We start from the raw sequence: 72,089 nt of genomic DNA on the forward strand, positions 1-72,089 counted from the left end.
TGCGTCGGTCGTGTAGCGGACACATTGTATGGGTCTTTAAAATAGCCAATCTAGAAGTTCACAAAGCAGTGCGAAGCGACTCGCTGTGAGCTTGTAGATCTGCTATTTTCACTACTACTTGTTTGGTACAGGGTACCCTAACGTTTAATGTCTCTTGGTTCACGGGCTAAAACGTTTGGGAACCATCATGCTTGCTGTTGTAGACAGTGGTGTAAAGTAACTAAGTAGATTAACTGAAAAGCTCTGGGAACTGAATGATTATATGAAACAGGCACGTGTTGTCTGACTGTTGGTACCAAGAAATCCAGACTATATCTTGCTGGATGGTGCATGTGGAGATGCAAAGAGAAAGCCGTTCCCGATTGTGTTACATTTAGCTAAAAAATAGACTGCGGAAACCCGAATAAAACACGATCAAAATTTATAAACCGCAAATTTTCGGTGCGCGCTGCGAGGAGCGCGTGACAGCACCTCCTACTGTAAATTAGTTCCCGCGGCTATGATTAACAGTACACTAGGGCTGGAGCAGTATGTAGTTATCGCCGTAATAAATATTTCTTTACTGACAGACGGAATGGCAATATGGCAGTATATCTCCCCCAAAACATTGTTTTGAAAGAAATCATAATTGCGGTTACAAACTTGACATCACAGTATGCATTACACGACTGCGGTATGGCAGTATTATGTTATTTGTATATGCCGCTAAATAAATACGTTGACATGTTGATCTACTGTATATGATGACAATATGATGAGACCATGTCAGGACATTTTGCCTTTTTGGCGGCGAACCACAGGCAAAAATAGCTAGACAAATGGAGCGACGGCATAAAGAAGAACTGGAGGTGGCTAATGCACTCATGTATGCAAAGAAGTCGAAGGAGAGGAAGGCTCAGCTGGCCCTGCTTAGAAAAAAAGGAAATCAGGCAAATAACATTGAAACTATCAAGGAAGGCAAAGGGATAATGGTTCCAACTTCCTTGTAAACAAGAGAGCGATGCGAAGACTAATTTTCGTGATTATGCACATTGTATAGGGTGCGTGGTTGTTATAAAAGGAAGTTCATGTGGAAGCATGCTAAACGCTGCAGACTAGCCCGGGAGGTTCGCAGTACAATGTCTGTAAAGACAAGAATCCAGGTTCTCTGTGCTGGTGCTCAACCAGTAGAAGGCCTGGACGCTCTGGCTTATTTCCTAAGCCAGAGAGAGGCTCAAACTCCTCCAACTGATTTTTTAATAGAACTGACTGAACTGGTGTTAAAAAAAAAATACTTTAAATTTGAGAATTCTTATTACTTACAATGTCAAGAAGTGAGTATGGGGAGCCCTTGTTCTCCTAACTATGCTAACCTGTTCATGGGTAAATTTGAGAGTGATTTTGTATACAACAACAACAACCCGTTTTCTCCTTGGTTGAAGTGTTGGTTTAGATATATTGACGATGTATTTTTCATCTTTTCTGGATCAGTTCAGCAGTTGGAGGAGTTTAAGGTTTACATTAACCCCAGAATGGAGTCCATCTCCTTTACTTTAGAACACAGTAGAGAGTCGGTGTCTTTCTTAGATGTACTGGTACAAAAAGAGGTCCATGAGTTGACTACCTGTGTTTATAGAAAACAAACAGACTAATAATTATTTACATTTTTCATGTTATCATCCTTCGGGATTAAAGATAAGTTTACCTTACAGTCAATTACTGAGAACTAAAAGAATCTGTAGCACTGATGCTGCCTTTGAGAGGCAAGCTAAGGATCTTTGTGAGCGATTTAAATCCAAAGGTTACAACAATAAAGTGTTGGACTTAAATATAGAAAAAGCGAGAGGTAAAGAGAGAAAAATCCTGTTGACTCCCAAGCCTGTCAGGCGAGGGGGTTCTGGCTACAACGTTCTCCCCTTTATGCACTGAGATGAAGAATGCAGTGAAAAAACACTGGCATGTCCTCTCCAGTGACCCTAATGTTGGTCATGTTTTTAAGGAGACCCCCATTAGGCCGTGAGCTAGCACCGTACATATGGGGTTATCGGTATCATCTGGGGGGATTAATCCTCATAGTGATTTTTGGGAAGGTATACACCCCTAGTACTAGGAAAAATGTGATAGCCTTGCAGTGGTGGTAGCTTTTTGTGTGTTATCACTCCTTTTATAACCACATGCCAAAACACAGTTTTCAAAATCCGAATGGAACATTCTACTTCAAACTGATGGTTCTCTCTTAATATTGACCATATCTCTTTGAAAAATGGTTGGGATAAAGCTCAGACTATATATTCTTCACTAATGTTGTTAACATTTGCATATCTATAATTGTTTTTTATTACAGGCAGTGACAACATAGTGACTATAATTATGATATAATCCTCTGTGAACCATAGCTCCACATTGTTCCGTCATCGGTACCATCTGGGGGGAACGATTCTCATAGTGATTTTTGGGAAGGTATACATCCCTAGTACTAGGAAAAATGTGATAGCCTTGCATCTGCGGTAGCTTTCTGTGTGTTATCACTCCATTTATAACAACATGCAAAAAAACCTTTTCAAAATCCGAATGGAACATTCTACTTCAAACTGATGGTTCTCTCTTATTATTCATCCTATCTCTTTAAAAAATGGTTGGGATAAAGTTCAGACTATATATTGTCCAGTATGGTGGTTAAAATTAGCATATCTAGAATTGTTCTTTATTATAGGCAGGGACATATAGTGACTATATAATTATGACATAATACGCCAGGGCCCCAAATGTGGGGTCATCATTACCATCTTGACTTGGGGCAATGATTCTCATAGTAACTTTTGGGAAGGTATACATCCTTAGGATTAGGAAATATGTGAGAGCATTGCATCTGGGGTAGCTTTCTGCATGTGTTATTACTTCATTTATAATCACATGCCAAAACACAGTTTTCAAAATCCGATTGATTGATTGAAGAATTTATTAGAAGTTTGCAATAGAAAAAAGTACAGTTTCATGACAGTACAAATCACTGGTACAAGGTCTACTAAAAGGAGATCCTAGAAAGCCAAGGCTTATTTCCACAGGAACCACACTTTAAGTATCTCATATAACATTGAAAGACAGACGGATAGAACATAGTATCTAGGATAACATCAATTTCAAAAGCAGAAAAAGCACAACATCAAATAAGGGCAGAGAAAAGGGGGGGTGGGAGCATGGGGGCTTAGTCTATTTACAAGTCGTGGGTAGCAGCCGCCTGGTGACTTTTCATACCAATTTTGAAGGAGGCAAAGGATTTGCTCTCCTTTAAGGCTTGTGGAAGGGCGTTCCACATGTTCATGGTATAGCAGGAGAACGAATTAGAGCCTTGTTTCGTATTAAATCTACGTTGATGGTGATTAGTGGAGCTGCCTCTGGTGTTGTGATCATGAACTTCCTTGACCTTTAGGAAGTAGTTTGTCAAGTACATGGATATCTTGGAGGCCACCCCACGCTTTCGTGGTGATGATCGGTAAGGTTGGCCCCGAGGGGGAAAACCAAGCACGACCCTAATTATTTTGTTCTGTGCTGTTTGGAGCTTTAACTTTAAAAGGCAGCTGGGGCGTCGCGATACCAGACAAGGACTCCGTAATCAATGAGGGGCCCAATAAGTGCAACTCCTAGTGTCTTTCAAGATTTAAAATTGATCAGCGGGGCAACCCTTTGCGAGAATCGAATTCGTTGGTTGACTTTATTTATTACCTTGGTAGTAATCTTTTCACTGGATAGGTTAGCCTCCAGGATGCAACCCAGGTAGCAGATGTGTTTTTCTTGCTATCACAGTGTCACCTACTTTAATTGTGAAGTTCTCAACTTTGCTAAGTTTCTGACTAGATCCAAAGAGGATATATTCAGTTTTACCTAGATGAATTGAGAGTCTGTTGTCTTTGAGCCAGGTGCAGATCTCGTTTAGTTCACAGTTAAGGGCCTTTTCAACCTGCAATATATCTCTGCCTGAGACTAAGAGAGCCGAGTCATCCGTGAACAGAAACCGATTGCAGTCACAAGCAGATCTCCCTTAGTATTGACCCCCTCTGGCAAGGATAAAGCTCAGACTATATGTTTTTCATAAAAGTTGTTAAAAGTATCATCTCTAGAAATGGTATCTATTACAGGCAGTGACAACATACTGTACTATTAGTGTAGTGACTACATTACATAAGATGTTTTCATGAAAGATATAACACAAAGGGTTCCTTCATAAATAACCTAAAGATTTTAAACCATGTTTACATACATATATTCTAAGTAAATGTATTGTGAAATTCATTGAACAAAATATAGTGCAAGTGTGTAAGAAAATATCCAAAATGCCCACTATTTGATCCGCTTGTCCTAGTATAGAAAACCTGTGTAATCTCATGTTTTGGTTTTCATATGTGTAGAATCCATACCTCACATGTTAAAGGTCAGGCCAAGGTAACATTTGACCTCTGGGAGAACAACAAATAGAAAAACTTGATGAATATCCATTAGCATGTCACAGAACTGGTATTTCTCCTGACTGGCACACAGTAAGGATGTAAGGATGAGGTTCCAGAGATGGCTGCAACAGGGTCATAGGATTTTAGGAAATCTTGGTGCCTCATCATGAATGCAGTGTGTGCGCGTGTGTGCGTGTGTGCGTGCGTGCGTGTGTGTGTGTAGGTGTGTATACACCCCAATCTTTTACAACCAAGACACACTAGTGCTTAGACTCCCTACTACTGTTTCTGCATATTTTGGAGAAGGCGTCAGTCAGCTCCACCCACATGCGTGGAGCATCATTCCTGCTCTTTATGTTGAGCAGAGACAGTGATCCAGAATCCATCATGGTGCTGACAGACAAGTTCTAGCTTAGCCTCTGGCATGGAGCACATGCATCTCAGCAGGCACTGGGTGAGATATCAAGCATACTGCACATGGCCAGCACGGAAGAAGTACTTCATCATGTACTTCATCCGTCATGAGAGAAAAGGTGACAACCTATTGAAGGTGTCTCCCTGCACATTCAAACTGGTGGATGGGAAGTATACAGTATAGGAATAATTAAGTTGTCTACCCAAAGTCAGCCAGTCAGATGCACAGTGTCCAGGTAGACTGCTGCTGAATCTGTTCAAATGTCTTTGGTCTAGTTGATAGAAACCACTTCAGAGTGCTTGATACACTCAAGACCACTGAACTTGCCTGTCAGCCCTCCATATGCAAACACATGCATTTCCAGTGCTGAACTTTGCAACAGTATTGCAATGCAGCTGAGGAATGACTGTATAACATTGTCAATCGTGAGGTGAATACTCTGTCAACCAGTGACCATAGCTGCTGCCTGCTTGGACACCTGGATAAGGAGTGATAAGGTGTGAGAGACCTTAACCGGACCTTTAGCACATAGGCCTAAGACTGAAAGGCAATTGAATATATAACATTAATCTACACCTACTGTATGCCCCCCACCCTCCCAGGTCCTCATATGAATCACCATAAGTTCACAGGTTCCCTCACACAACTGCAATACAATTGTTGTTTTTAACAACATGTTGTACAATCATTGGATCATTGTAATACAATGGATTTGGCAATAAATAATTAACTGATTCAGCCACATTCCTTGAACCCTAAAACCTTGGTTTAGATAACCAATACCACATTTCTACAGGTTGAACAGTATCATAACGCTATTTAAGCTCCAGGCAGCCATCTTGGACGCCATCTTGAAAATGATGGTTTTATAAGACATATACATTCCTACATCTTTAGTGTGTTCTTAAAGTTGTACTATGTAACTTTTTTTATAAAACAAATCTTAAAATTCTCCTAACTATTAAATCACAAAAGTTTTAGAAGATCCGCGCCGTGAATTTCAGCCTGTAAAGCCTTCTCTGTATGTAAACTGAGATCCTTGCCGTGGACCGGATCTCGCGCCAAAATTGCGTCATCACACTACCGGCCAATCACAGCGAGGGTTATACAACTGCCGGCCAATCACAGCGCATCTTGAAGTGGGGTCGCTATGGCAGCCATATTTGTTGTCGCCCGTTTGTACCATCCCTTCTCTAGGTAATTTCGCCTACCAGGCAGGGTGAAGGAGTCCGTATCTCTGGAATTACTGAACGCACAGGAACAAGGGACCCCTTAAAAGATAGATCTCAGCGAGGTGGAGGCAGACGCGGGGGTCTGAAGGTACGAAAAACGTCCGAAAGACGCGGACGCGACCGCGGTTTGCTATAGGGCTAATGACCACTAGTTGGGCATCTTACACAGTATGGCTTTAAGCATGCCTAGATGTACCAGAACTAGTTGAAAAACCTTTTGTATAGGGGGGTTAAGTAGTATGTTTTCATATATTAACCCATGTAATTTTCGCCTAGTGTTATATAATAAAATGCATGATAGCACCCATAAAGCTACCACTGGTGCAAGGCTATCACATATTTTCTAACTCTAGACATGTATACCATGACAAAAATCACTATGAGCATTAATCCCCTCAGTTGATACCAACCAACCCCAGTGGCTCACCGTCTACATGTTTGCACACAAACGTGCTAAGAGTGTAAGGGACTCCTTAGTAAGAGCAGACGTATATGTTCCACCCAAACACTTTTTGTCAGATTTAACTACGGGGAATTTCCCTTGTCACAACTGCGTGCATTGCAACGCTATGATCAAAAGTGATCACATATTACATCCTCATTCAGGGAAGAAAATATTTGTAAAAAGTGTTATCACTTGTAAAACCAAGTTTGTAGTATACTTATTAAAGTGCCCTTGTGGCCTGTGTTACGTAGGAAAAACCAAAAGAGAACTTAAGATCAGAATCTCAGAACACAAAAGTAATATTAGAAACAATGATGTGAAATCGCGTGTAGCTAGGCATTTCAACACTGTGGGACATAAAATATGCGACTTACGGTTCCAGGGTATTGAGTTTGTTCAGCCCCTCAAAAGAGGAGGGGATCGGAATAAAGTCCTCCTGCAGAGAGAAGCTTGGTGGATCCATTCCCTTCAAACCGAGCACCCGAAAGGGCTCAATGAAGAACTTTTATTGGGTTGTTTTTTATAAAAGCTTAGAGCTTTTTGCTAAATGAGACTCTAGTGAACTTTTTTGTCATTTTTGGATTAAGTGAAGCCTCTCTCTGCAGGTAGTGAGTGATATGAAAAACACCGTGGTGTGTTTTAAAACTTTGTATTTTGCTAATGGTAATTTCTAATCTTTCGAGCCAGTCTGGGTCTGTCTTTATATAGGGGTCCTTGACCTGCACAGACTGGGTGTTTGTCTTAAAAACAGTTGTTTTTTGTTTTTAATTATGAATCTAATGGATGTGTATGTATATTTTTATTGTTTTTTGTTTCTTGCCTCTTGTTTAATATGACCCCGGGGTTATTTGAAAACTTGTATAAAGAAAAAAATTAAGTATTATGTATGAGCTGTATTCAGCGTTGTTTCACTCGGACCGTTCTGTGTGTGGCACTTAGGTCCCCTTTGACACAATGTTATCATGGCTTCAGTTTACACGCTGAGGAAGGCCTGTGTGGCCGAAATGTCCACTTGTCCTGGCTGCTGGGGGGAAACTATTTAATAAACAAGAAGAAGTCTATCTAAAGTGAGTGCTGGCGTCCTTGCTCTAGGTGCTCAACCAGTACCTAATGCTGTGAGGAGGAAGGTATGGAATCTTGTTAATACAATGAAGCAGGATGAAATTTCCCATGCAGTCAAAGAAGACGCACGCATACATTCTGAAGGTTGGAGAAAAAATGTTTAACAAACAGCGTGACACTCCCACACAATCTAATAATGTTCGGCAACTCATGCGAGGACTGGGGGATCTGCTGATCCACGGGAGGACGATGACCCCCGTAAAAGAGGTTAATGATTATCCACAACATTTTATGCACTTTATCGGTGCTGTCTATGCAACAGCTAAGTATGAAGAAGAGACAAACAGATTTGGGAAACCCTCACTGGCATTAAAGCCTAACCCTACCCCTGTTGGATGTGGAAAACAAACCCATGACTGAGAGAAAAAGAATTTGGAGCAATCTTGCCAAAGTCACTCTGGCACAGGTGATCCGTTTCAATAGAAGAAGAGAGGGAGAGGTCTCTAACATGCAATTGAAAACGTATGTCTCCAGGGACATGTCCAAAATGAATAAGATGTAGAACAAGCCCTGTCAAAGGTGGAAAAAAAGCTCTGCCGTCATTTTGGACTTGTTGAAATCCGAAGCAAACGTGGAAGGAAAGTGCCCGTGATCCTCACGCCAGCTATGGTCAAATCTCTTGATCTCCTAGTGAAGGAGAGAAGTTCATGTGGAGTGTTGGAAGAAAACCGCTTCTTATTTGCAAGACCAGAGTATGACACAAGCCACAGGGGGTGTGACTGCATCCGTGAGTTGGCTAAGAAGTGTGGGGCAGAAAAACGGGAAGCTTTGACATTCACAAAAATGCGATCGCTACAATCGCTACAATGTCAAGAGTGCTCAATCTTCACGACACTGGGGAAGATCTGTTGGCAAACTTCCTTGGACATGATATCTGAGTCCACAGGAAGTTTTATCGCCTCCCGGAAGGAACTTTGCAGTTGGCAAAGATAAGCAAATTACTTGTGGCATGTGAGCAAGGGAGACTAGCTGACTTCAAGGGTCTGAATCTCGACCAGATAGTCATCTCCCCTGATGGTAATAAGTTATGAGTTGTAAGGGAAAAGTTGTGTGATGCCTGTATAATTTAAGCTTGCACTTATTGAATTGCATGCCAACTTCATTTGCTTTGCTGTCTTGCAGAGACAACAGAGATTATAGAAGATTCCAACTCAGACGGGTCGGACTCTGATGAGGATCCACCCGGAAGCGGTTTGTGTATATTTAAATTGGTATGCTTGATCACAGCAACTCTTTATTATTATTATTCTTTTGTACTTGTTTTAATATTTACATACCCAGATGTGTTAGATGTGTCAGTGATGTCACAGAAGGTTAGATGAAGGTTAGACAACACTGTCTGAGGTTAGACAACATACTCCATATTTGGCCATGGCTGCATTGGGAACTTCTTATATGGTTATAGATGTGTCAGAGTGATGTCAGAGGTCTGAGATTTGACAACACAGTGTGAGGTTATGCCACAATAACTACTCTTAATCTGCCCTCCAAATACAACAGTGATGCTGACTTTATTTGTTTTGCTGTCTTGCAGGTTCATGTAAAGCAATGGAAGGTTACAAGTCTAGCAAATCTGAGTGTGACGCCCCGTTTAGGAACTATGCCACTTCTGCTTTGTGGCGAGCTCAAAGCGTGTCAAGGCTCTGTGATTAACCTTCCTATATATAGGATAATTGTTTTCTCTGAATGTTTTTTCCAGGACAGCCAGTGACTAACCAGTGTGTGCGACCGGTCAATCCACACCAGGGAAGAAGGCAGAGGTTGGATCAACGCCCTCCACACGTCAAAAGTGTGTGGGAAGTCCTTATGGTTATAGACGTTTCAGAGTGATGTCAGAGGTCTGTGGTTAAGCAACATTGTAGAAAAGTTCACTGGACTCACTCCCCAATCAGTGTCTCTATTTAAACTGCCTGAACTACTTGGTATTTGTTTGGCAGTAGCAGCAGCAGCAGCACACCGTCCTGTGCCCTTGAGCCAACCATGCCTGTGGTTATGGTCAATTGAAGTGAGTTTAGTTTTATGATTGCCTATGCCTTTGTATGTTTATTGTGGTGATCGAACTTTGATACTGTAGAGATTATAAATGTAGTAACACTGACCTAATGGTCTTGAATGTTTGTATGTTTGTATGCTTTCTTGGTATTCAAGTTTAGCTACCTACCCCTCCTCGAGTGCCAAGTTTGTTTATACTTGTATGTCTAATGATATTTGATATAATCTTATTGAATTGTATCTGATGTGTTATATTTCTTGTTATTTACAGAATAAAACCATAACCTAAAATGGCAATCCTCCCCTTCATGGCATTCTTATCGGTGCCCCATGGTGATGTGCATAACCTGACCAGCCCTACACCCTAGAAACACCTTATCCTTCTAACACGGTCCTTCGAAGCCGAGAATCAAGAGCATTGCCATGGCTGAGCCTAGCCTGTATGAAATCATCCAGTATCGGTTAGACAACCCGGCCAACCCGAAAACGGACCAGGAGTGGACCGAGTGGTTTGAGGAGAGCAACAGGGTTTTTGAACTCATGTTAAACGAATCCAAGACCAGGCCCACCAAGACCTCGCCTCCACCATCCAGGCCCACCAAGACCCCGCCTCCTACACCATCCAGGCCCACCAAGACTGTGCCCCGGGCTCCTCCTACAGCCTCCTTGTCTCCGGTGCCCCGGGCTCCTCCCCTTGCCTCCTCGCCTCCGGTGCCCCGGGCTCCTCCTCCAGCCTCCTCGCCTCCGGTGCCCCGGGCTCCTCCTCCTGCTTCCTCGCTGCCAGTAACCCGGGCTCCTCCTCCTGCCTCCTCGTCCCCGGCGCCCCGGGCTCCTCCTGCTGCTTCCTCGCGCCAGTGCCCCGGGCTCCTCCTCCTGCCTCCTCGTCCCCGGCGCCCCGGGCTCCTCCTGCTGTTCCTCGCCGCCAGTGCCCCGGGCTCCTCCTCCTGCTTCCTCGCCACCAGTGCCCCTGCTCCTCCTCCTGCTTCCCCTTCGCCGGTACCCCGGGCTCCTCCTCCTGCCTCCTCGTCGCCGGCGCCCCGGGCTCCTCCTCCTGCCTCCTCGTCCCCGGCTCCCAGGGCTCCACCTCCAGCAGCGCCCAGGGCCCCTCCTCCTCCTGCGGCAGCAACTAGTCCTCCTCCTTCGGCTCCGCCAATAGCTCCGCCTCCTCTAGCACTGCGGGCTTCGCATCCGACCCTGCATCCTGCGCCTTGGGACCCGCCTTCAGCCTCGCCTCTAGCGCCCAGGGCTCCTCTTCCTGCAGTAAGGTCTCCTCAGTCTCCTCCCCCTCCGGCAGCCAGGTCACCTCCAGCCGCTAAGCTTTCCCCTCCTCCGTCGCCTCCAGCCTCCAGACCCCCACCTCCAGCCAAACCGCCACCTGAGCCCCCCCCCCCCAGTACCCATCTGTTGTTCATGGGGCGGCCCTACATACAGCCAGTGTGACTTTTTTTGGGTTAAATACTGTCGTATTTGGGGCAGCTGTAGAAAGGTTCACTGGACTCACTCCCCAATCAGTGTCTCTATTTAAACTGCCTGAACTACTTGGTATTTGTTTGGCAGTAGCAGCAGCAGCAGCACACCGTCCTGTGCCCTTGAGCCAACCATGCCTGTGGTTATGGTCAATTGAAGTGAGTTTAGTTTTATGATTGCCTATGCCTTTGTATGTTTATTGTGGTGATCGTTAGAACTTTGATACTGTAGAGATTATAATGTAGTAACACTGACCTAATGGTCTTGAATGTTTGTATGTTTGTATGCTTTCTTGGTATTCAAGTTTAGCTACCTACCCCTCCTCGAGTGCCAAGTTTGTTTATACTTGTATGTCTAATGATATTTGATTTAATCGTATTTAATTATATTTCTTATTGAGTTGTATATGATGTGTTATATTTCTTGTTATTTACAGAATAAAACCATAACATAAAATGGCAATCCTCCCCTTCATGGCATTCTTATCGGTGCCCCATGGTGATGTGCATAACCTGACCAGCCCTACACCCTAGAGAAATCCTAATCTATTTTATAAACATCTAACTCCATATTTGGCCGTGTTTGCGAGTTGCCACAATAACTACTCTTAGCCCACATCTGCCCTCCAAATAGAATAGTGATGCTGACTTTATTTTCTTTGCTGTCTTGCAGGTTCATCTACAGCAATGGAGAGTTACAAGTCTGGCAAATCTGAGTGTGACGATCGGTCCGGGAAAGGTTAGTGTATATTAAAAAAAATGGTACAGTACTCTTGATCACAGTAACTGTTCCTTTTATTTTGAGTTTGTTTTCTTTACGTTTACATCCCCAGACGTGTTAAGCCTGTCATTATTTTTTGGTAGTGTGGCATAGGATTAGCCCCTGTGGGCAATTATTCTCTCCACAGTGGGCCAAATGATAGAAAAGAAGAAAAAATATTTATAGAGCTGACTCAATTCTGCGTAATATTAGTTTTATAATACACGTAAATAGCACATTTCGATATAGTCTGGAGGATAGTGACGAAAATCGTCCCTGAACATTTTCAGATATGGAGCCATCGCAAATACGCCCCCTGGTGGCCATGGCGGCCATTTTAATTTCCACCATTACCAATTAATGTATTTTACATCATAACTCCTGAACCAAACATGATAATACAGAATAGATGATGTCTACACCTATGTTTTGATGGCCAAGAATTACAATAATACCATGTACAACATCATAAACCGTTCAGAAAAATAGTTAATGGTCAATTTGTGGATGTTGTGAGGTAGTCCGGTTTTGTCTGAATGTTTGTCCAGACTGTTTTCACTTTATCATACAAGTATGAAACCTGGTACACTTGTACAGTTTGAGGCCCTGAACCTTTTCAGATATGGAGCCATCGCAAAAACGCCCCCTGGTGGCCATGGCAGCCATTTTACTTTCCACCATTTCCAATTAATATATTTTGCATCATAACTCCTAAACAAAAAATTATAATACAGAACAGTTGATGTCTAGACCTATGTTTTGATGGTCAAGGATTCCATTGATATCATATACAACATCATAAACTGTTCAGGTGAATAGTTAATGGTCAATTCGGTGATGTTGTGAGATACCGCTGGTTTTGTCCGAACATTTTTCACTTTTTCATAAAGGTATGAAACTTGGTACACTTGTATAGTTTGGGACCCTGAACATTGTCAGATATGGAGCCATCACAAAAAAGCCCCCCATGGTGGGCATTTTAATATCCGCCATTACCAGATAATGTATTTTACATCTCCTGAACCATACATGATAATACAGAATAGATGATGTCTACACCTATGTTTTGATGGTCAAGGATTCCATTGATAATGTGTACAACATCATAAACAGTGGTGTGATATGGATTTTTGAAATGGTGGCCCTCTAAATTCATGACGTCACATGCACGTCGCGTGCGCACGTGCACGCGCATGTGTGCACGCATGTCTGCCGCTCGGTGCTAATACTGTATAACACAACATTTTTAATCTAATTATATTTCTTATTATATAGTTACATTGTTAATTTGTTTTTATATTAGTTTCAATTAATGTATTTTCCTTTAGGTTTTATATAAAATAACTTTACATAGACTTTATAGACTCACTCACACACACACACACACACACACAGTAAAGTCTGCTCGCTCCTTTCGGAACCTCTTCCGAGTCCCTTCGCTATGCAGCTCTGACAAAATGAGTGATTTAAACTCATGACATGAAGAGTGAGGAGCTGCATAGCGGAGGGAGAGGTTCCGAAAGGAGCTAAAAGTCTGCAAAGAATGCTAGGCGAACGTATATGCTGGCCGCATATACAGTAAGTGTAAATGAGCCTGCCTACCAGAGTATTGTTATGCAAAGCAGACAGGTAGAGGATTGAAGTAGAACTGCAGGTGACAACTGCAGGAGTTAAAGGAGTAGTTCAGAAACCGAGCTGTCGAGCCGTCACACAACTTGACGACGTGCGTGCACGCGCGTGTGCATGCGTGCATGTCGGGCGCGCGTGCGTACAGCTTGATAAGTGTGGGCTCGCCGAGCCCAACCGACCCACGGCATCTCACCCCTGATCATAAACTGTTGAATAGTTAATGGTCAATTCAGTGATTTGAGAAGGAAATCACAATATTTTGCATCTCTTGCATACATTTGGTTTCATTGTCTTGTTCAAATGTATTTCTTAAGCACATATATTTCATGTTTTTTGCTAGTATTGATTTCAAGTTTCATGCATGTTTTTTGTTTGACTGATTGATTGTTGTCGTTGTTGATGATGACGATGAATCTATTATTCAATCTTCACTGTCTCCTTCACAACCTCCTCCACATTGACACTCTGCTGTGCACTTTTTGTTGCATTTGTAATGCCCCTGGCAGCCTTTCTTTCAGCCACAACTTAAGAGCTGAAGAAGAGACTGGCTTGCCTGTGGAAGAGTTGACCACAATGGTCTCCAATCAAGTGGGTTCGTCCAACCCCAGTCAGTTGGAGATGGCATTTCTGGTGCCACCTCAAAACTTGTCCCCAACAATGTACTCCTTCGTAAGCTGCTCTTTTGAGTTGATGCACCAGTGCATCCTTAGTTTTTTGTGAATAACTCAAGACCAAGCTTGCTGGGTGGCATTTGGGACTGTAAAAAAACGCCATGAGATTGCCAAATCTCTGGGTCCACTCCTGACAAATCCATGGCTCTTCCTGTGTTCCATGCCTTCGCTGGCTGTGACACAGTATCTGCATTTGCAACCAGGGGAAAGAAGAAAGCATGGGAAACCTGGAATGCCTTTGACATGGCAACAGAGGCCTTCATGGCTCTGTCAAAGGCTTCAAAAAACAATTCCAGAGCAAGTCATTTCCATTGTGGAACACTTCACAATTCTCTCAGACGATCACACCAGCAGCTAACTTGACATCAATCAAGCTCATCTCGAGTTATTCACAAAAAAGGAAGAGTGATGGAGCATATACCCCCAATTAAGGATGCACTGGTGCAGCACCTCAAAAGAGCAGTGTACCAAGGAGTACACAGTTGGGGACAAGCATTCGAGGTGGCACCAGATATACCATCTCCAACAGACTGGGGTTGGACGTACCCACTTAATTGGAGATGGTCTCCAATTAAGTGTGTGTGGTCAATTCTTCCACAGGCAAGCTAAGCTCTTGATCTCTTGAGTTCTGGCTGCAAGAAAGGCTGCAAATGAATGCAAAAAAGCCTCCTTATAGTGCACAGCATAGTGTCAATGTGAAGGAGGCTGTAAAGGAGACAGTGAAGATTGAATAATAGATTAATTGTCATCAACAACGACAACAATCAATCAGTCAAACAAAAAAAAACATGCATGAAACATGAAATCAATACAGGAAAAATATGAAATGAAATATATGTGCTTAAGAAATCAATTAGAAAAACACAATGAAACCAATATATTCTAACAACAACAAAACCAACTATTTCTGAAATAAAATCTTATAAATAAACCTTTGTCTGCATACATTATTTAAAGCTAATTTGTTATTGTCATATTGAATATTGCTCTGCTCTCACTGTATTATCAGGGGCAAAGCTAAAACTCTACACAAGTATACAACAGACACAAAATATTGTGATTTATCACTGAATTGACCATTAACTATTCAGCTGAACAGTTTATGATGTTGTACACATTATCAATGGTATCCTTGACCATCAAAACATAGGTGTAGACATCATCTATTCTGTATTATCATGTATGGTTCAGGAGATAAGACGCGACATATATTATCTGATAATGGTGGATATTAAAATGGCCGCCATGGCCACCAGGGGGCGTTTTTGCGATGGCTCCATATCTGACAATGTTCAGGGTCCCAAAATGTACAAGTGTGTCAAGTTTCATACTTTTATGAAAAAGTGAAAAATGTTCGAACAAAACCAGCAGACTACCTCAAAACATCACAAAATTGATCATTAACTATTCACCTGAACAGTTTATGATGTTGTACATGATATCAATAGAATCCCTGACCATCAAAACATAGGTCTAGACATCATCTATTCAGTATTATCATGTTTAGTTCAGGAGTTATGATGTAAAATACATTAATTGGTAATGGCGGAAAGTAAAATGGCAGCCATGGCCACCAGGGGGCGTTTTTGCGATGGCTCCATATCTGAAAACGTTCAGGGCCTTAAACTGTACAAGTGTACCAATTTTCACGCTTGTATGAAAAAGTGAACGATTCACCTAAAATCTGGTCATTATCCTACGGACTAATAAGCTGGTAAGAGCATATGTTATGATAAAGCAATGAAAAAGTAAGGTTGCCTTACTAAAATGTCATATCTTTGTCCATTTGCAGTCAGATTGACCCTAAAACCAGATGCATTTTTAGTTTCACATACTGTCTACGCAAGGAAGGTAAAATTAGAAGTCAAAAATTAGAAGTCAGAAAGTACTTTATTTTCTCATTTCCAAGTTACCTTGTCAAGGGCCGGTCAGAGTCATCCAAAGGCCCTTATAATGCCCAGGTCTGCTATATAGGCTACACATACAATAACTGTGTTTTCTCTGAATGTTTTTTCCAGGACGACAGTCAATGAAGAGACACACGGTGCAACCAGTGAATCTGCAAAAAGTTCCAAACCAGGGGAGACCAGACCATCATCGCCCTCCACCAAAAAAAAAGTTCAGAAGGTGAGCTTGTTGGGGACTCCTTATATGTTTATAGTTGTGTCAGGATCATGTCAGAGGCCTGCCAGACTTACAGTCTGATTCAAAATGACATCAGACTTATGACATTGTATAATGTAGCCAACCGCCATAAAATCCCAATAAGATTTAGCCGTGACTCTCGAAACCCATCCCTACATATACATTTAGCAGTAAATTATGGGGTTGCAGATACGGTGAAATAAGGGCAATCATTTGATAACCACGCAGAAATAAGTTGCCGTGGGGCATCTTGTTGGAAAGAGTCTTGCTATGAATGTACTGTATTCTTTAATGTTTAGCTATTTTCAACATATAGTTTCTTGTGTTTTAAATGCATATTGCAATTCCTTTGCTAAGGTACCAAACGGGCAAAGAGGAGGTTAAAGCTGTTGAACACTCTTTGATGATGTTCCGAACTGGGAGGATACCAGGAAAGCAGGACTGCGAGAGATGCATCGCTGCGTCTCCTCAAGCATTATCTGAAAGGGACTGGAAAGCAGTGAAGTTCTTTGTTTACAACAGAATTGTTTCCGACCAAAGGATGTAGACTTCTCTGTGTCTGACTTTTTTTTCTTTGATTGTTTTGTTATCCTGACACCGCCATGTCAAGTCTCTCGCTTCCTCTCAGTTGCCAGTTCTCATTATTGTCTGTAATCAGGCCAATGATGGTGGTGTCATTTTTCCAATTCCCCTCAACCAGCCTGCTGCTGTAAGATTGGACTCTTTACAGCCACACACTATGGTGGTCATTGAGGACACTGCAAGCAGGCCCCAAAGTTAACCTTAAAGACTTGAAAAATTACAGATGAATAGCAATTTAATCATACTGTAACCCTAACCAGAGGACTGAAGTGATAGGTTCTTGGAATGTTATTCATATGTCTATATGCCCATGCTTCTCTGTGTTTGACCTTTTGCTTGTGATTGGGATTTTTCGATTGCCTTCCTGCTTTGGATTGTTTGCAGGGCTTTGACCCACAGCCTGCCTCACTAAGCTGTAAGCTCTGCAATACACATTAGGGCCTTTTCCAAAAAAAGAACCTGGTTAGTTTCTGTAAACTGGCCGGGAACAGACTTGCGTTTCCACCAGATTGAACCAGAACCGTTGTCCCCATTTCAGTTCCACGGTTCACTGCAAAAACAAGGAATTTGTGGTTACAATCCCGAACCAACTTTTACAGTTCGGAACCAACTTGGTTCTCGGTGGAAACACTCACCACTGGTTCATCCCCAAAGAACCAAACCAGTTCTTTGCCGTAGAAAAGGCCTTATTGTATTTCAGTCGGGTTGTACAAATGTGCAGGATAACGTTTTGATGGAACTGCAGTTGCGTTTTTTGGAGTAGATGTCGCAGTCCACCATTCAGGCCAATAAATATATCCATTCATAATGACAGTTGTGAGATGTTTTGATGCCATGTTAATGTGTACAGTATATAAAACGGACATCGCAGTAGACATCAGATATAACAATCTTGAAATATTTTTATACTAGGTTTATGCAGTCAAAATTCTAAACACTAAACAAGTGCTACACAAGAGGAATGTATATGTATGTTTTATTTTAACATTTTAGTTTTGTGCTTTACATTTTGATGCTAATACCTTGTACATAAGTCTTTTACTCAAGTAACATCTTGAACACAGGCCTTTGGTGCTATTGGTACTTTTACTAAAACATTTGATTACTTTTTACACCACTGCTAAACTGTACTGCCATTTGAGGCATTGATTTCTAATTTCTACATTAATGCTTTTACTCCTAGGTCTAGATAGGGCTGTGTTGCGACCCTCTGATATGGCCATGGAGTAGTGGTGCGCGGGTCAGCTTTTTTTCATAACCCGCACGACCCACAGCCCGCACGAAACGTAACCCGCCCGCGCCAGCGCCGCAGAACAATATATAAATCAACAAATCCGCCCGCCCCGCAACCTGCATAAAAAAAAGATGGTATATCATCTCCACAATAGCTCATCTTTATATAGGTCCTACGGCTCTCTAAGTACCCAAAGTCGCTTTACAGAAAGGTCTACAGTAGCACAATATTGTCATGGGCTAAATAAATAAACGTGTTGTTCAAATTGGGGTTTAGCCTAAAAGACATTCATTCAAAGACGTTCAGTCTCTCTGGGGCATCGTCGGGGTAAGAATGGCGTTTCAGGTTTTATGTCAATCATATTTATAGGTACAGCGCTTCGCACTTTAAACAGACAGCAAAAGACGGACAATATTAAATCCTGTTGGTTATTGATTAATCACCAGATTGGAGAGATGGGAGCGACAGGAGTCTCGAGGTGAGCGTGGTTGGGTCAGTCAAAAAATCCGTCTCACTTGCGAAAGTTGTTTCAAATCGTATCCGTTGACTGGCTGGTTATATAACTTAACCGACACAAAGTATTTATAAACGGACTTGTGTGGATGACAGAGACATATAAGTGAAATCCTGATCAGCGACACGCGCTGAATTGTTTGTGCATCTTCTCTGCTGTGCTCACGTTGTGTCAAATGTTGGCAAACTGTGGTTCGCGGCCCCAACAGGAGCGGAATTGGGACGGTCCTCACACCAACCTCGCTCCTCTCTGGCGCATTTTAAAACTCGCTCGCTCGTCGTGCTCGTATTCAAACGTAGTATTCTTATTCTTATAGGCCTACTCTTATTAAGAATAAAGGGCAAATAAGAACAGGTGATTATTCTTATTTATGTTTTGCACATGAGAGTGGTGATAACCCGCCCGCCCGCCGCCCGCCAATGGAGTCTGAAAACCTTGACCCACCCACCCGCATGCGGGCGGGTTGGTGGGCGGGTGGGGGCACCGGGTCGATCCGCGCATCACTACCATGGAGATTTTGCAATATGTTTTTCCCCCCCAAGACAAAATACATCTGGAGGATAGAATAAAACTATAAGTGAACTAAAGCTGTTTTTATTTGTATCACATTAAAAACGGGTGATTCATTCTATACAGTATATTTGATTAAGCTCATAAGAGACAATACATTGAAGTTAACAAAAAGTTTTAGCTTTTTTCCCCCTTTTTTAGATGGTCCTAACAAGTACAGTAAAAATGACAATGGCTGCGTTTCCCAAAGCGCAGGTCGTACGAGGGCCTTCGCTCGGCTGCGGTCCTTACGATTATGGCGTTTCTCAAATGCGCTTGTTGCGCCTCTCGTAAAACAGCCTTCGCACGCCAGTGGCTGGCCAGAGCCTTGTATTAGAGAGTTCTGCCAACTCTGGCCCCATGTGAACGGAGATGATGCAACTTTCTCCTTGAATGGCTCTGGGCTTCGATTGATAGGACGTCAGCAGCTGCGCTCCGAAATGAATTTCAGCGGCTTGTGTGATTGTATCGGGCCGGCCCATCAATAAAACATACAACACTGAAAATTAACACACTTTTAGCGCTGTTGGTAGGCTAACTGACCGCACAAACCCCTTGTTTTAATTTGAAACTACATGCAAAGCTGCAAAGCGCTGTTGCCTGTTGGTAGGCCTATAACTGACTGCACAAATTGACTTAACTGCCCGTCTTAAATATATATATTTTTTTATTTTATAGGCTAGGCCTACAGTATTGTAGACTAGAGTATTGGTTCTCAAAATGAGCTCTGTATCGTTTATATCGATCTACTGAAGCGGGAGTCGAACCCGAGGCTCTCAGTCACTAGTCCAACTCACAACTCGTCATGCTAATCTGCCTGTGTTCAGTTTCAAAGGCTGTTGTCCGCCCCCTCTTGGCTGTAATAATTATAGGGCTACAATTAGTTATATGAACCAATGGACCCTCATCTTCCTAGCCTGATTTCAGACTCAGAGCTGGAGAACCAGTCCGCTCAAAGAGTGGGCTGAAGCCAGGCGATCATCATCCTACACTCTCAAAATGTGAGTTGCATTTTGGAACAATTTGGTTCCTAACTTCAAACGTCCAAACTAAAATATAACAGCCGTGCGCCTCTTTACCTCAGTGTTGGCGGCACGACGCACAAGGGGCTAAAGAGGCAGGGCTGTTATCCTATATTTTAGTTTGGAAGTTTGCAAGTTAGGAACCTAATGGTTCCAATTTGTAGGCTAACTCTCAGAGTGTAGGATGATGAGTGCCTGGCCTGGGGACAGGGGACCCCCACTGGTCCACGGACCCACTTAACAAATGAGACAGCCTATAAGCGTGTTCTTTTTTATGTAAATGTGTGTTGTGGTGCGCTATTTCTCAGTAGCCTATATATCAAAGCAAGCGACACGCATAACATAAAACATATAGTTCACCTTTGTATTTTTTATTTATTTATTATATAGCCTAAATATAATAGTTCACTTGTTTATTTTGTATAGCAGGTGTGTAGAATAGCCTACTCTATCATCCACAAGACTTAGATAGCTTTTTTAAATAGTTATACTTAGTTATATAGTGCTCAGTTTTCTATGAAGGGTGCTTACGGGCGCCCCGGCGCACCCTTAAAAAAACCATCGTACAGACACGTCTGCAGCACCCGTGGGAAACTTGCGGGAAAGGTGTTTGCTTCTAAAATCCTCCTTACGATGGCCATTCGTATGAGGTGTGCATTCAACCGTCATCACAGCTATTTGGTTCCATTGTACGAGACGACCGGTTTCCTGAAAGCCCTCGTTGCTCTTAATTGACAGATGCCTGCGCAGGCTGCGAAGGACGATTTTGGTCTCTACGACCATGCCTGAGCTTACGAGCACTCAAAATCGCTTTGGGAAACGCGGCCAATGTCTAGAATGTTCCCTTCTTTAAATCTGAGGTGATTGTATTAAAATAGATTTTTTTTTCATGTTCAGGAGTGTAATGCATATGTTTCTACAATGTCTAAAAAGAGTGGTCCTAAAAAGTTCAGCATTAGTCAGAGGTCCTAAGTAGGTAACATTTGTGAGAATGTGTGTGAGAGTGTGTGTGTGTGTGTGTGTGTGTGTGTGTGTGTGTGTGTGTGTGTGTGTGTGTGTGTGTGTGTGTGTGCGTGCGTGCGTGCGTGCGTGTGTATGTAATGTAAATATTATAGTTTACTCTCTAAATAAGCCTCCCAATATTCAATAGACCGTTTGTCAGCCTTCTGATTGGTCCCTGAGACTCCCTGACTGGCCAACCAGAAAAAAACATTCACTTTTTGCTATCGGGGGTGGAGTTTGTGCAGTGGAGAATATTGAATGTGGCTTTCAACAACTGTCCGCAGTGCGCGACACGGAGATCGGCCGGTACGGTGATAGCGATGGCAAGCGTCAAGCGATCTCGCTCATCATAACGAATAAGCTTCAACAAACTAGTTCACATGTACCTTATCAATGGTCTAAGAGTCACGATTGGGTACATATAATTTAAATGGGCAGAATTACGAAAAGCCAGCCTATTATGTGAGGAGAAACATTCTCTCTGTCCTCTTCCTAGTACCCAAGATGCAATGCGCTTCTCTTTCTATCTCTGATCCAGAGGATTAAACTAATTAAAACATTTATTTTTCGGGGGAAAACTACTGTTTTGCTATGTAATTACTGTACCCTTTTCTTCCTTTTTTATTAATATCACGTAGATGTGTTTTTTGTGGTACTTTATATAGCTGTAATGAGGCTATGAAGGGAAAAAAAATCCCATCCACTACCACTATAAAAGAATCTGCAAAGAGGATTCTGTCCCACTGGGATTAAACAAATTAAAACATATATTTTCGGGTAAATCCCCTGTTTTGCAATGTAACTACTGTACCTTTGTCTTCCCTTTTTATTAATATCACCTAGGTGTTTTTCCTTTGGTACTTTATATAGCTGTAATGAGGCTATGAAGGGAAAAAAAATCCCATCCACTTCCACTATAAAAACAATCTGCCCAGGGTTAATGTCCCATCATAGTAACAGGGCAGAATGGGGCGGGATTTGCAAAAGGGTTTATTGATTCCAACAGTCTAGCTACCTCACCTGACTCACCTGTCTAGGCGGGTTTGAAGAATCAAACAAACGCAAATCCTACATTGTTTGATCTAGCTGCAAAATAAATATGTTGACAATGGTCACAATATGATGTGACCATAAAGTACATACCTGGGTGTTTGTCTATGAAAATGCTGTGTGACACACACACACACACACACACACACACACACACACACACACACACACACACCACACACACACACACACACACACAACCCTAAGGCTAATCATTTATAATTGTCTATCTATCTTTGAACAGGATGTTTTCTCAAGGTTTTCATGTCTGGAATTGAAGCAAAACGCAAACATTTGACGTGCAAACTTTTGAAATTGCCACCAGTAAGGGGGCCAAGCAATGCAATAATTATGCAATACATCAATCAATCAGTTAAAGATTGTTTATTATCTAGCACACTTCATACATCAAGGTTCAATGTTCTTCAGAGAATAGGTTTAAGAATAAAGATTTAAAAAACTTGAATAAAAACAGTGGTGATGAAAACTCCCATATCTGCTGGGTGAAGTATGACAATGTGCAAACACAGCAGCAAGAGGTGTGAGCTGCTGTGATAGGAGGATATCAAATGGAACACAACCACCTTAAAGACGATCATGTCTGCATAGAGTAATACATGAAAACTGTGCCACCCCTTCAAATGGTACATTATTTTATTTTGATTGTATTATATTGATTGTATTATACTGTGTACACGTCTGCTTTGGCAATGCAAACATTTGTTTTCTCATGCCAATAAAGCCCTTTGAATTGAAAATTGAAAATCGTGCGCTATTTCAAAGGAGTATCTGCAACAGTAGATTATCGCCTGTGACCTGAGCTCACCTGTTCAAACTGATGGTGACCACAGTTCCATTGTTTGATCACTACTGTACTTGGCACGATATGATGTGACGCTAAAGTACACACATGACAAGGGTGTTTATCTTAGTGGTAAAAAACAACACTGAGGCTAACGATTTAAGGATATAAATACCGCCACCACAGACCACACAAGACCAGCCGATACAACTCAACGTCAGCAGTTATTTCATCTGAAAGGAGACACTTCAAACTACCAGAGGCAAGTTTCTTCTCCTTTCAGTGGTCCATCTGTTCCCATCTGCTGAAATTAGACCTTGATGTTAAATGATAGAGTAAGTTTGTAATTAAAATGTTCCTATTTTGTCTCTTTGTTGTAGTTGTGGGCTCGCCTGGAAGGCGAGCACACGTATGTTATCTTCATTATTTATATACTATACTATACTATACTAGTCAGTATCTCCTCAAAACTTTGGCGCGATTCATCTCCTAAACGCTTACACCTTTCAAATTTTTATGTGTTCAGCTTACTGAGGACACGTGTGCTTGTATTTTTCTTTTTGAAATGTTTTGTAGTATAATTATAAAAAAATAAAAATGTTTAACTTTAAGCACCCAATGCATTTCCAATGGGTTTAGTGAGTGGGGAGAGAGTGTAGACAGAGGAAAGGGACCCATGTTTATGTTAAGGCGCTGTGGCTGTAATGTTCACACTTCAGATATGCTATTTATATCAATGCGTTCACACAGGTCTGCTCTCTGATTTGATCCAAATATCTAAGCTGTGTGATGTATATATTCTGAGTTAAAACTATAAGTGTCTATAAATGTCCCTCTCCACTCTACTGATTGACACAGCTGTGATTAAAGGCTTGTCTGTCATTGGCTGTTCTGTGGTGCTGCAAAGTAACCAAGTACAGTACATTTACTCAAGTATATACAAGTACTTGTACCTACAATACAATTTTTAGGTACTTTTACTCTAATTTCCATTTTTGTTACTTATACTCTACTATAAATACAGCATTTGACAGCTTCAGTTACTTGTTATTTTGCAGATTTTATTATTAATAATAATAATTATTATTAACACGCACGCACACACGCACGCACGCACGCATGCACACACACGCACACACACACACACACACACACACACACACACACACACACACACACACACACACACAAACAACTGTTACTGTGTTACTGTGGAGACGTTTGCTTGTATTTGTCTTTGACACATGTTTTGTAGTGTTTTAGAAATGTAACTTAAAAAGAATAAGGTTCCCGGGCGATGGGATTTACAGTATATATCCTAGAACCCGCAGGGACACTCTGTGTGGTTGTTGTTGGTTGTCAGGGAGATATCACAACCAATGCATTTCCAAATCAGACGATCAACCGAAGTGGACCCACCTGGCAAAACCACACCCCAAACACTTTAAAAGCCATTAATTGCAGCCTGTCTGCATTTGGATCCTAGTATATCCTATATGCATTTGGATCAGCATGTCCCGTACTGTATACCAACTTTTACTTTACACTTTTGTTGCTTATACTCCACTGCAATTGCATTTGGCAGCTTTAGTTACTTGTTACTTTGCAGATTTTATTATTATACAAAACATACGGTAATTGTAAGAAGCTGATCTACAATGTGACATTGCGACATGTTGTGATCTTGTAGATCTGCTGTTTTTAAAAAGCTTGTCAATATTAGGACCATCTGCGTACTATTACTTTGATGTGGTTTGCTGGTTTGCAAAGTGTGGTTCAGGGACCCCTGAGGACACACACACACACACACAGGTCCCCCCTCTTTCTTCCCAGGCTTTAAACAGCCATAACTTCAGTTCCCAACATGCTACTGGTCTCGAACTTTTGTTGTTTGTTTACCCGTCCACATTATATTTTAATTTTATTTTGATTTAATTGTCCATACCGTTAAAGGACCAGGTCACCTCTGGGACAACCAGATCTTATTTTATTGTTGTGTGGGACACGATCAACACAATCCTGAGTAATTTCTTGTGTTGAATCTGTGTTTTTAGATATTTTAGCATTTCAGCATGCTACAACTGGTCATATGATGCTTTGTAGCATGATATTGCATCATCTCATGCATCATATAACCAGTTGTAGCATACTGAAATACTAAAATATCTAAAAACACAGATTGAACACAAAAAATAACAAAACATTGTGTTGATCGTGTCCCACACAACAATAAAATAAGATCTGGTTGTCCCAAAGGTGACCTGGTCCTTTAAGTTCATGTAATAACACTGCTTGTCTACATTGTATTTGCATTACCATTTTACGTCAGTAAAATGAAAGAGAGCATTGCCTGGGAACTTGACACTTTTACTATTATTGTTTTGGGTTGGAAGCGAGCCCACACTGTTTCGAAGGAACAGTATTTCTAGTTATAGTTTCATACATGGACACACTTTGTTATTGCTACATCCTAAATCTATCTATCTGTCTAGGACTTTAAACATGATGTATTCTTATGGTTTCCACAGAGGATGAAGGTGTGCATTGCTCTCACGGTGCTCTTTGCTCTCCTGGCTGGAACTGAAGCTGAGGGTAAGAAAATCCATAGTACAAATATGAATATGGATCATTCACATAACACCACACAAGGGAACAAGCCATGAAAAGATGGGAACCAGAAATTAAAATGTAATTTTCAAACATTGCATATAGTAATAGTTGTTCCTCAATGTTTTTGCTGGGTTTTCTGGTGTATTTTTAGGGGTGTCCGAAGCTGACAAGAAGACCATTGTGGACAAACACAACGAGCTGAGAAGAGGTACACACACACACACACACACACACACACACACACACACACACACACACACACACACACACACACACACACACACACACACACACACACACACACACACACACACTCTCTCTCTCTCTCTCTCCATAATACTAATACTAATAATACTACTACTACTACTACTACTGCTACTGCTACTGCTACTACTAATAATAATAATAATAATATACTTACTATAGGTGTGCAGCCTAGCGCCAGAAACATGCTGAAGATGGTAAGTCACCAGTGGATGTTTAAAAAAGCAAAAAACACATACAGCTGCATACTGTTGCCAAAAGGCTATGGAAACACTCATCCTCTCATGTCCTTTCATTCTCTCAGGAGTGGAGCGAGGAAGCTGCTGCCAACGCTCAGAAATGGGCTGACAAATGCACCTTGGAACACAGCCCGAAAGGGGCACGAAAAATCAGCAGTAAGAGCCGCTTAACATTAATAATAATATTTATGTTATAGTGTAGGCTATACGGTATGTGCGTTGGCTCTCGCCAACGTGCCTGGCACTTTGGCTGACTGGTCAGCGTGCATACCTGGCAAATCGGGGTCCCGGGTTCGCCTCCCGGCCGTGACGCTACATTGGTGGCAGCGGTGGGATGGGGAAGCATTCATCCCCGGCGGCGGTGTAGGCCTGTCCGGCTAGTAGTCGACGACTGTTCCCCCCTGGTTGTGTTTGAACCCCCCGGTTTCAAAGTCGATCTTAGATCCTGGCCGGCGCGCGTGGTCGCGCTTCCAGATAGAGGGGACGACTGTAGGCTATACGGTATGTGCGTTGGCTCTCGCCAACGTGCCTGGCACTTTGGCTGACTGGTCAGCGTGCATACCTGGCAAATCGGGGTCCCGGGTTCGCCTCCCGGCCGTGACGCTACAATAGTATTAACATAACATTAATTTATAATCCATCACGCAAGTACAGTATGTGTGGTAATTATGGTTTTCAACCATCCCTTGAAATACGGAATCGTCCCTCATTTGGAAGACACATCCCTTATTGAACTGATAAGGGACAAAATACTGTGTTCATTATTATTATGGGGGAATCAATCAATCTCTATCTCTCTCTCTCTGTAGCCAGTGGTTGTGGGGAGAACCTGTACATGTCCTCTCTCTCTCTGTAGTACAGAACCTGTTCATGTTCTCTCTCTCTCTCTCTCTCTCTCTCTCTCTCTCTCTCTCTCTCTCTCTGTAGCCAGTGGTTGTGGGGAGAACCTGTTCAAGTCCAGTGCAGAGATGACATGGGACGATGCTATCCAGGCCTGGTATGATGAGGTGAAGGACTGGAAGTACGGGGAGGGATCTGTCAACGGAGGAGTGGTGGGACACTTCACACAGGTACACTGGAACATACTGTATGTACTCTGAACTCAAATGTTGCAATGTCACAATATAAAACAAGCCATAATGGCGAGTGGCAACCGTCATTCTTAAATCCTTAAAGGACTGCAGAGCACCCTAAATTAGGCTATATGCATAGAACAATGTTAAATTTTTGCTGCAAATCAAAATCAATAAAATCACTAAAACGATAAACTCAACACTCATCTTTTATTTTCTCTAATGACTATCTAAAATATGAAGCCTTGTGGTTAAAAAAAACAAAGTTGTTGTTTCTATATTCGGGCCTTAGAGGGTTAAATTGTGACAAAACTTTTGGGTAGACTCGGGGGGTCTCGACCCGACCCGCAGGTTGACTGCCGGCTTGCTTTGATGCGTGGCTCGCTCGCTTCGCTGCATGCAGAGACAGTGTGTGTGTGTGTGTGTGTGTGTGTGTCTGTGTCTGTGTGTGTGTGTGCGCGTGAGTGTGTGTGTGTGTGTGTGTGCGTGTGTGTGCGTGTGTCTGGCCAGCAATCATTGACGAGCATCGCAAACACACACAGCTGACTGACCAGTTGTTGATTAGCGTGACAGACGGACAGCTACTGTAGGCTCCACAAATACACTGTTTTTGATTGATTGATTGATTATTTTATTAGACAAAAATGGAGAACAGTACAAGTATAGTCAATACAATATAAATGTAGTGCAGTAGGCCTACTAGTACAGTTAAACACCCTGCCTAAAAGGAACATCTCAAATCAGACTTTTTACGGTCTTTTTTTACGTTGGAAGCTCTCGGTAACGATACTGTTACAAGTAAAATGTCTCTTCAAACTTTTACTTGAGTAAAAGTGTGTAAGTATTTGCTTTAATTAATTTGAGGTTAAGTAAGCAATTTACCCCGAGTGAGAGGACATTATGCTCTGATAATGTCCTGTGTGAGGGGGTGATCGGACGAGGCGAAGCCGAGTCCGATAACACCCTCACACAGGACATTATCAGAGCATAATGTCCGACCCCGAGTGGTAAATAGCTTTTCTACCACTTTTTTCCGTATACATGAAAGAAAACACATAGTTGTAACTTGCAAGGATATTAAGTTACAATCATTATTGCCTATAAAACTTCCGCGACGACAGCAAATAGTTCCACAAACAACATCTTCTACTCACCACCAGATGACGCCAACTCCATGCAGAGAAAGATGTCTAGCATACAGCTAAGCTAACGTCAGTTAGAAGGACCGTTCCGGCCGTAAATAGAGGCTGTTCGCTTCCAGAAAGGCATAGGTTCAGAGAAAAGGGGCTTTAAAGTTGGCGGATTGCATTGGATCCAAATAAATCGGCGACGTCGTACGCACGTTAGTAAACATAGGACCGCTACGACCGTCATATGTTGGTTGGGGGAAAGGTGTTCCGACTACCTCCTGAAGTCCCCGGATGTACACTGAGGCGCATTGATCTCGTCCTCACACAACTGCGGCGGTTGTTCTGCCATAACCTCCGGAATTTAGCCAATCAGAATCCAGTATTTGAACATGTGACTAGAAAAAGTGGTAGAAATGTGAACTAGCCCTTGTAGTTGACATGACAGCGTTTAAATAACGATGTGACGGGTACGTTGGGGCAGTTGATAGCGCTGTCGCCTCACAGCTAGAAGGTCCTGGGTTCGATTCCAGCCCGGGGACACTGTGGGCGCTGGGGCCGTGTTCTCTCTGAGGCCGGATTTAGACTGCAGCCAAATCCAGACCAAATCCGATCTTTTGGCCCGACTTTTCACACTGCATTTGCCCAAAGCTGCCCTGCGTCTACTGCTTTGGTTACCGTGGTAACGACGTCGGCGTCATGACGTCACGTCACAACGTTGACGCTAGTTGATCACGTGTTCAGGAAATGAGACATAACAGACAAGCGACAACAAAAACTTTTTCTCTCCTTTTCTTCACTCTTGCTCACGTGTTTTCTCTCTCCTCTCTTGTTTTTCTCATGTGCTCAGAGCGCTGTAATCGCGCTCTGTAATGACGTCGGCGCTCCGCACTCGGGTCGCGCAGCAAGTGACGCTTGGCCAGTTTGATGTGACTTGCATGTGACCTGCATATAACTCAATGGGGTGGATGTGGTTGCTGCTTTCAGACTGAGTCAGATGTCCTCAGATCCGGATCGGATTTGAAACCACCTCTGGATGTGGTTTTTCAAAATCGGATTTCATGTGACCTGCATGCAGTGATCGAGTTATACCCACAGAGCTATGGGAGCCCTATTCTGGCGGCGCCTAGGGCTCCCATAGCTCTGGGGGCCCTTCGGCGGCGGCGAAAAAAAATCGGGTAATTGCGGATATAAAGTCGCCTAAAACGGGTACTTTCCTATATTAAATCATATTAAATCGGGTATTTCGCGGATATAAAGTCGGCTAAAACGGGTATTTCCTATATTAAATCATATTTTTCCTTTCACAATATTAATTCGGGCTTCACATTGGCTATGTTGACAACTCCAGGCAGTCTTTTCTGTTCATATTAACTCACCATTATTGCTCAGCCTCCAGTTCCCAATTCCTCCATCTGATGATCTGAGCTCTGAGCCATCCAGCCAAAAGTTCCCGTTCTGGTAGCATAAAGTCGGCTAAAATGGGTATTTTTCTTTCTCAAAACAAGGCGGGTCGGGTTCATATTTATTTACTAAAAAAAACAATGTCACGGGCACAGGCTACAGTCTTGCTCACAAGACAGCGTTGTTTGGTTGTTTGTTGCTGTCCGAGTGTCCGCCTTCCTTTGCCGTCCGGGCCGTGGCTAGAACAGACACTCGACGCAGTGGTTCCTAGCTTATGGGGAAAGAAAGCCTGGTAGGCGAGGTTAGGGGAAAGGTAGGAAGTAGGAACCATTGCAGCGAGTGTGTTATAACCCGGACGGTAAAGGAAGACTCACACCCCACATTAAATGCGCCTGATTTATAATAATAAAATTAATAGTAGGATTAAACGGTGTGATGTCATTGTTTAGTCTTACTGTCTAACATGTTTATTTAGTATATCTAGTTAACATAAATAATATAAATTCTTCCAATGGAACATAAAAAAAAAGAAAACGAATAAAAAAATAAAAAAATACACACTTAGAAAAAAAGAGACCCCAAAGGGGGTTGTTGACTATGGGGTCCCAGACTTTAACTATGGGAGCTAAGCCCCTACTGGCTCCCACATAACTCGAACTCTGCCTGCATGTGACCTGTTTGGATTTAGTCTATTTAAAAAAAATCAGATTCCACTTTTGATGTGACTCAGATCTGATTCAGGCTAGATTTCAGTGGCAGTGTAAAGCCGGCCTCATACGCATCATCAGTGACCATACCCTTGGTGGGGGTGGCGAAAAGGCCTTTCTGTCCATGTTATACCCGTGTCCCCTAGCGCAGGTACCCTACAAAAACATGCAGTAGTCCTAGTCTCTATACTGCCTCCCCCTGGTCAGCCTGATGGAGGGGAAAGGAACTGGTTGGAATAACGTGTTCCTTCCATGCGCTACTTCCACCTGGGTAACTCCCCCTGGTGATAAGAAGCGGCTTGTCACTAGGGTTGGGACTCGTTAGGATTTTAACGATTCCGAGTCCTTAGCGATTCCCTCTTAACGATTCCGGTTCCTAACGGTTCTCTTAACGGTTCCAATATATATATTTTTTCATATTTTCTGACACTGACGCTTCTGTATGTCCTATAGAAAAATAAAACATGAACGATTGAGACCATTTAACAGTAGTTGTTTACATAAGCCTAATGGGCGTTCAAATAAATAATAATTTAGGTATAGTTGTTGTAATACAAATTTATATTGTAATATAATCACAGTTAAGGGTCAATTTGTTTCTTACCAATAGGGCTACTTTTGTGTAATTGAAAATGTAGATATATTCATGTGGTGTGTGGTGTGGTGTGGTGTGGTGTGGTGTGGTGTGGTACTAAAGCTGCAGTGGAAAAGGGGCTATTGTGAAGTCAGGTTTCTAAACGTCGCGCCCATCTGTATGTTTAAGGGTTTAAGCGTTGGTTAAAATAGCTGATCTACAAGCTCACGTTGTCTTGTGGATGCGACGCGTTGTGAGCTTGCAGATCAGCTATTTTCGGCATGCAACACAGCGAAGTAGTCAGGCTTTACTTGCGTTGCAACCAAGCCCCCAGAACCCAGGGCTAGATTGAAGCAACGGCTACGTGCTAGCATGTAGCTAATCCAGGTGCATTCTGGGGGTTTGGCCCCACTATTCCTGTGAGCGGAGAGCAGCGTGACGTCATTTTGGAACCAGAGCTGGTTCCAATTTCCCCCAGAATGCACCTGGATTAGCTACATGCTAGCACGTAGCCGTTGCTTCAAAACGCCACTGAGCACTTGCATTGAAATGATAGTGGGGGCGGGGCTCGTCCGCTCTCTATTTTATATATACTCTATGGTTGCAACTTGCAAAGACGTAACAAGGAAGAAGAGAAGCACCCAGGCAGACGGCACAGAGGAGCGCCTCAGTCCGCTCACATATCAACTTTCGCGAGGTCTTCTGCAGCTGCGGGTGTTATTTGGAGCATAATGTGAAATGTGAATGAAAAGAAAGATGCGAGGACAGAAGACCGCGGACCGAACGAGCCGACGAGCGCCGCTCATGGACGTCAGAATGAACGCGCTTCCAGTGAGCTGAAGTACAGCCAAACTTTGGAAGACTTCTGTCTCTTCGGCACCATGCTGTTTGTTTATCACGCTGCTTGTTGGTGTGTTCAGTTGTCGTCGCTCTCACTCGCGCTGCTCAGTGACGCGGACATTCCCAGCATTCTTTCTGTAGAGGTGGCCTGATGTCACCACAGCTGCTTGCAATGGAATGCACATTAAATGCGCGCTGATGAGACCCGTTAAGAGAATCGGACCGGCAAAAATGATTGACCCGGTTCTGGACCCGCTATCATGGAACCGGGTCCTAAAAAGAACCGGTTTCGGGTCCCAACCCTACTTGTCACTCCCCATACATTGAAGGAAGCATGAGCTCAGTTCGGGGCTCTCCCCAGGTTGGCAGAGGGAGAGCAGCGCCCATGATTACAGCTTAGGCAGTTTGGCACCGGGTGAGAAATGGGTTACAAAAGTGATAAGTAGTGTTGTGTGTGTTGCACAGGTGGTGTGGTACCGCTCCAACAAGGTGGGATGTGCCGTGGCCCACTGCCCCAACGCCGATTACAAATACTTCTACGTTTGTCAGTACTGTCCACCGTAAGTACTACTGTACTCTACTCACATTAGCAAGATTTTCTAGTGGGCCCGGATCCGGAACAGGTTTGAAACCACTAGTATAGATGGACTTGGGAACACAAAAAATATCATCATATCATGTTTAATATTTGATGTTGTGTCCCTCATTGCAGTGGTAATGTGATGTTGTGTCCCTCATTGCAGTGGTAATGTGATGTTGTGTCCCACATTGCAGTGGTAATGTGATGTTTTGTCCCACATTGCAGTGTTAATGTGATGTTGTGTCCCACATTGCAGTGGTAATGTGATGTTGTGTCCCTCATTGCAGTGGTAATGTGATGTTGTGTCCCACATTGCAGTGGTAATGTGATGTTGTGTCCCTCATTGCAGTGGTAATGTGATGTTGTGTCCCTCATTGCAGTGGTAATGTGATGTTGTGTCCCACATCGCAGTGGTAATGTGATGTTGTGTCCCTCATTGCAGTGGTAATGTGATGTTGTGTCCCACATTGCAGTGGTAATGTGATGTTTTGTCCCACATTGCAGTGGTAATGTGATGTTGTGTCCCACATTGCAGTGGTAATGTGATGTTTTGTCCCACACTGCAGTGGTAATGTGGGTGGCCTGGAAGAGCCCTACAAGGAAGGACCAGCATGTGGTGACTGCCCCAATGCCTGTGATGACAAGCTGTGCAGTAAGTGACCAACATTTTGTTTTAGTTTTTCTTAAAAAGGTAATGAACACAAAATGCATCAGGAGATGTCCATCTGGACAGAGTGCCCATTTATCAGGTGTTCCAGTTTGAGTGTTCACGTCTAATTTCACTTTTTTAATCAGTTTTTTCTCCATCTTGATTGGATAAAATTGGTATTCGACCTGAAAACGTATTTTCTGTTTAATAAAAAGCCGGAGCCACATGGAGACCGCTGTTACTGAACTAAACACTAAACTATAGCAATCTCTTACCTTATCTTTGAACAATTAGTCTCTATAAGTTTATGAGTTCATTTTGGATCCCCATAGCTGGCAACAGCTATTCTTCCTGGGGTCCACAGAAAATAATATACAGGTACATACAAAAAAAGCAAATAACATATATTGACAAATATCACAGAACAATATATATAATCAGATAAAATACTCTACAGCATAAAAACACAGTTAGTGCATTCAGATAATGTTACATGGTATACAGTGAATATAACAGAATTACAATTAATCCGGATGTCTGAGAAAATGCTTTAGTCTGTTCTTAAAATGCCTTTTACTGTTAATTGTTGTAATACATACTGGTAGAGAGTTCCAAAAAGTCATTGCCCTGTACATGACTGTATTCTTCATTGCATTAGTTCTTGGCTTAAGTGCTGTAAATCGACCCATCGCTACATGTCTGGTATTATATTGGTGTCTATTGCTGGTATAATGAATGTTTTTATATAAGCATTTAGGTTTTTTATTTAAACAAATATTCCTAAAAAATACTGCCAGACTAGTAGTTAGTCTCTGTTCCACCAACAGCCATGACAGATTCTGATGAATAGATAGTATATTGAATCGAATATTGCACTTAAGAGCAAGACGAGCTGCCTTATTCTATAACAAGAGAGTTACATATTTTCCTTTACCCTAACACCAACCCCATTCTTTACCCTAACACCAACCCCATTCTTTACCCTAACACCAACCCCATTCTTTACCCTTGCCCTAATTCTCCCAAACCTTAGCCTCAGTTTAGGATTGGGATAATGATGAGGGTGAGATAACAGAGACTAAACCTTAGGGAGGGGTTTAAACAATATTCAGGAGAAGGTGAGACGTGTAATAAGTTAATGATATTTCACCGTTAAATCTACCACCATCAACTCACCATCCACTCTTTCTGTCATTCCCTGTCTGTCTACAGCCAACCCCTGTCCCTACAACGATGGGCCAAGCAACTGTCCTTCTCTGAAGGAGAAGTGGGGGTGCAGTCACCCCACCATCGCAGGCTGGTGCCCCGCCTCCTGCAAGTGCACCACTGAGATCATCTAACTCCTGGCCACGCCCACTCCACACGAATCATGATTTACTGGATTGAATCCACATTCAATTATATTCCTTATTCTGCCTCTCTGGGTCGTGGTCTCTCTCTCTCTCTCTCTCTCTCTCTCTCTCTCTCTCTCTCTCTCTCTCTCTCTCTCTGTGTCTCTCTCTCTCTCTCTCTCTCTCTCTCTCTCTCTCTCTGGATATGCATACACTGGTTCTCAAAATGGGGTCCTTAAGGGGGTTTCAGGTGATCCCCAGATAAATTAGTTGATAAAGCATCAAAATCGGTTTTGACCACAAATATCTTATACTTCAGCTATGAAATAGCAGAACTACAAGATCAAAGCACATCAACAATGCGTCTTGTTTTGAGCTTCTTTGTCAGCTATTTTCAAAAACACATGAAAACAACAAATACATTATATTTACATATATATTAATTTGGGGATCCTTGACATGAAAATGTTTGGGAACTGTTGTTCCTTAAGTGGATTCCAGGCACTCTCTGGGTTAGGGTTGACCCATTACAAGGTTGTAAATCCGGCCCTTGCGGGTCCATTTGGTTCCATTTGCAGACACGTGCACACATACAGTAAACATCACGCACAGAAAATAGGCATTCTCCTATATCCGATATTTTCACCAAAAGTGCCCTTTTAGAAGACCATGCATGATGCCTCTCTAAAATTCTCTGCACATCCCTGTCCAACTGTACACTGTGGAAGTTCAGGGGAGACCTTAAATTTAAATGTTTGAGAACCATTGCTATTATGTACTGTATATCCAATATGTACTGTATGTATATCCAATATGTACTGTATGTATATCCAATATCACTCTGTGCATTTAGACAATAAAGCATTTATAGAATGAGCATTACAATTCTGACTTTCTCTCTTTCATACCACCCCAGCCCTATACGGTTAATATTACAACTTTCTCTCCAATAAGCCTCACAATATCCCAGGGGTCTTCAACAGGGGGTCCGGGACCCCTAGGGGGTCCCCAGAGTTACTACAGGGGGTCCTCCAAATATTTGAGAAATTATAAAAGTTGTTCTCCTTTTTTATTTATATTAACCACTTGAACCCTAGTGTCCATGTTCTCAGAACTTTAGCCAAAAATAGCAGATCTACAAGCTCACAACGCCTCACAATGCGAGGCATTATGAGCTTGTAGATCGGCTTGTTTGGCAAAGAGCTTTGGTGTTGAGGGGAAAAGGAGCAGACTAAGTACAGAGTGAAAGGTCAAGTTTATTAAGTATTGACGGTTCAAGTGGTTAAATATCTGAAAACACAAATTGACATGAATCCAAAATACACTGATGATTGTGCTGTCAAAAAATGAAAATATATGGAATCCATGACCAGGTTGTAGGGGGTCCCTGCTTCATCTCTCTCTCAACTAAGGGGTCCTTGGCCTGAAAACGTTGACAACCCCTGCAATATTCATTGATTTCAGGAACTACAGTAGATTGTCACCTGACTCAACTGTCTAGACGGGTTTGAAGAATCAAACAAACTTCACCTCAGTTCCTCTGGACATTGCTAAATAAATACGTTGACATGTTGAATCTCTGTACACAATGATGTGACCATAAAGTACACACCTGGGTGTTTGTCTATGACAACACTGTGACGCACGCGCACACACACACACACACACACACACACACACACACACACACACACACACACACACACACACACACACACACACACACACACAGGTTTGCAATTACTACTTTGTGGGGACATTACACATAGTCTACTATATTTGTGGGGACATTCCATTCATTTTTAACCCTAACCCTAACCCTAACCCTTAACCTAACCCCTAAACACCTTGTGGGACACTAAAATTTGTCCCCACAAGTTTTTTTTCTCCGATTGTACTATCTTTGTGGGGACATGAGGTCCCTACAAAGTAGTAATTCCCCGTCCCCCCACACACACACACACACACACACACACACACACACACACACACACACACACACACACACACACACACACACACACACACACACACACACACACACCCTAAGGCTACTCATTTATAATGTCTATCTATCTTTGAACAGGATGTTTTCTCATGGTTTTCATGTCTCGGTGCATTTGATGCAGTGTGTCACGCTAGATTAAGAGCGTCTGGTAAAGGCTTAAGTTGTAAATTGTTTTCACAGAGCATGTGGGTGTCCATTGCTCTCACGGTGCTGTTTGTTTTACGTGCTGGAATTGAAGCTTGTAGTTTTAAACCAGTCCAGTGTTATTTGTTTCTGTTTTAACATTACAAGGTCTGTGATGAATGATGTTCGGGTCTTCAACAGGGGGTCCGGGACCCCAAGGGGGTCCTCAGAGTTACTATAGGGGATCCTCCAAATGTTTGAGTGAAAGTTTTTCTCTCCTTTTTTTATATTAACTTGAACCCTAGTTTCCATATTCTTAGAACTTCTTAGAATTTTAGCCAAAACATCTGAGAACTTTAGCCAAAAATCTACAAGCCGAGCTTGTAGATCTGCTATTTTTGCCAAAGAGGTTTGGTGTAGAGGGGAAAAGGGGCAGACTAAGTACAGAGAGAAAGGTCAAGTTTATTAAGTATTGACAGTTCAAGTGGTTAAATATCTGAAGACACAAATTGACATGAATGGTTGTGATGTCAAACGATGAAACTATATGGGGATAATGCGGGGGTCCCTGCTTCATCTCTCTTCTCTACTAAGGGGTCCTTGGCCTGAAAACGTTGAAGACCCCTGTTCTATATCAATACTGTAGCCCAGGGGTCGGCAATAGGTGGCCCGCGGGCCAAAACTGGCCCCTCCAAATTATTTCTGGACCCTCAGATTTTGAATTTATTCAACTTGAATATGACAGTAGTGGCGTCAGTTCAGAAAAAGGTAAGGTATGGCAACATGACACCAGTGATGTTGCCATACCTTAGCAACAAGCATGATACATTTATTTTAATATTTCTTTCCCCCAAAATGTCTATGGTTTCTTGGACTGAATATGGCAGCCAGCCTGGAACAGTTGTTCAAATGCAGCTAAACTTGGCAAGTTAGTAAACGTGCCACAATTAACAATAATGAATTGCACCTGTGCAGCTGACCTGCGGAACCTGGGAATATACTATTCTGTCAAGATGGGGAGAATAAAAGTGTGGAGAATAATTATAATACCTTGTTAAATTTTGCATTTGTAGTTATTTTAATATAATTTAACAACATAACCAGCACAGATAGACATTGAGACATTCATGGATTTATATTTTAAAGTAACTTGTATTCTCCGCCCTGGACCCAGGGTATGGCAGCTGCATACCCCTGCCATACCCAACTGACGCCCCTGTATGACAGGCAGAGGCAGCACGCAGCAGTGAAGTGACAGAGTGGCCGTGCTGCTGCTGCTTCTGTGAGCTTGTACCGTTGTACCGGTGGTCAAAGTGCTTCTGTCTTTTGATTTAACATCTCCTGTTGACTGCTTAATTTTGCATAATACTGTATATATTTCCAAAGCCATGGAAGCCAGGCTGAAGCCTACAGAGCAGCAGGTAAAATGATCAATACCACAATGTAGGAAATAGGCTACTCAGTAGAAATAGGTTACTCTTTTACAAGTAAAATTATTAGTATTCAAAATTTACTTGAGTAAAAGCACAGATGTATTGGCATCCATATGTACTTAAAGCACCAATTTCACACGTTTTCAAAATGTATGAGAATCTTTTGAACATATATCTGTACCATATCTGTAGCAGATCTTCAAGCTCACGCCGCCAGTACATTTCTGATGCAATGTGTAACAAAATCAATTTAATTTGTCCAACAAATTTAGCCAAGGACAAGTAAATACAATATCTGATGTCAACAGAAGCAGCTGCGTCTCATGCTACAATTTCAGTGGAATTTTCCCACCTTATCAAACTATTACGTGTCTTACTCCTGTGGGAAAAGTATCACAATTTCTTTTCTACAGAGCAGCAGGTGGCCATATACAGTACAGATGGCAATGTCCTCCCCCTAGTGCAGGGGTTTTCCAAGTGGGTGACGGGGCACCCTGGGGTGCCACGACGGCAGTCCAGGGGTGCCACGAGATAATTTGATAATATTTTTAATTTAAGTACAAAGTTATTTACAGTTACCAAAATGGCTCCTTTCTCAATGTTTTCCTCGCAACATCTCGGGGAGAATAATGGCAAAAAATGGCAAAAATCCCTTTATATAGAGGTGAATTACTTCATTTTCTCAATGAAACACAAATTCATTCAGATGAAATTCATTCAGATGAAAAGATTTAAACATTTTGCCAAAAAAAATGTTAGATCATACTGTTATGCTGAAGATAATACGGCATAAAGGTTTGGGAACCCCTGCCCTAGTGTTCACATTTAACTGCAAATTCAGTTATTTTATGCATAATTGTCCCCAAATTGGAATAGTTTTTTGCAGATTAATCTGATTTACCGTCCATCTGTGATGTGACAAAATATTGTAATTTAGATATGCCTTTTATCATATTTAGGCCTGGGCATATTGAATGCTTTAACTATTGAAAAAATAGCAGATATACAAGCTCACCGCACGGCACTCTTGTAGATCTGCTATTTTTGAAAAAGTTGTGAAAATGTGCGCAAATATTTGAATATATGTATTTTTAAAGCGAACGTTTGTAACTCAATTGCTTCTGGGTGGTCCCTGGAACTAGATATTTTGAGATGGGTGTCCGACTGTCCGTGGCCAAATACATAGCCGAGGGAAGTAGGGGTGCTGGGGGTGCGGCCGCACCCCCTCCCCCACGTTCCACCGCACCCCCCACCGCACCCCCTAAAGGGGGGTTGGGGGAAAAATATTGCCGATCGGCAAGTAGAGGCTCTGACATCAGTGGCGTGAAGTAGGAGCTATTGTTGGCTACTTCTATTTCCAGTACAATTTCAAAATAAACATGTGTTGAATGATCGATTGTGTAGACAAAAAAAAAAGAAAGACTCTTGTTTTGAAATGTGCTTCTGGGCACTGTTTAGAGAGGAAATGGCTTTCAAAGGACTTCCCTTTTAACTTGTCTGAGCGTCTGTCTCTCTGTGCGTAACATGCGTCATGGACTCGGTGAATTATAACAATTTAAGGAATATAAACAGAACACCAAGACAACACAACCTAGGCTATAAAGGCATTAAACATCGCCCTCTGCTAGCCCTGGCGTCCTCACTGGTGAGTCGTGGCTATAGACTTGTAATGATGAATGCTATGTTGTCCCCTACTGTCAGTTGTTTACTTACAGTTGAAGTTGGACTTGTGGATATTTTGTGCTGTGTCCCTAGACACATTTATTTTTATTTTTCGATTTTGTTGCCACATCAGTTTTAATTGAAAATTGTTTGTATTAGTTTATTGTCTATAATAAACAATCAACAGTTTTGACAATATTGTTTTGAATTGTGAAACATTGCTACATTATACAAGTATAGCTTATAATGAGAAAAAACTTTTTGGGGGTAGAATCTGGCATGGCGCACTAGAAATACTGGATTTTACCCCGATAATACCTTTATATACTTACTTTGATGGGTAATCTTGACCTCAAATCATTGAAATAACACCAGAATCAGATTCTACGACCCAGAAAACCCCTAAAAAGTGGTATCATTTATGATTCTAGGCCTTTTCGTTTTTTTTCGGGTGGCAGCCATATTGGATTGCACAAACAGTACCATGGGGCGCCCATCTTGGCACCCATCTTAAAATGATTAAGTATCATATGGACAACATCTGTGCCAAATTTGGCGAATTTGCGAGAATCTGAACCAAACGGTCCTTTTATTGCCCTGGGGCCGACGAGTGTTCAGTGTTGGCATTACTATACTTTGTATACTATACTTTCTGAACACAAACTGATGTTGACCACAGCTCCACAGCATTGTTTGACCACAGCTCCACAGCATTGTTTGATCACTACAAGCCTACAAGTGACTAATTATGTATTTCTGGACACAATAAGCGCATTTCCAAGATGCACCGCAATCTTGGGCAGATGTGACTTATGGGGGCTAGTAGTGTTACTGTAAATAATAATAAAGAAATCGACACAATAAGCCCATTCCCAAGATGCACGCAATCTTTCATGGGCAGATGTGACTTATGGGGCTAGTAGTTTTACTGTAAATACTAATAAAATAAATCACCAGCTTTAGTGTCTAAAAATACATACAGTATTTAGCCACTTGTACGCATGCCCCCGCCCACTGAAATCAAAATCACTAAAATGGCTAAAGCAGTAAATGAAAACATTTGAACACACATCTTTTCTTTTCTTTAATGACTATCTAAAATATGAACCCTTGTTTTAAAATAACAAAGTTGTCCATTAAAGTTCTCTGTGTTGATGTACTGGTATTATATTACCTTGCTTATTGTAAATCGCTCTGGATTAAGAGCGTCTGCTAAATGCTTAAATTGCAAATTGTAAAGGTCTCGTCACATCAAATTTCTATTCTTCTCTTTTCTTTTCTCTCTTTAAACATTCAGGGGATTTCCTGTGGTCGTACCTTATTGTGTAGTATTGTCCTAGTGTTTCCTGTTTTTTGCCTAGTTACTGTTACCTGTCTTGTCTCATCTCCCTGTGATTGTTAGTTTTCTCCACCTGTGTTCTGTTAGTCTCCAAGCCAATCCCTGTGTTGATTGTCTTTGAGTTTCACCTGTGCCTGGTTACCCTGTGTCTATATAAACCCTCAGTCTGTTGTGTTCCCTGCAGATCTTAGATGTTGCTCATTCCAAGTTATGGTCACCTAGTGTTCCTTGTTGTCTCCTGTGTTGCACTGTGACACTCAGAATATAATTTCAAATGTACCAGAACTAGAACTAGGCTGTTTAAACCCAGTAAGACCTGGAACGTATCTGTGTGGCGTTAGACTATTACATGCATTTGGCAACAGACCCCCATCTCAAATTAATGGTCAATCAATCAATCAAATTTTATTTATAAAGCACATTTTACACAACCTTAAGCTGACCAAAGTGCTGTACAGGTGAAAAGAAGTTTAAAAATATACAAAATACAATATGCAGAAAAACATTTACATCAAGAAAAAATGTAAAAACAATCAGAAACTTCAAAAGGCAGCAAAGAAAGATAAGACTAATTTTAGGAGTTAAAAGCCAGAAAAAAAGGTGCGTTTTGAGCGTTTCAATGGATCCACTGTAGTTATTTAGCTATATAAGTTTTTGTTCATATTTTTCAATTGTTCAACATTTAACCACAGACACTTAAAAAAAGGAAATTGTACTTACCGATCTATGGCCATCTAAGGCCATGTTGGGATCATGGCTAATTTTGCATCATTTATGTGACAAACCATTTGATTTAAAAAGAAATGTAAAGTTTAAATTATGGAGATACAAGGTTTCTGCTGTTTGATTGTCCACAGATGCTAGGTTTGATCTCTACCTGCTATCCTAGTTAGCTCTTGTCAGATAAAGGCCTGAATTGTAAATGCTACTGTAGTACTACAGTACTCACAATACTGTATTGTAGTAGGTTGTTGTCACATTTGTTCTTAAAGGACCACCTCACCTCCTTTAAGTCACACTACCATACCAGGAAAGGGTCCACTAGGATGCATCAATTTGTAGTTTTCAACACGCATGTCAGTATTATTCGCATTTTGCATCATACGAGCAGCATGCTGAAATACTAAAATATCTAAAAACACAGATTGAACACAAAAAATAACTCACTAAAATATCTAAAAACACAGATTGAACACACAAAATTGTGTTGATTGTGTCCCAAACAACAATAAAATAAGATCTGGTTGTCCCAGAGGTGAGGTGGTCCTTTACTGATTTGATACATTTTTCTAATCTCTGGATGTATTCATAGAACAAGGATATTTGCTTTTTGGGTAAAATAAAATCATTCTGCTGGACAAATATGAACTACAACAACAATAACAGTGCGACAGAGCTGTGACAAGGAATTTTATTATATAAAAGAATCGCCTCAACACTGGTTGTAAGAACCAGGTTGTAAGAACACTGGTTGTAAGAACATTTGTAACATTTGTAACTAAAACTTTGCTTCTGGGGGGTCCCTGGAACTAAATATTTTGAAATATTTAGAAAAAAATATTTAGAAAAAAATAGCTGTGAGCTTGTATATCTGCTATTTTTCAATAGTTAAAGCACAAAATGTGAGCGGGTCCTTGTACGCAGGGCCCAGACTTTGGTGCGACACTCCTGCTCTCTCTCTCTCCCCCTAGCTCTCTCTTATTCTCGGTCTCAACAGGGAGTGCCACACTGGCCAGTCAGTGATTCTGTTAGGAGGTGGTTCTGGGTTATTTCTTCCCCCTGTCGTCTCCCTCCTATGTCCTCATTTTAACCCTCTGGGGAGGAGGTACTTCTTTAGCTCCCGTGAATGGGCATTGCAAAGGCACATCTCATTGTTTGTTTGTACCCCCGATATACAAGTATACAGGTATACATACTGTACGTATTATGTTTTCCTTGCATACACGTTAAATCCAAACTACTTTATCACTGAGTTACAAAGGAAAACATGCATAACTATGAACTAACATAACTTCCAGTATAAGCGACCGGCAGGGCGCTCGGAAACAACAGACTTTTCAAATGAGGCAGTGTATGATACAACACATACAAAAAAAAGAACTCCTTGCAGACAAAACAAAATAAAATCAGCTCCATTCATTGCCGTGGACACACCAATGTGCGATTCTTGATGTCAGCAATGACAGAAAGAGGAGTAGCCCAATCAATTCTGCAGCCGAGATCCTCTGCGAAAGACAGAACCTCCTTGATGGTTCCTGGGAGGATGGAAAAGATTAAGATAATTTTAGATTTTTAGACTTTGGAGAAATTCATGTTGCTCATTGATGTAGGCAGCCCTGCTTCCTAGAGCTGGGCCAATTTCAGCCTCCACTGGATTAAAGATATTTAATTTACGAAGATAGCTCAACCTCATTGGATCCACTAGAGTGCAACATTGTACACAAATCCTACAAATATGTTGTGAGTTTGTAGATGGGGGCTGTCAGTCGGTAGAGCTCTCGCCTCTGTACCGCAAGGTCATGGGTTCAACTCAGCGTATGAGTAGCACGGCTTGTCGTGCGGCAAGTACTGGGAGCTGATGGTAGGTGTGGCGCTCCACCTCAGCAGTCCATCTCCCAGGGGTCTAGCGCATTGTAACGGGGACAGACTCCCGCGTGTTACAGGCTGTTACCGACAATAAGCCACTCCCGACCTACTTAGCTCATGAATAAAGATCTGTTTGTGTATTTAATGCGTGTCTGCTTGTTCATTACAAAGTGGAATGCCATTTTCATACATACATAAATATACAACATACCAGAGAGGTGCCTTGCACGCGACTGACCCTTGAGTCTCAAGGCTCGAGCAATGTCCACGACGTGATCAAACGTGAGATTTCCATTCTTGACTGTAAGCAAAGAACATGCATTCAATGTCAATCCAACATATTCAGAGAGAGATGGCAGGTACTTGATTAAATTCCAAACATTTAGGTCCCCATTTGCACGTAGAGGCACAGAGTTGTCCATTCGTGTAGGCACATGTGGATGTTTCTAGAGCTGGGTCTATCTGAGCCTCCACTGGATTATACTCAGTCACTCTGACAGAAAGGCATAGTGGCGGGAGGCTGCCATACAATAAAAACCAAACCAAACCAAACCAATTAAATGACTGATAGAGCAAACATGTCGTCCCATCCTTACAAACAGGAAGCAACTACTGACTCCATCTGCTGGTGCCTTTAAACTCGATTTACACTCCATAGCACAAGTTTCATTAGCTTAAAAAAACAGTTATTTTGGTCAAACAAAACCATTGTGCAACATAGTATAAATTAGTCCTACTCTTTAGAAGGGAAAGGCAATAACTAGCACTAATGTCAAGTTTAAACAATGATGGACTAAAGATCTGTAAGTGCTACAGCATTGAACTTACTGTCCTTTAAACTCTTGTTGCGAGGGGACTCGTGCAGGGCAAACAACTCAATCTACAACAAAGAAAAATCAGCTCCTTAAGCCACCATCAACCCAAATCATCCCACATAATCAGTTTGATTTAATCTGAACCAGAATATACCTGTATGAGTAAGATAAAGATCAGGAGAAGACATGTGGAAGTGTTTCTACGTACCTTTGCCTTCTCGCGATTGGTGATGGACACCGTCAGTGTCACCTCAAAGCCTTTCCAGTTCACGCCAGTGACCTCTGTGATTTCATGGCAAAGTTTCTTTTGATCCTGAAAACAGAACATAAGTTAGAGCCTTGTTTTCAAACTATTCATATACAGCCCCAAATGTGTGAAGATACGGTACAACTCACCTTGTGATCACCACCATTCCCATTGAAGTTGGTGGAGATGCTTCTAAAATTTCCTCCTAGGCAAGTCATTTGCGTCACTGTAAATGACAATTCACAGAAACAAAGTTTGCTTTGAACGAATCTCAAACAGTAAAGCCTACACACTACACTATTACCACAGTAATAGAGCCATGTATGAGGACACGCACATCGACACATGAACATGCAGTCACCACTGGAAACGGGACCGTACCTATGTTCCCCAGGTTCTGTTCCCCACTTTCTTACTACCTAAACCTACCCCTAACCCTAACCATAACCTCGCTGCTGTGAGGTGGGGAACATAAGCCCCTTTTCCACAGGCCCAACACCACACCACTCCACTCCACACCACAGCACACCACCCACTTGTGACAGGTTTTCCACTTCAAGGACCTGGGTAGAGTGGTGTGAAAGTGGTACTAAACGTGGTACTAAAAAGTATCCACTCCAGAGTAGGTCTGAGCTAGGCCAAACAGGGCCATGCACTTCATAATTACTGATCACTCACTGACTTTTCATTTAGACCACCAGGATATAGTTGTAATACATGATAATAGATTCTATTGTGTTATAACCACTATTATAACCTATTATAGTGTATTATAATTATCATAGTAATACATTAATACTTTATAGTGTATTGTAATCACAGTTATAATCCATTATAGTGTATTATAATTTAGGATAGTTGTAATACAAATTGATCTTGTATTATAATCACAGTTAAAATGGTAAAAATGTTTCTTACCGATAGGGGTACTTTTGTGTAATGGAAAATGTAGATATTTGTATGTGGTGCGTTGTGGTGTGGTGTAGTGTGGTGTGGTGTGGTGCTAAAGCTGCAGTCGAAAAGGGGCTATAGAGGGGAACATAGAACCTGGGGAACATAGGGTGGACATAGGGTGGGCTATGTGCTTTGGATTAAAAGCGTCTTTGATTGATTGAAGACTTTATTAGAAGTTTGCATAGGAAAAGGTACAGTTTCATGACGGTACAGTTCACTGGTACAAGGTCTACTAAAAGGAGATCCATGAAAAGACTAAGCTTATTTCCACAGGAAACCATTTAAGTATCTCATATAACATTGAATGACAGACGAATAGAACACAGTACTATGCAGTAGATATGTAAAGAAAAGAAAAATGAGAGAACAAAAAAAAGGGAAAACAGTAATTCATAACAAACAGTAAGTATATACAAAGAAGGGGCAGGGGAGGGTAGGGTTGGCTAGGTTAGTTTTTTTTCCGGCTGCTGCCTGTAAGTGGTTTTTCAGGGCAATTTTAAAGGATCCTAGTGATCCACACTCCTTTATGGCCTTCGGTAAGACTTTCCACATTTTGGTGGTATAGCAGAAAAAAGAGTTTGACCCTTTGTTGGTTTTGACTCTGGGTTGACTTGAAAGTGATCTATGGCGCTGCCTCTGGTGTTGTAATTATGGACATCCTTAATGTTTATAAAGTATTTTGACAGGTATACTTGGTACTTGGTACTCTGAGTTGGGTCTAAAATGGCAGTTCGGTGACCGTGGAGAGCAAAGGTCCGTTTCTCAATGGATTTGTCATCTAGGAGGGTTATTAAACACATTTGGCCGGGGTGTCTTTTTTAAAATGGCTGGGAAAATGTTTGACAGCTAGGGTAATTTCCAGTCTCATTCACTTGCTATACACAGGCAAAAATGACTCCCAAAAAATCTGCTTTAAGTGGGATGTAAGGGGTCAAACTAGGGGTTTTTAATTATTCTGAATCCATTGCAAGCATTTGTTTTGCATGAAAAACATTCCTTGGGCTAAAAACCCAAAAAATTGATAACTCATCACTAAACCATCGTATTGTGGGCCCATTTCTTGCCCAAGGGATGTTTTTCATGCCAAACAAATGCTTGCAATGGTTTCAGAATAATTAAAAACCCCTAGTTTGACCCCTCACATCCCACTTAAAACAGATTTTTTGGGAGTCATTTCTTCCTTTATAGTGTAGACACCCCGGCCAAATGTGTTTAATAACCCTCCTAGATGACAAATCCATTGAAAAACGGACCTTTGCTCTCCACGGTCACGGAACTGCCATTTTAGACCCAACTATAAACTGTGTCCTGCTTTATAGTACAGTGGATGAGGACGCACACATTCTAGCTAACACTATAGAAAACTGTTATGCAAAGTAGTAGCCACTGATTAAAGTAGCCTACAATTAGCTTGAAGTTGTCGCGGGGGTGGTGTAAAGTAAAGTAACTAATGATTTCTGTATAAAACGTGTGACACCTGAAAACCATCCATTTAGCATCCTCCTGGCAGCGGTGCGGCGAGCACCCGCCATCTTAGCTGCTTTGGAGATCAAAGAAACACCCAAATTTGGGGAGAAAAAAAGACGAAAATCGATTAATCTTACCAACGGGTAGGGGTATGTTCCCTACCCTTGCCTCCTTCCAGCTCCCCCTCCCCCCCTTCTCCTACAGTTCCAAGACCAACCAGAAGAAGGACAACAGCAGTACAACTGCACCACTTATCGCAGGAGGATTTCCCAGACCTGACGAGACAACCACCAAAAAACCCTCCTCAGAAGAAACAAAAGAAGAAAAGAAATAACCAACAAGAAGACCCGGATTTAATCACCATGGAACCAAGCCAGGACACAGAAGAAAGAAGGACTCCAGAGAGCACACCACAACCACAGAGAACCAACAGAAGAACCTGCCCAAGAAGACCACAGGAAACAGACCAGGATCCAAGGGAAAACACGGGCCCCACCGCAGAAAACAACACCAATCACAGACGATCAGAGAGAAGAATGGAACAACTGAAAAAACCAGGATACCACCGAAAAGGGAAGAAAAATAGCACAAACCACTGGGCACTACGACCAAACAGAAGAATACTCATCTTCGGAGACTCAAACCTCGCTAGGATGCCGGCCTTTTCACGAAAGGATTTACAAATCGAGTCCTATTCAGGGATGAAGTTCATCAACGCAGTGGATTTACTGAAGAGAACAAGAATCAACACGGAAGTAGCACACTGCATTATTTCACTCGGAATCAACAACAAAGAGGCAGGGACCACTGTCTCAGGTAAGAAAAGCATTGCGACACTTCTCACAATGGCCCAGGATACGTTCCCACATGCCAAGATACACATGCCACTAATTAACTTTTCAGATAGTCTACACCATGGGGAAAAAAGGATTTTAGAAAACTTAAACATGGAGATAGAAAAAGCTAATTTCATTCCCAAATTAGATGAAAGGGATTTCGAAACTGATGACGCTCTTATCCACTGGAAGGACAAGACAGGCGAACATATGCTGACCCACTGGCTAGCTTGTTTAAACTAGATCGCCCCACAAGCCAAAATCAAACGGGGCCTGATACGGATAAAATGAGTAACCTCATTAATTTATCCAACTATTTCCAGCCGAATCAACATGAAAGGGAATTGTTAGAAATGGGACTCTCATTTGTACCTACGCTAGACATTTACAAAAACCAAACCAAAACTCTCAAGAAAGACATGGCAATATTTCACAGAAGGCTGAAATTGGCTACCCACTTTGGGGTAGGAAACGAGGAGGAAATCCCACCCTTCCAGCCAAAATCAAATTGGGAACCCGCAAACGGGAGTCTCCCAAACAGCCTAAAACAGCTGATTACAGCTGACCAAATTTGTATTAACAGTATCCCAGCACACTTTAGGGAAAAAGACAATCTGACGAAATTACAAGTGGCCGCACTTAGATCATTAGCGAATAACAAAGACATAGTTATTAAGCCAGCAGACAAAGGGTCGTGCATTGTTTTAATGGACAGACACCAATATCTGCTGGAGGGTGAACGGCAGCTCAGCAACCCTGACCATTACAGACAACTAGAAGAGCCGATTTACAAACAGACAGCAATCAAAGCCAAAGAGATTATACAGAAACTGAGGAGAAAGAGACACATTAATGCAAAACAAGAGACCTATTTACTAGGTCAAGACACTCCTAGACCCAGAGTGTTTTACTTACTGCCAAAGATACATAAGAGCCCAGAAAACTGGACTATACCGTACCAAGTACCCCCTGGGAGACCAATTGTAAGTGATTGTTCTAGTGAAACGTATCACACCGCTGAGTACATAGAACACTTTCTCCAGCCGCTCTCAACCAGACATCCCAGCTATATTAAGGATACATATCATTTTTTGGAGAAAATAAAGGACATTTCAATTCCACAGGATGCCTTTCTGTTCTCCATTGATATAGATTCATTATACACAAACATTGAAACGGAGGCTGGATTGCGAGCAGTGAGAGAAACATGCCAAAGGTACCCAGATAGCAGCAGACCAGATGAAGAACTGCTGGAATTGCTGGAACTAAATCTAACACAGAATGATTTCGAATTTAACAACAAGTATTATCTCCAGATAAAGGGCACAGCTATGGGGAAAAGGTTTGCCCCCAGTTTTGCCAACATTTATATGAGCCTTTGGGAACAGACAGCTCTACAGCAATGCAGGCAACAACCAAGCCACTATTATAGATTCCTGGATGACATATTTGGGATTTGGCCTTATAGTGAAGAGGACTTCAAAGAGTTTATCAACACTTTGAACACACACCACAGGTCAATCACAATCAAGTACGTACTGAGTGCAGAGAAAATAGATTTCTTGGACGTAACAGTGTTCAAGGGACCAGATTTTGGAACTAGCCAAAAGCTGGATCTGAAGGTCTTCTTTAAGCCCACAGACACACATGCACTTTTACACAAGACATCCTTTCACCCAGCTCATTGTTACACAGGAATAGTAAAGTCACAACTTTTAAGGTTTAAAAGGATCTGTACTCAAATCAGTGACTTTAGAATAGCCTGTAAAACACTTTTTAGCGCATTGAGACACAGGGGATACTCACGGACATTTCTGAGAAAAGCTTATGATACGTTCCAACAGATAAGAGAGAGGGACGAAAGGCCAAAAATTGCCCTCGTAACAACCTTCTCTACACAGAGTAGAATAGCAAACACCAGATTGAAAAGAAATTTTGAGAACAGAGCAGAGGGCCTATTGGAGGACTTCACAATCATATCTGCCTTCAGAAAGAACAAAACTCTTAAGGATTATTTGGTTAAAAGCAGACTGGTGGATTCAAACAGACCACCACGCACACCAGAATACTTTCAACCCAAAAGGCTGGTGAAAAGTAAAACTACAAAAATAGTATATGAAATAAAGCAGAACATACACCAGAACACAACCAACTCGGTCTACCTGATCACATGCAGCAAATGCAACCTACAATATGTAGGAGAGACAGGTAACACGATAGCAGATAGAATTAACCAACACAAGTACAATATTAATAATGACAAACAAAACACATTAGTGATTGTACGACACTTTAGGACACATGGGATAGAAGCCCTCTCTGTGACCGGGCTAGAACATAACCCACATTGGACCATGGGCCAAAGGAGACACCATGAGAGACGATGGATAGACAAATTGGACACAATGTTCCCAGCGGGGCTGAACATGAAGGGGAGACTAATGTCCCTAGAACAGTAGACAGATAGAAACTCAGCAGAATCATCAACACATCTCACCCCTGGGGGGAACAATAGGACAGGGCCTGATGGGGCATCAGATGTCTTTCTCACCCAAGGTGTGATAAGTCAGGACCACTTTACTTAATCTCCAAGGGGATCTATTGAAATGTAAAGTGAATAGCTGTTACTGTTGTTGAATAGCTGTTGCTGCTGTTGAATTGCTGTTGATGTACTGACACATTATCTTGTTTATTATTGTGATGTTTTATCTGCTTATTGTAAGTAAGTAAATTAACATGGCGTTTATCGTGCGCTTGCCCAGGCCTTACGGCCTGGGCATAAATAGAACGATTACATCCACCACGGCTTCGTAACTCGCGCGGCGCTCCGCCGGCCGCGCGGCCCTGGCCCGCTCTTCGCGGGCACTCGCGCCTGCGGCGCTCGGGCGCGAAGAGCAGGACCAAGGTCCGCTGGCCTTCGCGCCGCTTGCAATGTCGTGGACAATAACTGTGATCTATTATTGGGGGAGAATAGGGTTGTTAGTTATGAACAATGTATACATCTGAAAGCCATTGGTATGCGGTCAGAAATAAGAACACTTCTGGCTCACGAAATTTGACCATCGTGCCATGCACAGTCTCACAATCTCTCTTTTATGAACTAGGGGAACCAGCCCAATTTAAAATTGCAACATTCTTTCTTTTTAAAAACAAGATGGCGAAAGCACTTTTCTCTATACTGCACCTTAGGCATTGACTTGGCCTAGGACAATATATTGAAGTCTTCACTCCCTAACCTAACCTTTGCTAGTACCTCTGAGTTAAAAAAGAAAGAATTAGCAAATAGTCCAATCACTTTCAATCATTTTTTATCAGGAGACTCCAAACTTTAGGAACTCCTCAAATCATTTCTAAAAAGACAGAACAAAGAGGAGAGAAAAACACCTCTCCATTGGATGAGAACAACAAGACTGGAGACCAGGGGACATCAAATCATTCTTTAACAGAATCAATTGCCTGACGAAGGACAAACCAGTCCGAAACGTAGCATGCATCACGGAAGAGACCACAGGAGAGCAGAGAACCAGGGGAACTGGGGGCCTTCTAGGCCCAGACAGAACCCTGAGAGAACGGACCACCATCCCAGACAGGAACCATCGTTCCAACAGGGACCGGTCAGAACAGACCACAGACCCAGAGGGCACCCTCAGGGAACAGGCCATCGTCCCAGAGGAGTGGGACAATGGAGGGAACCTGGGTCCCAACAGCGGCCTCCCCGGTGGGACAACAGACCAAACAGACACGAACAGGTGAGTAGGGTGAGGAACAACACACACACACACAACCATACAAACACTGCAGAAATTGATAACTTTAGGAAGACAATTAGAGTAATGAACAAATTGATAACCGCAACACACCATCTGCAGAATGTAACTGATTCTGGCAGACCACCAATAGGTATCATTAGAAAAACACAAGAATTAATTAATTTAATCAAACCAGCACAGCCATCACCACAAACAACACTAGGGCTAGAAGGGAATGCTAGAAACTGGTGCAGTACAACGCTGATAATGCTGGGAGAACATTACACAGATCTAATCAGAACCACAAAAGAAGAGCTAGCCCTCTGCTTAACAGACGGACACAAAGCATTTTTGATAGCTAGCAAGTGGGCAAAGAAAAATCTAGGTAAAAGACTGAAAGAAACCGCAATAAACAAGGCCCGAGAAATAGTCACAGAGATGTTAGAAAACACAACAACAGAGAACACACACACAACAACAGAGAACACAACAACAGAGAACACACACACACCACCCTCCCTTCCTACAAACCCATCCCCCCCTCCTCCCCTTCCAATCCCAGTGTCCCCCTCCCTACCCTTGCCTCCTTCCAGCTCCCCCTCCCCCCCTTCTCCTACAGTTCCAAGACCAACCAGAAGAAGGACAACAGCAGTACAACTGCACCACTTATCGCAGGAGGATTTCCCAGACCTGACGAGACAACCACCAAAAAACCCTCCTCAGAAGAAACAAAAGAAGAAAAGAAATAACCAACAAGAAGACCCGGATTTAATCACCATGGAACCAAGCCAGGACACAGAAGAAAGAAGGACTCCAGAGAGCACACCACAACCACAGAGAACCAACAGAAGAACCTGCCCAAGAAGACCACAGGAAACAGACCAGGATCCAAGGGAAAACACGGGCCCCACCGCAGAAAACAACACCAATCACAGACGATCAGAGAGAAGAATGGAACAACTGAAAAAACCAGGATACCACCGAAAAGGGAAGAAAAATAGCACAAACCACTGGGCACTACGACCAAACAGAAGAATACTCATCTTCGGAGACTCAAACCTCGCTAGGATGCCGGCCTTTTCACGAAAGGATTTACAAATCGAGTCCTATTCAGGGATGAAGTTCATCAACGCAGTGGATTTACTGAAGAGAACAAGAATCAACACGGAAGTAGCACACTGCATTATTTCACTCGGAATCAACAACAAAGAGGCAGGGACCACTGTCTCAGGTAAGAAAAGCATTGCGACACTTCTCACAATGGCCCAGGATACGTTCCCACATGCCAAGATACACATGCCACTAATTAACTTTTCAGATAGTCTACACCATGGGGAAAAAAGGATTTTAGAAAACTTAAACATGGAGATAGAAAAAGCTAATTTCATTCCCAAATTAGATGAAAGGGATTTCGAAACTGATGACGCTCTTATCCACTGGAAGGACAAGACAGGCGAACATATGCTGACCCACTGGCTAGCTTGTTTAAACTAGATCGCCCCACAAGCCAAAATCAAACGGGGCCTGATACGGATAAAATGAGTAACCTCATTAATTTATCCAACTATTTCCAGCCGAATCAACATGAAAGGGAATTGTTAGAAATGGGACTCTCATTTGTACCTACGCTAGACATTTACAAAAACCAAACCAAAACTCTCAAGAAAGACATGGCAATATTTCACAGAAGGCTGAAATTGGCTACCCACTTTGGGGTAGGAAACGAGGAGGAAATCCCACCCTTCCAGCCAAAATCAAATTGGGAACCCGCAAACGGGAGTCTCCCAAACAGCCTAAAACAGCTGATTACAGCTGACCAAATTTGTATTAACAGTATCCCAGCACACTTTAGGGAAAAAGACAATCTGACGAAATTACAAGTGGCCGCACTTAGATCATTAGCGAATAACAAAGACATAGTTATTAAGCCAGCAGACAAAGGGTCGTGCATTGTTTTAATGGACAGACACCAATATCTGCTGGAGGGTGAACGGCAGCTCAGCAACCCTGACCATTACAGACAACTAGAAGAGCCGATTTACAAACAGACAGCAATCAAAGCCAAAGAGATTATACAGAAACTGAGGAGAAAGAGACACATTAATGCAAAACAAGAGACCTATTTACTAGGTCAAGACACTCCTAGACCCAGAGTGTTTTACTTACTGCCAAAGATACATAAGAGCCCAGAAAACTGGACTATACCGTACCAAGTACCCCCTGGGAGACCAATTGTAAGTGATTGTTCTAGTGAAACGTATCACACCGCTGAGTACATAGAACACTTTCTCCAGCCGCTCTCAACCAGACATCCCAGCTATATTAAGGATACATATCATTTTTTGGAGAAAATAAAGGACATTTCAATTCCACAGGATGCCTTTCTGTTCTCCATTGATATAGATTCATTATACACAAACATTGAAACGGAGGCTGGATTGCGAGCAGTGAGAGAAACATGCCAAAGGTACCCAGATAGCAGCAGACCAGATGAAGAACTGCTGGAATTGCTGGAACTAAATCTAACACAGAATGATTTCGAATTTAACAACAAGTATTATCTCCAGATAAAGGGCACAGCTATGGGGAAAAGGTTTGCCCCCAGTTTTGCCAACATTTATATGAGCCTTTGGGAACAGACAGCTCTACAGCAATGCAGGCAACAACCAAGCCACTATTATAGATTCCTGGATGACATATTTGGGATTTGGCCTTATAGTGAAGAGGACTTCAAAGAGTTTATCAACACTTTGAACACACACCACAGGTCAATCACAATCAAGTACGTACTGAGTGCAGAGAAAATAGATTTCTTGGACGTAACAGTGTTCAAGGGACCAGATTTTGGAACTAGCCAAAAGCTGGATCTGAAGGTCTTCTTTAAGCCCACAGACACACATGCACTTTTACACAAGACATCCTTTCACCCGGCTCATTGTTACACAGGAATAGTAAAGTCACAACTTTTAAGGTTTAAAAGGATCTGTACTCAAATCAGTGACTTTAGAATAGCCTGTAAAACACTTTTTAGCGCATTGAGACACAGGGGATACTCACGGACATTTCTGAGAAAAGCTTATGATACGTTCCAACAGATAAGAGAGAGGGACGAAAGGCCAAAAATTGCCCTCGTAACAACCTTCTCTACACAGAGTAGAATAGCAAACACCAGATTGAAAAGAAATTTTGAGAACAGAGCAGAGGGCCTATTGGAGGACTTCACAATCATATCTGCCTTCAGAAAGAACAAAACTCTTAAGGATTATTTGGTTAAAAGCAGACTGGTGGATTCAAACAGACCACCACGCACACCAGAATACTTTCAACCCAAAAGGCTGGTGAAAAGTAAAACTACAAAAATAGTATATGAAATAAAGCAGAACATACACCAGAACACAACCAACTCGGTCTACCTGATCACATGCAGCAAATGCAACCTACAATATGTAGGAGAGACAGGTAACACGATAGCAGATAGAATTAACCAACACAAGTACAATATTAATAATGACAAACAAAACACATTAGTGATTGTACGACACTTTAGGACACATGGGATAGAAGCCCTCTCTGTGACCGGGCTAGAACATAACCCACATTGGACCATGGGCCAAAGGAGACACCATGAGAGACGATGGATAGACAAATTGGACACAATGTTCCCAGCGGGGCTGAACATGAAGGGGAGACTAATGTCCCTAGAACAGTAGACAGATAGAAACTCAGCAGAATCATCAACACATCTCACCCCTGGGGGGAACAATAGGACAGGGCCTGATGGGGCATCAGATGTCTTTCTCACCCAAGGTGTGATAAGTCAGGACCACTTTACTTAATCTCCAAGGGGATCTATTGAAATGTAAAGTGAATAGCTGTTACTGTTGTTGAATAGCTGTTGCTGCTGTTGAATTGCTGTTGATGTACTGACACATTATCTTGTTTATTATTGTGATGTTTTATCTGCTTATTGTAAGTAAGTAAATTAACATGGCGTTTATCGTGCGCTTGCCCAGGCCTTACGGCCTGGGCATAAATAGAACGATTACATCCACCACGGCTTCGTAACTCGCGCGGCGCTCCGCCGGCCGCGCGGCCCTGGCCCGCTCTTAGCGGGCACTCGCGCCTGCGGCGCTCGGGCGCGAAGAGCAGGACCAAGGTCCGCTGGCCTTCGCGCCGCTTGCAATGTCGTGGACAATAACTGTGATCTATTATTGGGGGAGAATAGGGTTGTTAGTTATGAACAATGTATACATCTGAAAGCCATTGGTATGCGGTCAGAAATAAGAACACTTCTGGCTCACGAAATTTGACCATCGTGCCATGCACAGTCTCACAATCTCTCTTTTATGAACTAGGGGAACCAGCCCAATTTAAAATTGCAACATTCTTTCTTTTTAAAAACAAGATGGCGAAAGCACTTTTCTCTATACTGCACCTTAGGCATTGACTTGGCCTAGGACAATATATTGAAGTCTTCACTCCCTAACCTAACCCTAACCTCAGTAGGAATGGCACTTTTAGGAATGGAGAACTGACCCCATTATGGGTCTACACGGTAGACTGTAGACTCTACCATATACATCTGTACATGCGTACAGATGTCTATAGACCAGTGGTTCTCAAACCTTTTCATTGATTGATTGAATACTTTGCAAAAAGTAGAGGTACAGTTATACAAAAATGCTAAAAGGATAACACAAAATGTCCTGAGGGCTTATTTCTATTGTGTTCAATTCATCAAGGCAGATAAAGACATACAATACTATAATGATTCGTATTCGGCCATGGAGTTGGACCCCCATCTGAAAAACCCATTCAAGATATGCATTGTTCAAATGTTTTTGGATTTAGTTGGGGACCCCCTGGAAGCCCCCTAAGGTAGGGTGACCATATTTTCAGCCGCTCAAACTGGGACGCAAACCACTGCTGCCTGAAACCGGGACCCTCAAAGCAATGCGCACGTTACCGCGCAACTGATGGAGCTGTGCTAATAGTCCAGTAAAAATAAAGCTGAGGTTGGAAAAAATTGTGTTATTTAGTTTTTCAACTGATTCTGACAGGAAATTAGGTCTACTAGCCAGGATAAAAAATCTACCATAATCTGCTCACTCCAAATACCCACAGTGGCCAAATCAAGTTGGGCTCCCATCGACTTTCTATACAGGAGGAAAATACTCAGAAAAAAAATCAGCTTTAAGTAGGATGTGAGGGGTCTAACTAGGGGTTTGTCATGATGCTGAATCCATTGCAAGCATTTGTTTTGCGCAAAAAACATTCATTGGCCCCAGAAAACGCCCACAAAACTGATGAAAAGTGATGACTCATCACTTTTCATCACTAAATCATCATTTTCTGGGGCCATTTGTAGCCCAAGGAATGTTTTTTGTGCAAAACAAATGCTTGCAATGGATTCAGCATCATGACAAACCCCTAGTTAGACCCCTCACATCCTACTTAAAGCAGATTTTTTTCTGGGTATTTTCCTCCTGTATAGAAAGTCGATGGAAGCCCACCTTGATTTGGCCACTGTGGGTATTTGCAGTGAGCAGATTATGGTAGATTTTTTATCCTGGCTAGTAGACATAATTTCCTGTCAGAATCAGTTGAGAAACTAAATAACACATTTTTTTGCAACCTGAGTGGATTTTTTTCCTAGAATTACTAGACTATAAAGGGAATGTCAATGTCAATGAATGATCCATATATATGGCGCACTGTCGTTTTTTGAGAAAATTAAAGGCTTTTAAGCGCTCTACAAGATCAGCCATGTAGGAGGGGCCAGACCATTTTTTATTTAAAAGCAAACAGAAGGATTTTAAAATCTATTCTATATTTGACGGGGAGCCAGTGGAGTGAGGCCAGAACTGGTGTGATATGATTGAATTTGTTGGTACTAGTAAGAAGGCGGGCAGCAGCATTTTGTACTAATTGTAGGCGCCTGAGAGAGGACAGGTCAATACCATAATAATCCAGTCGAGATGTAATAAAGGCATGGATTACTGTTTCAAATTGTTTGAGGGGTAGATAGGGTTTTATTTGGGCAAGCAGTCGTAAATGGAAAAAGCTGGTTTTGACAGTGGAACTGATCTGTTTATCGAATTTGAAATTGCTGTCAAAGGTAACGCCAAGGTTTTTTGCACTGTTATGAATATTGGATGAGAGGGGACCTAGGCTATTGACAGAAGAGGTGGGATGGTTTCCAAAGAGGATGATTTCGGTTTTGTTATTGTTAAGATGTAGGAAATTTGCGTCCATCCAGATTTTAATATCGTCTAAGCAGTTGATCAGTGGCTGGAGGGGATTATTGCAATTGGATGTGAGTGGCATGTAAATTTGAACGTCGTCAGCGTAACAATGAAAGGCAATATTATGTTTGGCTAGGATGGATCCAATAGGCAACATGTATAGTAAAAACAATAGAGGGTCCAAAATTGAGCCCTGTGGGACCCCACAAGTGAGGGGAGCTGCTGGTGAGGAAAATTCCCCTAGCTGGACGGAGAAGGTCCTATCCGTTAGATAGGACCTAAACCAGGCTAGGGCGACTCCAGAGATGCCAACCTGATTTTCGAGCCGTGAGAGCAGGATTCTATGGTCCACTGTATCAAAGGCAGCCGAGAGGTCAAGCAAAACTAAAATGGCTGGGCTACCTGAGTCAACTGATAAAATTAGATCATTAAAAACTTTTAAAAGGGCTGTTTCCGTACTATGGCCCGGTTTAAAACCTGATTGAAACTTTTCGTGGAGATCATGGTTGATTAAAAATGATTATAGCTGGGCATATACTATTTTTTCCAGAACTTTGGATAGGAAGGGTAGCTGGGAGATGGGTCTGAAGTTTGAGAGGGTAGATGGATCTAAGTTTTTATTTTTTAACAACGGGTGCACAACTGCATGTTTGAATGGGGCTGGGACATGTCCAGAGAGGAGACTTGTGTTTAAGAGGGACAGAAGGGTTGGGCCCACAGAGCAGAAAACTTCTTTTAGGAGACGAGGGGGGATGTTGTTCCAGGGACCCCAGAAGCAGAGATTTGACTTGCAAAAGTTTGATTTGAATATATGAATATATATATTTAAACAGATGGAAACTGATGATCCACTGTCATGCATTATACTTGATCAAAGAATGTCCAGTTAATGACTCCAACTGACTACTAGTACTTATAGGATGACTTGGACCATCTTATAGTATAAAACTTATAGTATACAAAAGCCCCTTTGCTTGACTCACTATAGGCTGGTGCATACAGACGACTATAGTCAATCTTTCCAGGTTCTGATTAGCAAATCTGAAATAGATTGTATAATTTTAGATACTAAAACAAAAGCGAGACGAAATAATCTTTGCTGTAACCCTTTATTTGCAATTCATTGTGTGAATGCTGTTCATTGTGTGAATGCTGTCATGTTGCCTCCTATTCTGGGGGTACACAATTCTTGTGTTCATACATACATTTCATGTAATTTAAATCAGAACAATCAGACATGAAAAAGTCAAGACTAGTTTATAAATTTATTTTAATGCAAGTACATTGTTGGAGAACAAAAAACAAAAAACATCAGTCAATGGTCAGGTAAATAGAGTGCCAAGTACAGAGTCAGAGGTCATTCCACAGCTTGTGAGCCAGGAGGGAGAAGAGTCTTGGCCAGGGTGTCATAGGGAATGGAAGGGTGTTGTCTCCGTGAAGCAGCAATGGCAGAGTTTCCCAAAGCGATTATAGCCCATCGTAGCTCACGCATGGTCGTAGAGACCAAGCCCCGACCGTCATGTTCCTGTGTTTAGCTGGGTTCGGGCAGAGCGACTTATTTAGCCCCCTACAACTACACCAACATTCAGATTTCACAAAGTGCATAATAAAATCTCACTACTGTCTAAATGGTACGGCATTCTATAATTACCCGTATCCTCCGTGGAAGCCTTTTTACCCGATAGCGTTCTGTTTTCCCATGTATTTCCTGGTGTTCCCCATGCGCACCAACCCCATTGAGATAAACAGACAGTGACAGTAAGTAAGCAATTTACCCCGAGTGAGAGGACATTATGCTCTGATAATGTCCTGTGTGAGGGGGTGATCGGACGAGGCGAAGCCGAGTCCGATAACACCCTCACACAGGACATTATCAGAGCATAATGTCCGACCCCGAGTGGTAAATAGCTTTTCTACCACTTTTTCCCTTATACATGAAAGAAAACACATAGTTGTAACTTGCAAGGATCTTAAGTTACAATCATTATTGCCTATAAAACTTCCGCGAGACAGCAGATAGTTCCACCAACAACATCTTCTACTCACCAACAGATGGCGCCAACTCCATACTAATCCATGCGTCTAGCTTACAGCTAAGCTAACGTCAGTTAGAAGTACCGTTCCGGCCGTAAATAGAGGCTGTTCGCTTCCAGAAAGGCATAGGTTCAGAGAAAAGGGGCTTTAAAGTTGGCGGATTGCATTGGATCCAAATAAATCGGCGACTATAGCATGCACGTTAGTAAACATAGGACCGTTGCCACGGTCATTTGTTGGTTGGGGGAAAGGTGTTCCGACTACCTCCTGAAGTCCCCGGATGTACACTGAGGCGCATTGATCTCGGACAAGTCCTCACACAACTTTGCGGCAGTTGTTCTGTCATAACCTCCGGAATTTAGCCAATCAGAATCCAGTATTTGAACACGTGACTCGAAAAAGTGGTAGAAAAAGGCTTCTTATTAACTTTTTCAGCGCAGATCAACTGCCAGATCAACATTGTTATTAGGGAGCTCTCTGCCGATCGACTCTCAGATCGACTTTTATATAAAAGCAATGTTTTAGCATTTTTTTCGATATATTAGCGGCGCAAACGGTTTCCCCTACCTTGTACTGGCTGTAACGATAGACCGTGGGAAAAAAAGGATGCGCTGATGACGTCACTGGAATTCAGGCCTTGTCTGTGTAAGAAGGCCGCTCCCAGCCGTTAGCCTGCTAACATACTAACAACATCCATAACGCCGCTTCAGTAGGTCGGATTTTCATTCCGATTTTTTTGTGTGGCGTCTGCATCCGACCATTTGCCCGGACGATAGGTCAATGTGAACGATCTGCCACGAATCGTTTAGATCCGACCGTTGTGTACTCCGGTGCGCCGCCATTTTAAAACCCATAGAGGAGGGGCTTTTCACACAGCTTCATACAGAGACCTGTTATGTTTACAGTGTTACGATGGTGCGCTCTAGTGGTGTTTTAGGGGGTAGTTTATCATCTCTCTGGTCAAACTCATACAATTGATCACATTAAAATATGAATATTTCCTGGCATTATTAGCGCACATCCATATTTTAAGTTCGCAGGAAGAAAACGGAGGATACGGGTAATTATAGAAAGCTGTGCCGTATTTAGACAGGTGTGAGACTTTATTAAGCACTTTGTTTGTGAAATCTTAATGATGGTATAGTTGTAGGGGACTATAAATAAGTCGCTCTGCCCGAAACCATATGAACACGGGAACATGACGATCGGGGCTTGGTCTCTATGACCATGTGTGAGCTATGTTGGGCTTACGATGGGCTAAAATCGCTTTGGGAAACCTGGCCAATAAGGTTTAGTTAGCAACCACTTCCTGGAAGGGCCTGCTAGGCTGTCTGTTGACTGCACTCTGGAATAAATACCCCAAACCGGGCTGTGAAGAGCACTTCGGTGCTGTGCTGCTCCTCCAGAGTGCCAAATGGTCAGCCGCCTCTGTTGGTCCTGGCATGAATTCGGAGGGGTCTTACACCTGATTGCACCCACCCTCGGCCAGTGTATTTGGTATCCCCCTGCCTTAAGCAAATAAAGAGTTGAATTACCTTTTTGTAAAAGGATAATATTGGCGCAGTATGGCGAAGTCATGATAGGCCAAGCTAAGGCAACTACATAGTATAATGGGCTAAACTGCCAAACTTGCCAAGTTCAAATTGTTACCCCAGGAGTAAACAGTGCAATAAAACGTAAAACATAGTCTTCTGTTTTCATCCACGGCCCTCGAGAACAGAGACAGAACCTGTGGTGAACATAACGGAGAAATCATGTCCCATGGGACATCAAACTGATTTCCAGGCCCTCCAAAGTTGTCCAAGTGGAACAGACTCGGGGTGTAGTCGCAGCAACAGCAATCCTGTCTGAAGACATCAATCCGGTCGTGGACGATGAAGGGAGAAGTTTTCATCCTGCACCTCCTGGAGCTTGGTCTGGAGCACTCCCAGCGTTCTCTGCTCCCAAATGTCCCTGTCTTGCTGGTTCTGCCTCTCGAGTAACTTTGGGAGTTTAAAGAATAAACACATTGATGAGACAATAACAATCATTGTAAAGCCTCTGTTAGGGTTTTAATTGTTTAATTAGTAATCTTGTTTAATTAGTAATCTAATCTAAAAACCATCAGCATTTTAACCCATTTAGACCTGGGGCCAATTATAGAAACAAACAGGCCCGGATTTATATGACATGAGGCCCCTGGGCAAGGGGAAATGAAGAGGCCCCCGTGCGCGCGCAAAAATTCCACCCCGTCCACGTGTATCCTCATTGGCTCATTACAAGGGTCTAAAGAGGATACAGAAGTGGTATGTGTGTAGCCTATGTGTGTGGAAAGTACCGGATACATAGAGTGGGTGGGCTTTAGACTGCGCTAAGCTTTCAGAGCAGCTACATGCAGTGCGGCCAGCAGAGCAGAAGCTCTCAATGTTATTACCATAATAAAACAAAATGTACAGTAAGTAAACACAAATATCACTTTATTTGGATTGCAATACTTTAAAATGTCATAATAATATATATATATATATATATATATATATATATATATATATATATATGTATATTATTTATTTATTTATTTATTTATTTATTTTATTTTTTATTTTTTGGCCCCCCCTTCCCCCGAGGCCCCCGGGCATGTGCCCACCCTTGCCCAATGGTAAGTCCGGCCCTGGCAAACAAAAACACCTTCTAAAGATAAAAATCATCTGTGGCCAATATTAGGCGGCCGTTTTAAGTAGTCAGATAAGCTGCCAACGTGTTATCTTAATCAATCAACTCAATTAATTAATGGATGCTTAGGTCAGTCCAGGTATAATTGGTTTAAAGAACAACTTTCTATTTTTCACACAAATTTAATTTTAACAGAGTTGAACCTTCTACTATTCGGCTGCCATGCAGTGAGTACCATTCTACATCAAAACACTGAAAAAACTGTCCTCTTTCAAAAGGGCAATTAACTCATTGACTGCGCCGCCACGAGTTCCCCGAGTTTTTTCCATTGTCTGAGGCTGCGACGCCCGAGTTTCACGAGTTGGGGCTGTTTTCAAGGTTTATGCAAAAGTACACTTTCCCCTAGCCTGTGACAAAATGTCATGTTGCTATGATAAAAGGGTGGTTAAAAATCACACATCAAAGTCAGCTTGTTTGAAAACAAAGGAGAAATCGACCTCCCCATGAACCCAAAGTGAACTCATTTATCAGGACACGGCTCCGCCGACACAGTGCGGCGCGGCCGCAGCAGTGGTGGTGTCAGACAATGAAAACAAAACAAGCAGATCTTCAAGCAGACCATTCTGCATGAATCAAAAACATTTTCACTTGAAAAGCTGTGACCTGCTGCACTGAGTCACCCTAACCCACACACAGCTCCATATACACGCAAAAAAGTTCAAAGTCTCTACAACAAAAGTTTACCAAAACAGCAAGACAACAATGGCTACATCAGAGCCTCGTAGCAACCGCCCGGCCTCTCAGGCCTCTCTATACCAAAACAAGCCAACACAAACACATCAACAACACAGCAACACCTCCCCGATGAAAGCATTCACAAATCAACACTCAAAATGTTATAAAAGTTTCAACATGAACTTACCTCAGTGTGAGGAGGAGAGCGTTGGTGTAACACACACATACAGAGAGAGAGACAGACAGATAATTCCAGTGCCGTTTAGTGTCCAGTAGATCAGTAATCCTATAGTTTCATTCGTGTAGTTTTCTTTTTTCGTTGTTTGTGAGCGGGTTTCATGCCCACACCGCGGAAGCCTAAGGCCCCGGCCGGGCGCAGCAAGCGCCCGACGGCTAGCCATGGTTCGCCGGTCGCCTCTGGTTCTGGTTCCCGTCGCGAACCAGCCCGATCCTGCACTGAACGCGGGCGAGGTAGAGGGGCTAGAGGGCCTCCATCGAACCCCGGTCCTGGTCAGACCACCATGGATTCCTTTCTAATCGCCAATTTGCCCCGTCCGGAGACGGATACGGAGTACGAGACGGAGGAAGAAGAGGCGGCGTCGCCGTCCCAACAACACACACCGCGGGCAGACACGGCTCCACTGCCCGCACTCCTCACGCCGGAATCGGTGGCTCGCCGTCCCAAACACCGGATTGAGGCCACGCGAAGAACGCTCTGCCATGCCCATGTCGCCGAGAGATAATATCGAGACTCACTATCTCTCCCAGTCCCAGAGTGAGATGTATGTATTATCCTAATCCATATCATTGATCCATTCAAAAACAGCAGATAGCAGTCAGTGCAAGTTCACAGCGCATCACTTCGTAGCCTACTTTCCTGAGCTAACTTTCGCTAAATTATTCACTCAATCAAATTCAAGGTCCGTGTCCGAGGACTTCTCCTCTCCGATGCAGATGATGTCATTGGCAGCACTGGTGATTTTGAGTGGCACCCCCCGGAGAGCAAAGATGACTCTTTCTTTGCGCGTAAGTTGTGCACATGCAGCACACATTGCGCGCGTGCACACACACACACACACACACACACACACACACACACACACACACACACACACATGGAAACAGAACTTTTCATTCAATTTGAGGAGTAAATCATTTATTTTATTTTGGTATGCGTTTTCAGAAGCTGATCAAGGAAGTGCTTCTCTGTCAGGCACTGGGACACAGAGACCTTCAAGCAAAGGAACAGGCAAAGGTAAGATAAAAATAATGATATTTTATATATATATATGTGTGTATATATATATATATGTGTGTATATGTATATATATATATATATATATATATATATATATATATATATATATTATATGTATATATATATATATATATATATATATATATATATATATATATACACATATATATAAAATATCATTATTTTTATCTTACCTTTGCCTGTTCCTTTGCTTGAAGGTCTCTGTGTCCCAGTGCCTGACAGAGAAGCACTGGTGATGGAAGCACTTCCATCACCAGTGCTGCCGATGACATCATCTGCATCGGAGAAGTCCTCGGACACGGACCTGTACACATCATTTGATTTTGGTGCCGCCTCTTCTTCCTCCGTCTCGTACTCCGTATCCGTCTCCGGACGGGGCAAATTGGCGATTAGAAAGGCATCCATGGTGGTCTGACCAGGACCGGGGTTCGATGGAGGCCCTTTAGCCCCTCTACCTCGCCCGTGTCCAGGGCAGGATCGGGCTGGTTCGCGACGGGAACCAGAACTAGAGGCGACCGGTGAACCATGGCTAGCCGTCGGGCGCTTGCTGTGCCCGGCCGGGGCCTTAGGCTTCCGCGGTGAGGGCATGAAACCCGCTCACAAACAACGAAAAAAGAAAAAGAAAACTACACGAATGAAACTATAGGATTACTGATCTACTGACACTAAACGGCACTGGAATTATCTGTCTCTCTCTCTCTGTGTGTGTGTTACACCAACGCTCTCCTCATCACACTGAGGTAAGTTCATGTTGAAACTTTTATAACATTTTGAGTGTTGATTTGTCAATGCTTTCATCTGGGAGGTGTTGCTGTGTTGTTGATGTGTTTGTGTTGGCTTGAGCTTCACCGAAGCCATTGTCGAAGCCTGGTGCACCCCGCGACCCACCCAACCCCTCTGGCCCGATTCTCGGACTGTGAGGAGGTCAGCCCATGTCCCTGAAAAGATACCGCCCAGACCACGAAGGAGAAACCCTACAAGGGTCTGCTACATCTGCAGCAAAATACACAAGAAAAGGAGTGAGACCTCATTCTACTGCCATCTGTGTCTTGTGCCTTTGCACAGGAGGCTTTGTTTCGAACGGTACCACGCAGAGATTGACTATGAGCATGCAAGCGGTGCTCGACGTCGATGATAGACAGACACATTTTGATGACATGAGTGTAGACATACTGTGTACCGATTTGCGTGATTTTAGGGCAAATTCTGTAGGAGCAGTGTCCAAAAATGTGTTTGAAAAAATCGGCCTGATGGTGGCGCTATATGGGACAGATCCATTTTGATGACATGAGTGTAGACATACTGTGTAGCGATTTGCGTGATTTTAGGGCAAAATCTGTAGGAGTAGTGTCCAAAAATGTGTTTTGAAAAATTGGCCTGAAGGTGGCGCTAAATGAGAGCTCCATGTTGATGACATCAGTGTAGAGCAAGTATGTACCGATTTGCGTGATTTTAGGGCAAAATTTGTAGGAGCAGTGTCCAAAAATGTGTTTTGCAAGAATCGGCCTCAAGGTGGCGCTAGAAGAGGGGCATGTGAGAATTGATGGGTGGAGGTTGTAGTTTGGCAGGCAAGGAGTGTGTGTGCAAAATTTGGCATGGATCTGGGCAACGGTTGCGGAGATACGATGTGACGTGCAAAAGTGTAACGTGTGACGGACGGACAGACAATGTGCCCATTACACTGTAAGAAAATATTGTTTTGTTTCAGATCATAAAGTAAGCATCTCATGTAATAAATAAAGAGCTGTGAGTAAAAAAAATTAGTTGTTTGCTTGAAAAGAGACCATTCACAAAAACGTATTTTTCTCCAGTTGTTATTCTGAGAGGGCTTGGTTTTGGTGAAACAAGGGTTTTCAAATGGCTATAACTAAAGAAGTGTACATGATAAAAACATAATTATTTTTTCTGTGGAAACTAGAAGTTATCCTCTTTCATCTGGGCCATGGCATGACATAGTCATCATTAGACAGAATTAAAAAAAAAAAATGGTAAACATGGTAAGAAATCAAGAAATGCTTGGCAACCTAGCTTGATAGTTCACTTTTAATGGTGGCAGTCAATGAGTTAAGAGACACATGATGAAAAATCTTTAAGTGCATTAATGATGTGACACAATAACTCTCTATCTCACATTTTAAATTGCTAGTTTAATTAGAATCTTAGATTATTTTTTTAGATTATAAAAAATAATAATTTCATGGAAAGATCCATCCCCTCATTGCTCACGGAATACTTCTGATTGGGCTTGTGGCTCCGTTTTTGGCCCTCTCAGACACGTTGTTCCTCCATCTCCAGCTCCTTCAAGTGTGTTTGAAGGGACTTCTCTTTTGCTGGTACAGAGAAGTCAGAAGCGTTATGAAAAAAAAATAAAAAAAATGATTGGATCTTTTTCAAGTTAGCCCTCCAAATAGGCTTGACAGGCAGCTCACAGTTTTATGACTTGTGTTTGTCTTTGTTTTAATTTGTTTTATTACAATGACCAGAGACCACGTCATAAACATAATAAACTAAATATATTATCACAAAATAACTTAAGATATATAATTTTGGGTAAAGGATGCACAACAAAAAATAAAGGAAATAATAAAAAATAAAAAAAACACTTAATGTTGTCCTTTAACACAGTGGTGTTCAACCAGTAAATTGTAAATGGTGCATTTATATAGCGCCTTTATCCAAGGCACTTTACAACTAGGGGTTCAGACTCTTGCTCAAGGACACTTAGACACTAACTCTGGGGGAGCCCGGGATCGAACTGGGAACCCCTCAGGAACCACCTGAGCCACTGCCGCCCCAGTGGTCCAGGGACCATCAGTATTGCTTGAGGGGGTTCCAGGTGGACCCCAGCTAAATGGAGTTGGTAAATGACCCTTGTTAGATCTTCAACTCTTGAGTGAAAACGTGCGGGTCTATTTGGTTTAATTTTACACTCTCAAGAGTTTGTTAATCTCTCAAGAAAAGATGAAAAGGAACAAAACAGAGAGGGCGCTTCCCTTTTCTTTGATGGACAGATTGCATTATTGTTAAACATCTGCATTACTTCATTTACAAATAGTCTACACAATCTAACCCTAACCCTAACTACATACTGCTCCAGCCCTAATGTACCGGTACTGTTAATATTACACATTTCTCTCCAAATAAGCGTCCCAATATCCAGTTGATTTCCACGGACTAGCTACAGTAGATTGTCACCTGACTCACCTGTCTAGACGGGTTTGAAGAATCAAACTAACTCAGTTCCTCTGGACATTGTTTGATCATGCTGCAAAATAAATATGTTGACAATGTTGATCTACTGTACTTGGCACAATATGATGAAACCATAAACCTAGGTGTTTGTCTATGAAAACACAGTGACACACGCACGCACGCACACACACACACACACACACACACACACACACACACACACACACACACACACACACACACACACAACCCTAAGGCTAATCATTTAGAATTGTCTATCTTTGAACAGGATGTTTTCTCAAGGTTTTCATGTCTCGGTGCATTTGATGTCTTGCCTTGTGTTTACCTTGCTTACTACAGTATGTCATACATAGCATGACATACTGTCGTATCTTCCTTTCCTCCTTTTTCCCTCTTTCCCGGGGGGGTGGGGGGCGCTTCTTGTCTTTCCCGGGGAGTGGGGGGCATTTTTTGGCACCTTCTTGCCTGCAGAGTCGTCTGAGTCACTGGGGGGGTGGGGACCTCTTCCTGCTCTTCTTTGTTGTGGTTTCCTCTTGTTCTTGTTATATACATATATTAAAGTAACTGTCATCTGGAGAAAAAAAAACATGTTAGTGGATTTATGACATCCTCTACCTATTGTAATTCATAAAATCCAATACAAATGTATCATTTTGTATTGTATGCTGTAATCCCAAAACGGGATTCCTCAAGACTCAAGCCACACTTTTTCCAAGAATTGTAGCTTTCTAGTTTTCCTATTTTACTGTTTAAACTGCTATTTTTAGTGTAGTGTCTCAGTAAACTAGAATCACTGGTAAACTGTCTCTCTGCATAAATGGTCTGATAAATGCATACTGTACAATATAAATGTTAAGTGACTTTACCAAAATGTATGGTTTTCAACTTGTAAAAAAAAAAGGGAAAAAAAGGCACTGGTATGGAACTCCTGGTTTACCGGGACAGGGTTCAATTGCTTTTTCTTTTTAATTTTACTTTTTTGTAATTGTAATTATATGCCATTTCTGAAAATACTGTAAATGCTTATATTGTCCAATGAACACCACCAGCATGAGTCAGGTTTAATAACAACATGTATTCCTCATTGAACCTTCAGGACAGCTACAGTGCAGAACTCTGCTTCATTAAAGCATTCATATTACACAACTAAAAATTGTATATTTCAGTGAAATTATAATATTTGAGTTGCTTTACATCAGTGCAACGAGTGCATAAACAATACAATATAGGAACAAACAATTCCATTCAAACTTAAAGTGCAGCCACAAATGAATAAAAATAAAATAATTAGATTATTGTTCAACTGTAATGTAATAAATGGATAAGTTGCATTGGCTGCCAATATCTGCATTTCTTAGAACAAGCAACAGCTGCCTTAAAATTGTTCATTATTGGTCAATGAGGTAATGAAGTCAGCCTTCAGGCTAGCCTCCATGAAAAAATTAGGCCCTACTGACCTTTAGAAGATGAGAAAAATAGGCCCTACTGACCTTTAGAAGTTGAAATGTTGGAACTAGCCCCGAGGGCTAGCCTCCATGAAAAAATTAGGCCCTACTGACCTTAAGATGTTGGTGTAAAAATGTTGGAACTAGCCTTAAGGGATAGCCTCCATGAAAAGAATTAGGCCCTACTGAACTTTAGAACACTTAGAAACACATTTGGAACTATAGCCCTGAGGGCTGGCCTAGTCCTTTAATTTGAGATTTAAATCATACACCTTAGAAGACACAGTCTTCTTTGCGACCAGCTCCAGAAATATCTTCTGGAAGACCTCGAATGTGAACTTCAACGGCTTCGGGAAACTGTGTTCCAACGAGTACATGAGGCCCATCAGGCATGTGTTGTGCACGCCGTTGCTACATCAGGGACGAAGAGGACCTCTGTTCCCTCGATGGCGATACCCGCCCCTTTGTCTCGACCATCGGCGCCCCGGCTGACAACAAAGATTTTCAGAACCATCTTAGCGATGGCCTCCTGGACCTCGGCCGCATCGTTGTCAACCACTTCCTGGAAGGGCCTAGGCTGTCTGTTGACTGCACTCTGGAATAAATACCCCAAACCGTGCTGTGAAGAGCACTTCGGTGCTGTGCTGCTCCTCCAGAGTGCCAAATGGTCAGCCGCCTCTGTTGGTCCTGGCTTTAATTCGGAGGGGTCTTACACCTGATGGCACCCACCCTCAGCCAGTGCATTTGGTATCCCCCTGCCTGAAGCAAATAAAGAGTTGAATTACCTTTTTGTAAAAGATAATATTGGCGCAGTATGGCAACAGTATGGAAGGCATGGCAGGCCAGCTAAGGCAACCACATAGTATAATGGGCTAAACTCTTCTGCCAAACTTGTTCAAATTGTTACCCCTGGGAGACCCAGGAGTAAACAGTGCAATAAAACGTAAAACATAGTCTTCCGTTTTCATCCACGGCCTCGAGAAAAGAGACAGAACCTGTGGTGAACATCACTGAGAAATCATGTCCCATGGGACATCAAGCTGATTTCCAGGCCCTCCAAAGTTGTGGAACAGACTCGGGGTGTAGTCGCAGCAACAGCAATCCTGTCTGAAGACATCAATCTGGTCGTGGACATACCTCAGTAAGGCATCAGATGGCAAAACACATCCGTTGATCGAAGAGTATAGCGTCTAAAGCGTCTAAAGACTTGTTTTGTAACTTTTCATCATTAATCATTCCATGACAATATTTTTGTTCAATGAAGTTTGGCCTTATATGTAACCGGGCTACGGGTAGTCTCAAAATAAGAGACTCTGAACTTTTCTTTGAAGATAAACCAGATTGTGTTAAGAGTGATTAAAATGATTGTGATGCTATTTTAACTCATTGCTGGGGACCCCCTGAAACCCCCCCCCCCAAGGACCCCTAGGGGGGTCTCACTCTGAGAATCACTGCCCTATACTCTTCACATCTCCACATCTCCATTCAGAAACATTGCCATTTAGAAGATTGACTTCCATTATTCTAAATGGAGGTGTCACCTAAACCTAGATTACACATCTCCATTCAGAAACATTCACATCTCCATTCAGAAACATTATTTCTCCATTATTCTAAATCAGGGCTAATCAGCTTAAGATGGCTCAGGGGCCACTTAGCAAAATATCAAAAGTCCAAGGGCTCCAAAGGCAGTCCTATTTTGGACTTTCAATATAATGATTTTGTAACACACTACATGAGTAGTCTAAAAAATAAGGGAAAACACAGAAACAGACACATCTATAAGGCCAAACTTCATTGAACAAAAATATTGTCATGGAATGATTAATGATGAAAATTTGGCGTGAAATATCGAGAGAAATGGAGTCATCTTGAGCAGATGTTGGAGCTCAGGACATTTCTCTGAAACCTTTTCAAGGTAGGGCCAGTATTTGCAGGCTACGTACGTCCATGCAGAAGAATTGGATTTGCCTTCTGGCCAGCTGGTTCTGCAGGTACAGGGGGTAGGCAAATATTTCTCCTCTGTACATGTTGAGAGCACTTAGTAGTACTCCATGGCGACACACAGCTAGTTCCAGACCCTCTTCGTCAAGGTTGCTGCTTATACCTTCGAGTAGGGATAGCCATTTGGAGAAATGTTATTAACCTGTTACCATTAAGTCTTATCGGTTAATTAACGGTTAACTGTTAAGTAAATGTGATGGGAGAAAGGCACTATTTAGCATTGAAAAAATACCAAAACACTGTTACTTTTCCACCCCATTATAAAATGTGCTATTTAACTGATTAACTCATTGGATGTCCACGTGGTGCCAACGCGCCAATCTCTTTGATGTTTACGTGTGCCCACGACGCGTTTGACGCGTTGTACAGTAAACTATACTGTACTGTAGCTACTGCACTTGGCTACCGCGGTGATGAAACAAACTCCATTTCCCAACATGCAGCGCGCAATTACGTCACCCGGACGTGCTGTGTGTCTCGTTGACTTCCTGTTTAGCGGCTGCACAAAAATGCTGTTTTCTCTGGATTCTCTTCCTTTTTTCTTTTTTTTCTCAAAACGGCAGCCTCTTCTACCGGCCGTAACACAAACACTGTGGCTCAGAATTGATAAAAAACGGTCCTGACTGAAAGAAAAGATTTTCGCGAAATAAACAGGACATACTCGGATTACATTTACTCGGATTACTTTTCTCGCCAGTACTTCGAAGGTAGGTAAAATGGCGGGTTGCCATGGGCACCAGCAAACACAACACGTCGAAATTCTGGGCACCCGGTGTGTTAAAAATACAAATACAACAGGGAAGAAGAAG

At 42.3% G+C, this 72,089-nt stretch overlaps 2 protein-coding genes across 2 annotated transcripts; one reads left to right on the forward strand and one right to left on the reverse strand.

Moving 5' to 3' along the window:
- Window positions 1-14,589: 14,589 nt before the first annotated feature.
- On the forward strand, window positions 14,590-34,463 carry LOC308300337 (serotriflin-like; the record flags this gene model as incomplete). Its single annotated transcript, XM_080744153.1, has 10 exons — window positions 14,590-14,657; window positions 16,175-16,283; window positions 25,585-25,648; window positions 25,818-25,874; window positions 26,093-26,127; window positions 26,235-26,325; window positions 27,097-27,239; window positions 32,360-32,454; window positions 33,041-33,126; window positions 34,336-34,463. 10 exons carry the CDS (start codon window positions 14,590-14,592, stop codon window positions 34,461-34,463), a joined length of 876 nt encoding a protein of 291 aa, XP_080600279.1.
- Window positions 34,464-43,155: 8,692 nt separating this feature from the next.
- Window positions 43,156-44,885, reverse strand: LOC308300338 (large ribosomal subunit protein uL11-like; the record flags this gene model as incomplete). The annotated part of the gene is made up of 5 exons (XM_080744154.1): window positions 43,156-43,274; window positions 43,844-43,906; window positions 44,434-44,485; window positions 44,629-44,733; window positions 44,817-44,885. 5 exons carry the CDS (start codon window positions 44,883-44,885, stop codon window positions 43,156-43,158), a joined length of 408 nt encoding a protein of 135 aa, XP_080600280.1.
- Window positions 44,886-72,089: the final 27,204 nt, after the last annotated feature.

Source organism: Nannobrachium achirus (genome assembly GCF_963921795.1).
Source record: "Nannobrachium achirus genome assembly, chromosome: 16".
Classification (NCBI taxonomy): domain Eukaryota; kingdom Metazoa; phylum Chordata; class Actinopteri; order Myctophiformes; family Myctophidae; genus Nannobrachium; species Nannobrachium achirus.